At 52.2% G+C, this 58397-nt stretch overlaps 2 protein-coding genes across 6 annotated transcripts; both read left to right on the top strand.

Moving 5' to 3' along the window:
- The first annotated feature begins 3872 nt into the window (after positions 1-3872).
- On the top strand, positions 3873-15519 carry CCM2L (CCM2 like scaffold protein). The gene is made up of 10 exons (XM_077832367.1): positions 3873-3902; positions 5315-5482; positions 8740-8823; positions 9222-9405; positions 10520-11025; positions 11120-11255; positions 11714-11777; positions 12555-12687; positions 12837-12975; positions 15248-15519. The coding sequence occupies exons 1-10, from the start codon at positions 3873-3875 to the stop codon at positions 15517-15519; spliced, it is 1716 nt and encodes a 571-aa protein (XP_077688493.1).
- Positions 15520-26112: 10593 nt separating this feature from the next.
- Positions 26113-57534, top strand: HCK (HCK proto-oncogene, Src family tyrosine kinase). 5 transcript variants are annotated; one of them, XM_077831849.1, is made up of 15 exons: positions 33600-33781; positions 34697-34751; positions 37124-37283; positions 42140-42257; positions 43019-43061; positions 43872-43971; positions 44310-44405; positions 45280-45383; positions 46184-46333; positions 47169-47321; positions 47942-48124; positions 48768-48844; positions 54076-54229; positions 54578-54709; positions 55855-57534. In XM_077831849.1, exons 4-15 carry the CDS (start codon positions 42141-42143, stop codon positions 56055-56057), a joined length of 1512 nt encoding a protein of 503 aa, XP_077687975.1. In that variant the 5' UTR covers positions 33600-33781; positions 34697-34751; positions 37124-37283; position 42140; the 3' UTR covers positions 56058-57534. The 5 variants fall into 5 exon arrangements, with proteins under 5 accessions (XP_077687976.1, XP_077687972.1, XP_077687975.1 ...); XM_077831846.1 differs by lacking the exons at positions 33600-33781; positions 37124-37283 and adding an exon at positions 26114-26458; XM_077831845.1 differs by lacking the exon at positions 37124-37283.
- The last annotated feature ends 863 nt before the right edge of the window (positions 57535-58397 follow it).

Raw genomic sequence — 58397 nt, 5'->3', positions numbered from 1 at the left:
GCCTGTGAAATGTGCACCTCCTCCCACAGGGTTGTAGTCATCTGGGAAGGGCTTGGAGGCCGGCGTGTCGCCATGTGGCAAACCGACTTTGGCTCAGCAGTGACCTAGAGGTGGTCGCTGGCTCCTTGGGCTGGTGGGGGGTGGGAGCCCTGCAGGGAGGGCTGTGAGGAAAGGGCAGGTTTTTCTGTGCACCGAGCCATGGGCGTTGGACCCTCTGGAGGAACCTTCCCAGAGCAAGCGCTGGGAACGGGAAGCCCACTGATAAAAGGGCCAGTTTTCTATGCACTCCAGCCACGGTATCCTCACCGTCTCCGCTGCTCTCGGGAGAGGGGGAACGCTCCCTAGCCCCTGCAATAACCTCAGAGCAGATCAGCGGCTGGGCTCCTGCAGCCAGCGCACCATGTGGCATGCCAGTGGGGATGGGGAGGCAGACCCAGGAAGGATGGCTGGGCCTGGGAGAAGGGCCCTGCAGCAGGGGAACTAACGGAGCCCCTGCGAGTCTCGTCTCTCGTCTCCCGGTGGATGATCCCGCCAATGCAGCCTCTTGCCCTTCTGCCTCTAGCTGCTCATTCCTGCTGGGCAGGTGCAAGGCCATGTGTGGGCAGGGCGGGCAGAGGAAGCCTGGCCCACCTGTGCCGTCTCTAAGGCAGGGCTCCCAATAGGAAGTCCCAGAGCGTTCTCTGGCTAGCGCCTGAGGAGCCTTGGTAGTCCGGTCGCCTCCCCACCCACCCAGAAACAAGCCTGGTCCCTGCAACGTCACGACTCTCATGACATTCTCAATAGGGCTGAAAAAAGACCCAAACCAAGCGGAAAAACTGACCTCAGCCGCTGGGAAATGGGCTTTCCGACATTCTCCTAGCTAGGTCCCGTGCAAGGCCGGCACAGGACTGCACCCCAACAACACCGTAACCATGGCAACTCCCGGAACGGGCCCTTCCGTGAGCGGAGACGTGGGTGCCAGCTTGAAATCTGGAGCCAGAGGTGGATTTTGAACACCCCCGCCCCTTCCCCTCAAAATCCCAAACCAACATTTTGGTCCAGCCAAAGGGACACCTGCAAAATGTGGGTCTAGGGTCAGGTTTGGATTCTGCCTCCTGCTTTAAGGGCAGGGGGAGCTTGGTTCAGATTAGGGACTGGGTTCTGCCCACTAAATGACACAGACCCCACTGGTGCCGGGGGTCAGAGCAGGGAGGGAGGGTGCTGAATCCTAGCCCTCTCCCCCCCAGAATTCAGGGAGCTGGAGCTGGGGTTTACCAGGGTCCAGCTCTAGTTTTAAACAGCCAGTGGGAACAAAGCGCCCACTCTGGTTACGGATTTGTTGGGAGCACTAGCCACATGGCTGGTTGGTTTGCTGGCTAGTTCCCCTCGCCCGGCACAGATCTCTCAGAGCTGTTTGTTTCTCCCTTCTCCTTCTCATCCAGCATCTGGAAAAACTTCCATCATGTACTGTAAATACTCTGTGTGCCACCTTCTTCTTACTTCCCTTGGGAGGCGGGCAGGGCCAGGGGTGGGGGGAAAGGAGACCGAGGTTCTGTACTAAGACTTTTTTGTATACCACAAACTTTTTGTATATTTTTAATTTTGCTGCAACATGAGATATTAAATTCCTTTCAATACACCTGGCCTGCGGGCCTTTCTTTGCTCTGTCCTCATTCCCCTCTAGGGATGCCAATTCCTGCAGCAGCCTGATGTGTGCAACGCAGTGGGCTCAGTGGCGCTGTGCTTCCGCTGAGCTGGGAGAACCAGACGTGGAGCCCACCAGGGACCTCCTAGCAATGCACCTCGGCAGCCCTGTGGCAGGGCAGAGGCCAGGTTACTGCACACCACAGCTAGGAGCAGGTCTCCCACAGGGCAGGGCAGCAGAGGCTGGCAGCAGAGTTGGTGCTGAGACTTTGCATCGCTTGGTTGTGGCTGAGTTGGGATTGTCTGTTGGCCAGAGCACGAGGACGGGGAGCCAGGACTCCTGGGTTCTGTTTCCAGCTCTGCCACTAACTCGGGGGAGTTGCCTCAATTTCCCCAGTTGTAAAATGGAGATAATGACTCTGCCGTCCCTCTCGAGGGGTGGCACTAATTCACTGAGGCGGGTGACGCACTTTGAGACCATCAGGGAGGGAGCTGTGTAAGAGCGGAGTGTTATTCTGAGTGGGTTGGTGGGACAGGGCAGCAAGGAGGCTGTGATCCTCTCCCACATAGCTCATAGACCAGCCGGGAGAGGGAGGGATACATGCTCTGCCATGCAGTAATGTAGCCAATGCAGAGCTGGACTGTTGTGTAGCGAGCGTTCATATTTCCATAGCCTGTCTCCTGGGGGCATGCTGTGCTGGGTCCAGACACAGTAAAAGGAATCCAGGAGGCAGGAGCCCCCCCCGGAAGGGAGGTTACGATACCCACAGCAGATGCTGATCAGCTCCCGCAAGAGGCTCCTGCATGATGCCAGCTCCCTTCTGCTCCTGCCACTCGCTATGTGGCTGGGTATTTGGCATCAGGGACATTGCAGGAAACAGGAGCCCGCGTGGGGCTTGGTAACTACGTGAGGCACATGGGAGCATCCCTGGAGACACTCCACTGCCTGAATGCACCACGCAGGAAATGGAACACACCCACTCCGGGGCAAACCCAACCAAGGAGATTGCCTGGGGCATAAATCAGGCTGACGGGAACGCATTGCACGTGTCAGCACACTGGGAGGGTCAGGGTCATCCCTGACTTTAGTGGACCTGCCCCAGGGAGGAGATTGGCCAGGGAGAGCGGTGGTGGCTCTTTGGAGAAAACCCCCATCATGGCACCAAGTGACCTTCACCCTGGGGCTCGGGGGCTCACGCAGGAGAAAAAATGGAGTTTAGCAGCCCCCGGGGAGACTCCTGACTCCAGAGATTTACAAGCTCCTGTAGGCGTCAGCTCCTGAGTGTCTGTCCCCTTCCTGTCCATCCCTCGCTGCTCGGGAAGAGGAAGTCTCTGCAGCTGCTGGGGCAGGATGCAGTGCACAGGAGGGAAGGAACATCCCTTTTAGCCTGGAATTTCTCTTCCCACCGGCTCTCCCCCACTCTAGAGCGGGGCCCAAGCTGCAGTCTGAGCTCCCCACAGGCCCCGGGGGGGTTGAGGTTTGTGCCTCACGTGCACTTCTCAAGAGCTGGGGCTCCTTAGCGATGATGATTTGGGTCCCTGCTGATAATTTATGAAGCCCCAGAGCCTTGGTGCCTCTTAGGCTTTCAGCCCCCACCATGGCTAGCATTTCAGGTCCCCTGCTCTAGTCACTGTCCCAGGGCCAGCTCTGGTTCCTGCCTAGCCCTACAACTGCATTGCATGCCCCACGTTTGCACCCAGCTGATCCTCCATCTATGCCCCAGGCCTTCTACTCTGGCACGGGAGTGAGTCAGGGACAGGGGAGCCCCCGAGGAGCTGCCAGGAGCTCCTACTGTGGAGGAGATCCAGAAGAGCCTTGGAGAATGTCCCTTCGAAGACGGCACCAGCAGAACCACCGAGATCTCCCGGCTGGGTTACTAGCGCCAAGAGAGGGACGGGGTGTGTGTGACAGAGAGACAGACGGACGGAGTGTGTGAGAGAGGCAGACAGACGGCAACAGTGCACAAAGACAATGTGTGCTAGGCGCTGCGCAGCGGGCAAGGGGGTGGGCGTAAGTGCGTTGGGAACGAACGTTTCCCCTTGGGGTGTGAGCCGAGCCCAGCAGCCCCAGAGCCCCGTCTGCTCGGCCAGAGCTCAACTCCATGAACTTCTCCCTCCCCGGAGGGGCAGGAACTCAGCGAGTTCACATCAGAGCCGTCGCTGGTGGAGTTTCCGACACAGGAAAAAAACAAAGGAATAGCACGTAGCGGAAAGAGCTGCCTTTGCCGTGTCAGGAGCGGAGCAGGGACATGGAGTACGAGGCCAAGAAGGGGAAGAAGGTACGTACAGGCCGAGCTGGCTTTGCGGGGTGCAGGTGCGTGTGTGTGGCGGTTCCCAAGGGTGTCACTGCACGGGGCACTGAGTGCTGCCTGGGTGTGAGACAAAGGCCAAGTGCTCCCTTCCCTTAGGCAGCATGCAGGGTAGCAGGTGAGTGGAATTCATGGGGAGCAGGGCCTACAGGGGAGAATGGCAGCCCATGATTCCTCCCCCCACCCCCAAACCGGGCTGAAAAGAGGGACGTGGCCTAGCAGAAAGGGGCGGAGTCACCAAACAGCCTGCGCCCCACCCAGAGCAGCGTAAATTGCATTGAGCCCTTAGGCTATTCGACGGGCCAGGTGACCCCTTGGGGGTGGGGAATCAACGGTAGCATAGCCCCAGAGCCAGCCGTGCTACTGGGGTGCGGGGAGCCCCAGAGCCAGCCGTGCTGCTGGGGTGTGGGGAGCTGCATGCAGGATCCATAGGGGACTGGGCCATCTCTCCATATGCACCCAGCTGGCTATGCTCTCTGTCCTGCGTGGCCCATGGGACAAGACGGTGCACATGTGGCTCTCAGAGGCCAGCAAGGTGCTTTCCCTTCAGGGACTCTGTACAGAGGAGAATCCACAGCCTGACCCTTGGGTCTTTTATTCCCCTCTCCCCCCTGTGACTGACCCAGCACAGTTAAAGGCCCCAGGGCAGAGGCCCGGCAGAGACCAGCTGGGTTTAGAGTCCTGGCTGGGTTTTCCGCAAGGCAGGGACTGGCTGTCCATTGGTTCTGCGCCAGGAATGTAACTCAGCTGCGATTGTGAACATGGCATTCTGATCTGCTCAGCCTGCCACCTTGGCTTGGCCCAATCTCGGGGTCTGTGGGGAGAGATGCATGGCTCCATTCTTTCTGGCTGGAAATTCCAGCTCTGATTCATCCATTTCTCTCCCACTAGGGTATTTCTGGTTCATTTATCATGTCCTCGCTTCCCAGGGGTTGTACACGGCTTGTTTACTCCATCCACTGCCCTCCCCCCAATAATGGCATCCCCAAACTTCTCCATGTGCTCTTTATCCAAACCCCTCTGCCTGTCCTGTTCTGTGCAGGACAGCCGCCTTAGGCCCAGGGCCTATGTTCATTGGATTTATTTACATGGCGCAATTAGAGCCAACCCCGGAGGGAGCTCACTCTCTGTGTCTCTAGGAATAGATTCTCTCTCTCTCTCTCTCATAGCATTTCTAACGCACCCTTTACTGCACATGGTCTGGGACTCCCCTGGGGGATGCTGGCTTCCTCTCATTGTGGGATTGCTGTTGAACCCATATCACACTTGAGGGGCATATTCATGCACATATGATCCTACCAGGGTGCACAGCAAACACAAGCCCCTCTGCGGTTGGAGCGGATGAGAGATGCCGGCTTCTCAGCTCTCCTGTTTGTTCTCAGGGGTTTGTGTCTCCCATCAAGCGGCTGGTTTTCCCCAAGGCGGCTCGCAGGCAGGCGCTCAGGAGCAGTGTCTACCGGAGGCCTCTGCATTCTGTCCCTCTCTACCCCCCTGATTATCTCATAGATCCCCAAACACTGCTGCACGACTACGTGGAGAAGGAGGTGAAGGTAAGGAGGGGTGGCCGGGAGGGCCAGGCGCTATCCCAGAAGCTCAGATCTTCTTGGTCGCTAGCAGGAGCGGAGGTCACAGGCCTGGCTTCCTTAACCCTGTGAGAGTTCCCCATTGCTGTGCTCCAGGGAAGGTGGATCACCTCTCACTGTAATGCACCCACCAGGTAAACCCCAGCCGTGTGAGAATCACCACCTGGTGGTTTGGAGTGAGCTCTCCCAGGGAAACAGGCTGCCACCAGACCAAACTGAATAGCTGAGCTGACTGTCTGCCCAAAAGAAGACCTGGACCCTGGTTCTTCCATCCGCCACTGGCCTCTAACTCCGGCAGGAAAACGCTCATTTGGCCTTTGGTAACTGTGGGCCCAGCGAAAACCCAGGGGAAGGATGTGCTGGGGGAGTTCTTCAAACTGTAAAGTGACCAAGGATTGCAGCTTCTGAGCTACATGCATGGCAGGGCCCTTTTGCATGTGCAGGGTGCAGAGGTGAAAGTAAGCTGGTATGGTATGGTATGGTGTACCGGCAAGAGCCAGTACACAGCTGACCATGCTGGCAGGGGGCAGCTTCCCCAGGCAGGCAATTTAAAAGGTCCCTGAGCTCCCAGCAGTGGCCAGAGGCCCTGGCCCTTTAAATTACCACCAGACCCCCAAGGCTCCCGGCTGCCGTTGCAGCTACAGCTACCATGGAGATGTGGTGGTAATTTAAAGGTCCCCGGGCTCCCGGCTGCCACTACCACAGCTGGAGCCCCTGGCCCTTTAAATCGCTGCCAGAGCCCTGCGTTAGTAGGCAGCAATTTAAAGGGCCTAGGGATTTAAAGGCTCCGCCCCTTCTACCTGAGGCCCCACCCCCCGCTCAGGACCCCGGCCCTGAGTACCGGTAAGTCCTTTAAGTTACTTTTACCCCGGCAGGGTGGGCCCCAGGCAGCTGGGAACCCTTTACTCAGAGCCTGACCCCAAGTCTCAAGGGTTCCCGGGGACACAGGGTTTAAAGTGAAAAGAAAAGGAGGACTTGTGGCACCTTAGAGACTAACCAATTTATTTGAGCATAAGCTTTTGTGAGCTACAGCTCACTTCATCGGATGCATACTGTGGAAAGTGTAGAAGATCTTTTTATACGCATAAAGCATGAAAATATACCTCCTCCCACCCCACTCTCCTGCTGGTAATAGCTTATCTAAAGTGATCACTCTCCTTACATTGTGTATGATAATCAAGGTGGGCCATTTCCAGCACAAATCCAGGGTTTAACAAGAACGTCTGGGGTGGGGGGGTAGGAAAAAACAAGGGGAAATAGGTTACCTTGCATAATAACTTAGCCAGTCCTTGCCTACAGACAGCCCCCCAACCTGAAGCAAATACTCACCAGCAACCACATACCACACAACAGAACCACTAACCCAGGAACCTATCCTTGCAACAAAGCCTGTTGCCAACTGTGCCCACATATCTATTCAGGGGACACCATCACAGGGCCTAATCACATCAGCCACACTATCAGAGGCTCGTTCACCTGCACATCCACCAATGTGATATATGCCATCATGTGCCAGCAATGCCCCTCTGCCATGTACATTGGTCAAACTGGACAGTCTCTACGTAAAAGAATAAATGGACACAAATCAAACGTCAAGAATTATAACATTCATAAACCAGCTGGAGAACACTTCAATCTCTCTGGTCACGCGATTACAGACATGAAAGTTGCTATATTACAACAAAAAAACTTCAAATCCAGACTCTAGTGAGAAACTGTTGAATTGGAATTCATTTGCAAATTGGATACAATTAACTTAGGCTTGAATAGAGACTGGGAGTGGCTAAGTCATTATGCAATGTAACCTATTTCCCCTTGTTTTTTCCTACCCCCCACCCCCCACCCCAGACATTCTTGTTAAACCCTGGATTTGTGCTGGAAATGGCCCACCTTGATTATCATACACACTGTAAGGAGAGTGATCACTTTAGATAAGCTATTACCATCAGGAGAGTGGGGTGGGAGGAGGTATTTTTTCATGCTTTATGTGTATAAAAAGATCTTCTACACTTTCCACAGTATGCATCCGATGAAGTGAGCTGTAGCTCACGAAAGCTTATGCTCAAATAAATTGGTTAGTCTCTAAGGTGCCACAAGTCCTCCTTTTCTTTTTGCAAATACAGACTAACACGGCTGCTACTCTGAAACTGGTTTAAAGTGAGTTTCTTTTCCTCAGTTCAGGCAGGTCTCCATCCCACAGTTTGCAGGGTGCTCTGGTGTCTTCGGGCCAGGCCCATGGAGATAGGCATCACCAGGTGCCCGAATACACACTGCCCTTGGCCAGGACCAGCACCCAGCCCTTGTCCTTGTTTCAGGATGAAGCTGATTGCTTCCGCTCCAGCGTTGCTGCTGCAGGTTCCCTTGCCAGGCGGGTGACCGAGAGGAGACCCCTTCCCCTTGTGTCCTGCAGGGATATAGAAATACACTGTGCGCTGTGGTGTGCAGCCCACACAGACCCTGAATGGCTTCATGTGGGCCTAAGAGGTCATGTATGCGCTCTGGCTGCACCTGCAGGGAGGGCCAGGCAGGAGTCCCAGCTGGGGAAGCAGCCAGGTGGTTACTCTAAACAGAGGATGTGCAGGGCAGAAAGGGGCTCCAGGTAAGGAAAAACTCTGGGGTCCCTCTCTGGGATGAGATGGCAGAGAGTCCAGGAGGGTCAAGAAACAAAGCCCCCCGAGGCAAGGAGGTGGGGAGAAGAGCAGGCAGGGGGCGAGCTGGGGCCTTCCGGACCCCTGAGGAAGGGGGGAGTGGGCCAGCCCTGGGCTGTGGGATAGGTTAGGCACCGAAGGACAGTGTGACCCAGCAGAGGCAGAAGGTTTGGTTTCTGTATCGCTCCTGAAGGACTTTGGTAAGGGCTCTGCAGGGGGCTCTGGAGCCCCTCCCTTGTCCCAGACACGGTGTCTACGGCTACTGGGCGCCAGCCTGTCACCCCCAAGGCTGATCAATGCCCCTGCGCAGCAAGGGAGCAAGCGGACCCGCCAACAGAGGCCAACCAGCGAGACCCTGAGACTTGCCAAGGCCACCCAGGATGTCTGTGGCAGGGAATTGAACCCAAGTCTCCAGCTAGCGCCCTACCCACTGGGCCATCCATCCACTCTGAAGGCACATCCCTGGGAACAGAGATCCCCAGGCCCCCCGGGGCTCCCTGCAGGGCTTTCCGGACAGCAGGAATCTCCACCACCTGTCACACTCACACGAGTCACCTGCAGTATTTTTCTCTCTAGTTTTTAGGCCACCTGACCTGGGTGACGTCCTCCTTGAACCCCTCCAGCCGGGATGAGCTGCTGCAGCTCCTGGACACAGCCCGGGTAAGAGAGGGAGTCCCCAGCCCGGGGAGGGAGCTGCCACCCCAACGCACCTCCACTCAGCACCTGGGTTAGAAGGGAAGCCATGCATAGTGTTCAGTGCCAGCTGCCAGCTTCCCCATGCTGCAGGGGGGGCAGACAGGGAGCCCGGCTCAGGCTGTTTCCATTTGGGTAGAGCTGGCTTCCTGTGGAGAGAAGGGCCAGGGTGACCTTCCTCGCAGTCGCAGCAGTGACCCGGCTATGCCCATCCTGACTCAGAAACTGTTCTCTGTGCCGCGGCCCTGCCCAGCTGAGGAGAGCTGGGACTGCAGCAGGGTGGGCTCCCGCAGAGCAGAGCCCCAGCACTGCCCGCTGGGCTGCCTCCGTTCTGCCTCTGACCATGTTCCTTTGCCCATCTGCAGCAGCTGAAGGAACTGCCCCTCCAGACCACCCCGGAGCAGGACAGCATCCTGAGCCTGTCGGCCCGCTGCCTCCTTCTCACCTGGAGAGACAATGAGGAGCTCATCCTGAGGATCCCCACCCATGAGATCGCTGCCGCCTCCTACCTGCGGGATGATGCCCTGCACCTCCTGGTGCTGAAAACAGGTGTGCAGACTCACCTGGGCCCAGCACCTGTGTGGGTTTTTCCCTGCAAACCTGTCTGCCCCGCACTGTGCATACGGGACTCCACCAGCCCGATTCCCTGCTGCTTGGGGCTGCGTGTCATCACTTGCACCCATGCCGGCAGGATGCCCGGGTGATTGTGACGAATAAGCGAGGCATGTGGTTGGTTATATCCCTAGTGAGACAAGCACAGGGAAGGGGCATGTTGGCTGGGTGCAGCTCCCTGCAGCACCCTGGGGCTCCGGGGTGATACAGAGGCATGCAGTGTCACCAGGTCCAGCCACGTCCTTAGAGAGCTCTCCTGCCTCAGGGGGTCTCCAGAGTCAGGCTCGCTGGCACGATAGATGAGCAGCCCAGCAGGGCTCTGCTTGGCCTGGCAGTTCACCCCAGACCCCCCTCTGCCTTACAGCACTTCCCCATGGCCAAGGTGGAAAGAAGCGGAGAGCAGCGACAGGCCATGCTCTGCAGTGCTCTGATGCTCCCCGCCCTGCATTTCCTGGCTGCAGTGGAGGGGCTGGTTTCTTTCCCCTCACCTGCCATATGCCAGGACCCAGTCTAAGGAGAAGAGGGTCTGGACGCGTCTAACAAAAAACCCCAGCCTCAGTCAGTAGCTGCAGCCGGGATCTCCAGGGGCAGGGGTGTCATGAACGGCTTGTCCACAGTCAGTGGCAGGGCTGCTACTAGCTGGTCAGGCGTTTGTCCCAGATGTGACCTGACTACAGAGCTTCCACCCTGAGGTAGGCACAAGAAATCGGGTCTGGCTACCCCATACTTTAATGCCCTCCTGGGCTGACTCCAGCTGTTAGCAGCTAAGGGAAGATGTGTGACCCGTGGCGCCACCTGGTGGCTGTACATTGTAATGGTTTTAAGGTTCCATTATAGGGGCAGCCCTGCACCCTACCCTGACTTGCAGGCACCGGGGCGAATGGGGAGGCAGGAGACTCACCTCGTAAACCCCAGCGGAGGGTGTGAGGCAGGGGCAGGGAGCAGCATCCGGGTGGGTACCAATCCCCCCACAGGGTGGGAGGCGGCACCTCCTCATGCCAGCTGGGGTTGGAGCTTTCTGAGCACAGATCTCTTCTCTCGTCTATTCCAGGCCTAGGAGTTGACCCCGTTCCTGCAGGGGGCAACCTGGACATGTACCCAGGGGGCAGTCTGGAGAAAAAGCTCCCTGGAGGGGCAGCTGAGAAGAGGCAGGCTGGGATCTGCCTGGAGCCCAAGCAGCTGGGGGGCACCATGGAGCGCCGGCACACCATCTGCAGCCTGGACTGGAAGATGGCCCGGGGCGGGCAGGAGGGCAGACAGGGCGGGGGAGGCAGCCTGGAGAGGAAGCAGGCCAGTGGCAGCTGGGAGAAGAGGCACAGCAGCCGGGCGGGTGGGAGCTGGGAGCGGAGACAGACCTATAGTGGCAGCTGGGAGCGGAGGCAGCTGGGCAAGGCTGGAGGCAGCTGGGAGCGGAGACAGACCTACAGTGGCAGCTGGGAGAGGGGTAAGACCTATGGCAGCTGGGAGAGGAGGCACACAGGGAATAACCCACTGGATCCCAAGGAGCCCAGCCCTGAGGCATATTGCAACCTCATCATCCTGGCCGTGGCCAACAGGGTAAGTAGCCAAGTGTGCTGTCCCATTGCCAACCCACCCAGCGTTTGACCCGCTCCAGATCACCATGACAGCTGTTTTCTCACACTGGGTGCAGGATGCAGCTGAAGAATCCTGTGCCCTCATCTGCCAGGTCTTCCAGATCATCTATGGGGACCAGACCATCGAGTGCGTAGACCGGGCTGGCTTCCACTACACCTCCACCCCCGAGCGCCCCTGGCTCTCCAGCAGGAGTGAGTGCCGGGCGTGCCAGGCTTAGTGGGATGACAGGACATGGGTCCCTCCCACTGCAGGGTGTTTATCGTGGAGCTCTGAGGTGGGGAGGCCCACACGTGATGTCAGGATGGTGAGGTCCGGCAGTGTGGGGAGCTGGCAGTGCTGTGAGGGGGCAGCATTTGGGCTGGCAAAGCCCTGAGGCAAGATTCCCTGTCTCCTCCGACAGAGGGCAGAGTCTCCTCGGTTCATGGGACAGCGTGTAGCATTGGGGATAGTGGGAGTCTGCCTGCGATGCCTTGAATTCTGGGGTGGTGCTTTGGGAGTCATTGCTGGGGCTGCGCATAGTGGATGGGAGCGGGAGGTGGTGTCCCTGGCTCCTGGGGGTGGTTAAAGAGGCAGCGGGACTCTGACATGGGGCGAGGCGAGCACCGTTGGACAGTTCCCTCATCTTGCCCCCGGGGTTTCCTTTTCCTAGGTGAGAGCTGCCGCACTGATGGGACGTATGGATACGATGCTGATTTCAGCTGCTGCAGCTCATTGTATGTCCTGCTCCCCGAATATCTGAATGACCCTCCCCCCTTATTCCTGTGTATGCTCTGTGTAGCCCTAAACAGCCGCTTCACCCCTTGTGCGAGGGACCCGGGCCCAGTGAGGGGGACTCACAGCAGACAGAGTTAGAAATAGGAGGATACATTTATCTGCCTGCATCTGTGCAAGGGGCTGGGAGCTGACAGCCAGGGCCCATAAAACAGGGAACATAAAACAAAATCTCCCCGTTCCAGAGAAAAACTGGGAAAATATAGACAAGAAACAGGAACAAGCTCAGCCTGGTCCCAGGAGTTATCCTTTCTCCCGGCGGGCGGGCGAGGGGCAGCCAGGCTCTACCTGCAGCCAGCAGGGCCTGAACCCTGCCGAGAAACATCCCAGCTGGTTGTTCGTAAGGCCGATGGCGTTAGGTCCCCCTCTAGTGGCTGGTCCCTCAGGAGATACCAGCCAAAAGAAGGTTTCAGAGTAACAGCCGTGTTAGTCTGTATTTGCAAAAAGAAAAGGAGGACTTGTGGCACCTTAGCGACTAACCCATTTATTAGAGCATAAGCTTTCGTGAGCTGTAGCTCATGCTCAGATAAATGGGTTAGTCTCCAAGGTGCCACAAGTCCTCCTGTTCTTTCAGCCACAAGAAGCAATCCCACCACCGCCTGGAAAATGGGGTGGCAGGTGTGGGATGAGCAGGGCCAACGTTTAGAGTAGGGCTCAGACTATGGTCTGAATGAGGCTGTCTGGACAGCCCAGCTGATCGCCTTCCCTTCTGCCTGCAGCAATGGCTCCCACGAGACCTTTGAAGCGTATTACAGTGGGACGTCTTCCCCTTCCTGCCGGGAGTCGCGTGACAGCCTGGCCAGTGACCAGAGCAGCGTGGGGCTGGAGCAGCTGCAGGACTACATGATCACGGTACTCTCCTTGCTACTGCATCATGGGGGAGTCTTCATTTCCCCGGGCCTCATTCCATCCTTCCAACCCTGAGTCCTACGCATCACTGCCAGGGACCTGCGGGAGGCTGGAGCCGGTCTAACCTTGCTCTCTCTCTCTCTGCTCTGCAGCTGAGGAACAAGCTTTCCCCCCAGGAGATCCAGCAGTTTGCGTTGCTGCTCAGGGAGTACCGGATGGGAAGGTCAGTCCAGGAATACTGTTCTGATCTCCTGCAGCTCTATGGGGACAAGAGGAAGTTTCTCCTTCTGGGTAAATGGCTTGTTACTGACTGCTATCCCCACTCTGGCTTAGCTGGCTAGTGGACACGGCATCTTGGGTGGGAGACCTGGTGGTGTCGACGGCAATTAATTTGACCTTTTCTAAGATGTGTAGAGACAGTCATCTCTCTTCAGGGAGTTGAGGTTTGTGTTCATCAGACCAGCACTGTCCGATGAGAGATGGAGCCCAACCCGAAAAGTCCAGGTCCAGACTCTGAACACTGTGATCCAGGCACTCCTGAATGCTAGATTCAGATTCTGCAAACTTGGTTTTGCTCATAACCAGCCCTCTACCGCGAAAAAAGTAGGGTCCAGAAGGATGCAACGTTCTGGTTTGGGCCTATGTGTAAAGAAGGGATGGGAAAGCGAAGGCTTCAGGATATAAAGGTTCTGATCTGACGGGGGTGACTCTGCCAGCTTCAGTGGCCATCTCCTCGATCTACACTGATGTGAGATCGGGATCAGGCCTTTGATTCTGAGAATACGACCCAGAATGAGGGCCTGAAGGAACTACGTGTGTGGGAGGCGGCATCTCTAAAGGTGGGTGGGGGTGGGGGTGAGTCAGTGTCTATAAGGGTTTGGGGGGGCGGGTGAGTAGGTTTTCCAGCTGTCGAATCACACAAACTGCCCCTATCCTGCCCCTTCTCCGAGGCCCGACCCCACTCACTCCATCCCCCCTCCCTCTGTTGCTCGCTCTCCCCCACCCTCACTTACTGTCACCAGGCTGGGGCATTTGATTGGAGTGTGGGAGGGGGTGTGGCTCTAGGCTGGGGCTGAGGGGTTCGGTGTGTGGGAGGGGGCTCTGGGCTGAGCCTGGGGCAGGGTGTTGGGGTGAAGGAGGGGATACTGGGTGCAAGCTCTGGGCGGGAGTTTGAGTGCTGGATGGGGGCTCAGGGGTGGGGCAGGGGATTGGAGTGTGGGAGGGGGTGAAGGATGCAGGCTCTGGTAGGGAGTTTGTGTGCAGGAGGCGGCTCCGGGCTGGGGCAGGGACTTGGGGTGTAGGAAGGGATGCGGGCTCTCAGAGGGAGTTTGGGTGCAGGAGGGGACTCAGGGCAGGGGTTTGAGGTGTAGGAGGGGGTTTGGAGTGCTGGCTCCAGGAGGGGGGTCAGGGCTGAGGCAGAGGGTTGGGGAGCAGGAGGTGGTGCAGGGTGCAGGCTCTGGGAGGAAGTTTGGGTGGGACGGGGTGCAGGGTGCTGGTTTGGGAGGGGGCTGAGGGCTGGGGCAGAGGTTTGTGGTGTGAGAGGTGGTAAGGGGTGCAGGCTCCGGCCAGGTGGCACTCACCTCGGGCAGCTCCCGTTTGGTGGTGCAGTTGGGCTAAGGCAGGCTCCCTACCTGCCCTGGCCCCGCACCGGTCCTGTAAGCGGCCGGCACATCCCTGAGGCCCCTGTCGGGGGCAGGGGGACTCTGTGCACTGCCCCTGCCTGCAGCTCCCATTGGCCGCAATTCCCAGCCAATGGAAGCTGTGGAGTCAGCGCTCGGGGCGGGGTCAGCGTACAGAGTCCCCCTGGCCCTCCTCTCCAGGGGCCACAGGTATGTGCCAGCCACTTACGGGAGCAGTGCGGGACCGGGGCAGGTAGGGAGCCTGCCTTAGCCCCACTGCGCCGCCGGACTTTTAGCACCTAAAATCGCCCAGATTGGCTTCAGTAGCCTCCGGGAGATAGAGCCTGATTCCGGGAGACTCACGGGGAAATTGGGATGGTTACCAACCCTAGGTGTGAGGCGGTGTCTATAAGGGCGGGGGAGGCAGCATCTATAAGGGCAGGGCATGTCTTTGTTAGATCTTATTTTGTGTAAGGGGCCTGGTGTGTGGAAGATGCTGTCAAGCAGTGACAGGGCCCCGTGCTTCCTACAGCTGACTGGTGTGACTTTGGGAAGTCTATGGGTTTCCATTCCTGCTCTGTACGATGGAGGGGACAGCCCTGCCCTCCCAGATGGGGTGTGAGGATAAATCCGTTAAGGAGTGCTAGGTGCGTGGATGCTGTGGTAAGGAGGGCCCAGGTCGGTCCTAGCGATGGACACGTGCCCGGGTCCCGCAGGGAGTCTAGCGCAGATCAGGGAATAGCAGCTGGATTTCCTGACAGCCCTTCCCTTCCTGTACCTGCTAGGCCAGCTTGTCGGTCGGGAGCTGCTTTTAGACATGCAGACCAAGGGGGTGGCCTGTGGGCTCCCCCGACCCCTCTGGCCCCCGGGAACATGAGCCCTTCCCAGGGCAGTAAGCGCCTACTGGCTCCTGGCCGACACCTCATGGCTGTGTGTCCCCTCAGGGATGCGGCCCTTCATCCCAGATCAGGACATCGGCTACTTCGAGAGCTTCCTGGAGAGCGTCGGCATCCGGGAAGGGGGGATCCTGACCGACAGCTTCGGGCGGATAAAGCGCAGCATGAGCAACACCTCCGCCTCCGCCGTGCGCAGCTACGACAGCTGGTCCCTCCGCTCCGAGTCGGAATCCTTCAACCGCATGATCACGGACATCACCCACGACATCGAGGCGCTGGCTCGCGAGGAGGAGGAGGAGGAGGAAGACAACTATCTGTGAGGGACTCCCACCTCCTCCCCCAAAGGGTGCTCAGTGATTCACTCTGCGGCCGGGAGACTCCTTGAGACCCTGAAACCTCTTGGCTGAACTCAAAAGGTGCCAGCCCCCCCACGTTTCAGCTGAGCTGGGGCTGGTGCTAGCCTGCTGGCTTTTTAACCCTCACCGCTCCAGCTCTGCCTCCTCCTCTCCTCAGCGGTCTCTGCAGGGGGCCTGATGGAGGGGGAGACTGAGCTGCTGCCACTCGCTGGACCTTGGCTTCGCACACCCCAGTGAGGCTCTGTATGCACCTTGCCACCGGTTTGAGTGGCTTGGATTGTAGCACCACTAATTCTAGGAGGGGACTGAGACCTGCCTTACCTGGCGGTGGATTTCTGGAGCAGCAATTTACTGTTAAACGTTTGGGATCAAATTCTTCTCTCGGTGAGGCCAGTCCCCCCGTCCAGGTCTGGGGAGGCTCCCCGGGGGGAACCGCAAGCCGAACTTGTCTCCCCTTCATTAACAATCATCCAGCAGGAAGAGGGCAGCCGCTGCCCTCCACAGGAACTAGCGATTCGTCAGCCTTCATGGGATTCCCGCATCGGCACCCAGGGGAGCAGAGACCCTGTGGGGCAGGCGCGGGCGTGTGTTCTGAGTAATTTGGAACAGAATTAAACTCCGGGGCTGGTGCTTGTTGTGTGTTATTGCCCAAGGCACCAGTCACGCTAGGCCATCAGGGGAATCCAGTGACCCCAAGCCTGGGAAGGGAATGGCTGAGTCCCAAGCTGGGCGTGCGAGGGTGAGGAAGAGAGCCAGGGCTCCATGGTGACACCCCTTCCAGCGAGAGGGGCGGGGTCCGGTTTTCTGTGCAGAGCACGGATGTGACAGGCCAAATCCAACACGGGGCAGGCTGTAATGAACATGCTCCAGTTCATGAGGTAAGGGGGTGAGACGCTCCTGAGATCGGGGTTGCTCCCAGTTACACCAGGGCTGAGCTGGCCCCTGGAATCGCTCTCTAAGGACTGAGCTCCGGCCCTGCTCAGGGCCGTGGGTGAGGGCTGCCCCACAGAGGTGTCTTTAGAGTAGGGAGGGGTTTAAAGGAGAACCGCAGAAAGGCGATTACCAGTTAATGAGGGCCCAGGGCGGCCCACGTGGAGCCCAGCTCTGGGTGCTGAGGACAGCTGGGATTAGTGCTTCTCCTCTCAAACAGCAGCCACCTGACGGGAATGCTCCACTGCTGGCCAAGGAGGGGGTGGGGGAGTGTCTCTGTCATGGGGCCTGGGCACTCCTTCCCCCCAACTGCCCTGCTGGGATCTGCACAGCCTGACCTGACAGAATTACACCCGCTGAGAGACAGCCCAGGCCCCGAGGGGGCGAGAGAGCAGAGCATTTGCTCCGTGAGGAGGAGCAAAGGAGCAGTTTTTGCACGGCAGTCTGCAGGTAAGCCACAAACGGGACAGGCGATGAGAGAGCAGCATATCCTGGCACGGACCATGGCCATACCCTCGCACTCCCTTGCACTCTGCCTGCCTGGGGCCGGGCCTGGTCCCTTGTGTCAGGGCATCGGCTCAATGGCAGGAGTGACGTCGGCGATGCCAGTTCAGGGGTGGGCTGGGGGAAGGGCTTGCTGCTCAGGTTCTTCCTTTCAATAGTTGCCGCGCTGAAGGCTTCCAGGTTAACAAGCCCTCAGCTGGTGGGACAGAGCCCACCCACAGGGCCCTGCCTGCACAGGGCCAGCAGCCCACAGCCACAGCAGTAAATGGCATCCAAAGCAAATATTCCTGTCCCAGGCCATCTGGGGAGATGGGCATGGTCTGCACTAGGGGTGGAAGCCCTGATGCTGGGGCTTCTCTTCTCTGCCATGAGAGAGGAGTTGGTTTGTCCCTCGAGAGAGAATCTGCCAGGATAGCGACCCAGCTGTAGCAGCCTCAAGCCGGCAGGTTGAAATGGTGCATACTTGCCGCCTGCTGAACTCCTGGAGCCTAGCCAGAGGCCTGGTTGCAGGGAGCCCACAGACCTGGTGCTGGGAGGCAGTGCTGTGCAGCCCCTTGCCGTGTGGGCAGTTAGCTGTGTGCTAACCACGCTCTCCCTTTCCAAGGAACCCAGCAGCATGAGAGAGCATGGGGTTGGGGTGGGGGGAAATGCAAAGATGGGCTCAAGCAGCAAAGTCCAGAGCAAGTTTTTGAACAGTCCCTTCCCGAGCTCTGGTTCTCGTCCCACAGCATCTGCTCTCCCGCTCTGCCAGTGCAGGGCTTAATCTGTCGACCTGAACTCTGACTGCCTTGGCAGGATGACTCCTGGGTGTCTGAATCCAGGAGTCATTCAGGAGAGAAATGTGGCTATTCCAATAAGCTGCTGTGGCTTCTGTTGTTAATGCTTCAGAAAGCCGCTTGAGGGCACTGTTCCCTCTCTTGGCTTGTCTGCACAAGAGCATTGCACGGGCATCATCTGAATGGATCGCTAAAGGAATAGTTACACCAGTGTCAAAGGCTGTGGGCATGTTTGTATTGTGGTGTGGGAGTGAAGTAATTTGTTATACCTCCATCTCTTACAAGCAGGCTGAACTAAACATAAAAAAGACGCTTACAAGAAGTGGAAGGTTGGACATATGACCAGGGAAGAGTATAAAAATATTGCTCGGGCATGTAGGAATGAAATCAGGAGGGCCAAATCGCACCTGGAGCTGCAGCTAGCAAGAGATGTCAAGAGTAACAAGAAGGGTTTCTTCAGGTATGTTGGCAACAAGAGGAAAGCCAAGGAAAGTGTGGGCCCCTTACTGAATGAGGGAGGCAACCTAGTGACAGAGGATGTGGAAAAAGCTAATGTACTCAATGCTTTTTTTACCTCTGTCTTCACTAACAAGGTCAGCTCCCAGACTGCTGCGCTGGGCATCACAACATGGGGAATAGATGGCCAGCCCTCTGTGGAGAAAGAGGTGGTTAGGGACTATTTAGAAAAGCTGGACGTGCACAAGTCCATGGGGCCGGACGAGTTGCATCCGAGAGTGCTGAAGGAATTGGCGGCTGTGATTGCAGAGCCATTGGCCATTATCTTTGAAAACTCGTGGCGAACCGGGGAAGTCCCGGATGACTGGAAAAAGGCTAATGTAGTGCCAATCTTTAAAAAAGGGAAGAAGGAGGATCCTGGGAACTACAGGCCAGTCAGCCTCACCTCAGTCCCTGGAAAAATCATGGAGCAGGTCCTCAAAGAATCAATCCTGATGCACTTGCATGAGAGGAAAGTGATCAGGAACAGCCAGCATGGATTCACCAAGGGAAGGTCATGCCTGACTAATCTAATCGCCTTTTATGATGAGATTACTGGTTCTGTGGATGAAGGGAAAGCAGTGGATGTATTGTTTCTTGACTTTAGCAAAGCTTTTGACACGGTCTCCCACAGTATTCTTGTCAGCAAGTTAAGGAAGTATGGGCTGGATGAATGCACTATAAGGTGGGTAGAAAGCTGGCTAGATTGTCGGGCTCAACGGGTAGTGATCAATGGCTCCATGTCTAGTTGGCAGCCGGTATCAAGTGGAGTGCCCCAAGGGTCGGTCCTGGGGCCGGTTTTGTTCAATATCTTCATAAATGATCTGGAGGATGGTGTGGATTGCACTCTCAGCAAATTTGCGGATGATACTAAACTGGGAGGAGTGGTAGATACGCTGGAGGGGAGGGATAGGATACAGAAGGACCTAGACAAATTGGAGGATTGGGCCAAAAGAAATCTGATGAGGTTCAATAAGGATAAGTGCAGCACTTAGGACGGAAGAATCCAATGCACCGCTACAGACTAGGGACCGAATGGCTAGGCAGCAGTTCTGCGGAAAAGGACCTAGGGGTGACAGTGGACGAGAAGCTGGATATGAGTCAGCAGTGTGCCCTTGTTGCCAAGAAGGCCAATGGCATTTTGGGATGTATAAGTAGGGGCATAGCGAGCAGATCGAAGGACGTGATCATTCCCCTCTATTCAACATTGGTGAGGCCTCATCTGGAGTACTGTGTCCAGTTTTGGGCCCCACACTACAAGAAGGATGTGGATAAATTGGAGAGAGTCCAGCGAAGGGCAACAAAAATGATTAGGGGTCTAGAACACATGACTTATGAGGAGAGGCTGAGGGAGCTGGGATTGTTTAGCCTGCAGAAGAGAAGAATGAGGGGGGATTTGATAGCTGCTTTCAACTACCTGAAAGGGGGTTCCAAAGAGGATGGCTCTAGACTGTTCTCAATGGTAGCAGTTGACAGAACGAGGAGTAATGGTCTCAAGTTGCAGTGGGGGAGGTTTAGATTGGATATTAGGAAAAACTTTTTCACTAAGAGGGTGGTGGAACACTGGAATGCGTTACCTAGGGAGGTGGTAGAATCTCCTTCCTTAGAGGTTTTTAAGGTCAGGCTTGACAAAGCCCTGGCTGGGATGATTTAACTGGGAATTGGTCCTGCTTCGAGCAGGGGGTTGGACTAGATGACCTTCAGGGGTCCCTTCCAACCCTGATATTCTATGATTCTATGATGCTAAACCACAATAAGCCACTCATAGGCTTGTCCCCGGGGACTTTGGTGTTGGTGTAACTCCATTGATTTAAATTAACACCTAGTTCTACCCCTTAGCTATCATGGAGACAAGTTCTCAGCCAGCCACCCTCCCACACACCCCGTTTTTGGATTGGCAAGTGTCCCTTTGTGGGCTGGCCTGGCCGCTCGAGGGCTGCATGCTGAGCAGCCATGGGGAAGACCTGGATAGCCAGCCTTGGGACCCACGGCCTACACATGCTCTGAGTGCCCTATGTCACTCCAGAGTGGTCCTAGCTGGCCAGCGCCCAGTGCAATGTGGGTGAGTTCTGGAGGGAGCCTCAGCCAAAGGGAGGGTCTCTGTAACATGGGGCCTTTGAGGTGGTGGTGGGGGAAGTAAAGGGGATTCTCCCATGTGAGTGAGTAACTTTCCAGTGCTGGAGCCAACACTCCAGTAACAGCTCTCATTACTCATGGTCAGTGTGCGGTGAAGACACTTTCCCATTTCACCCCAAAGCACATGGAGGGTGGCAGGGATAGAATCATAGGACTGGAAGGGACCTCAAGAGGTCATCTAGTCCAGTCCCCTGCACTCATGGCAGGACTAAGTATTATCTAGACCATCCCTGACAGGTGTTTGTCCAGCCTGCTCTTAAAAATCCCCAATGATGGAGATTCCACAACCTCCCTAGGCAATTTATTCCAGTGCTTAACCACCCTTATGTCCAACCTAAACCTCCCTTGCTGCAATTTAAGCCCATTGCTTTTTGTCCTAGCCTCAGAGGTTAAGAAGAACAATTTTTCTCCCTCCTCCTTGTAAAAACCTTTTATGTATTTGAAAATTGTTATCATGTCCACACTCAGTCGTCTATTTTCCAGACTAAACAAACCCAGTTTTTTCAATCTTCCTTCATAGGTCATGTTTTCTAGACCTTGAATCATTTTTGTTGCTCTTCTCTGGACTTTCTTCAATTTGTCCACATCTTTCCTGAAATGTGGCACCCAGAACTGGACACAATACTCCAGTTGAGGCCTAATCAGCGCAGAGTAGAGCGGAAGAATTACTTCTCGTGTCTTGCTTATAACACTCCTGCTCATACATCTCAGAATGACATTCATTTTTTTTGCAACAGCGTTACACTGTTGACTCATATTTAGCTTGTGATCCACTATGACTCCCAGATCCCTTTCTACAGTATTCCTTCCTAGGCAGTCATTTCCCATTTCGTATGTGTGCAACTGGTTGTTTCTTCCGAAGTGGAGTACTTTGCATTTGTCCTTATTTAATTTCATCCTGTTGACTTCAGACCATTTCTCCAGTTTGTCCAGTTCATTTTGAATTTTAATCCTATCCTCCAAAGCACTTGCAACCCCTCCCAGCTTGGTAACGTCTGCAAACTTTATAAGTGTTCTCTGTATGCCATTATCGAAATCATTGATGAAGATATTGAACAGAACCGGACCCAGAACTGATCCCTGCAGGACCCCACTTGTTATGCCCTTCCAGCATGACTGTGAACCACTGATAACTACTCTCTGGGAACGATTTTCCAACCAGTTTTGTACCCACCTTATACTAGCTCTATCTAGGTTGCATTTCCCTACTTTGTTTAAGAGAAGGTCATGCAAGACAGTATCAAAAGCTTTACTAAAGTTAAGATAGACCACGTCTCCTGCTATCCACCATCCACAAGGCTTGTTACCCTGTCAAAGAAAGTGATCAGGTTGTCAGGGATAGCGGTTTCTGCTGCTCTGGGCCTGGTGGGAATGAGGGACTCTACTGATCTGAAATGAGTTATTGCTGTGCCAGAGGGACCCTCCCACTCAAGGTAACAAGTCAGGGGGGTAAGCAGCTGGCCATCTCCTCTCCCCCCAGCTGAGGTCTTCGATGGTGGCTGATAAGCAAAGAGCTCATTACATCAGAGCCAAGATGTGGAGCAATTTGCATTTCACAAAAGGAAGTTCCCACCCTGCAAATGAACTTCCTTCTCAGCAAAGAGCCAGAGCTGTCACCCAGTTGCAGAGGGGTTTCTCACACCAGGCCCTACATCTGCTCCTGCTTCCACTGAATTCAGTGGCAAAAGCTCCTCTGGGAACAGGGTTGGGCACTTCATCAGCAGAGCTCACTCACTCTTGGCCAATGGAATCTGTGTGAGGCAGCATGGTCCAGTGGTTGGATCTGGGAGGTTGGGCCCAAGCAGCTGTCAGCATTTCCAGCACAGCGTGGGCTCCGCGGTGGGATAGACCACACCATGGCTAAAACGCCTGGGGCCTATACGCTCACACTCCCACTGTTGGGGCTCCCCTGGCACTAGTGCGCGGCTGGGAAACTTTCAGCCCAAGCTCCATGCAGCCCTGGCGTGACCCTGCAGTTCTCCCACGCTTTGGGTGTGGAGTGGGGCTGCTGGTTATCCCTGGCTCTCTCACCCCTCGGACCAGCCTCCTGGTAGCTCTTGCGCCCTGCTTCCACGCGTGAGCAAAGGGAAACTAGGGCAACTGCAATCAGCCATGGGCCATTCTGCTTCCCCTTCCTCCCCCTCTCCTACAACAGAGCCAGCACATCACAGCTGCCTCCCCCAAGTTACGCTCCAGTTTGCAAGTGCAATGTTCACTCACACTGCAGCTGACCAGGATGTGGTCTGTTTGGTGTTATTGGCTGTGCATCTTGCTGGAGCACCTTGAGGCCCCCGTCAGGGATCGGGGCCCCACTGGACCAGGTGCTGGACACACACGTAACAAAAATGTGGGCCTTGCTGCAAGGAGCTTCCAATCGGCATCTCTGTCCCTTTGTGCCTTTAGCTGCTTTAGTTCTTACAGTCCTGCCTGTCAGTGCACAGAGCCCTGCCCCAGGGTGTGGGGTTCCCCTGGCCAGGTGAACACGGGAGGGGCATCCATGTTTCAGCTCTCCTGTTTGCACCATTTCCTCCAGCAGCCCAAGGGGTTAATGTGGAGCATGGCTCAGACAGTTCCCTTTTCTAATCTTGGTGCATTTACAAAAACCATGTGTGAGAATAACAGGAAAATTGTCTCCCTAGCTGCCCCAGCACCCACAGCCTGGAGCTCAGCATGGCAGAGGGGAAATCTTTGATGTTGACTTGGTCCCTTCTTTGCCACTGTGCTAAAAGTCCCTGGCTTGCCCCTGCCTGTTCGCTGGAGACCAGTTCTGTTACCAACATCCAGGGCAGGAAGAGATGGCTGGGCTAGTCTAAGAACTCCTACAGCTGCAGTTAACTGGCCTAATTCCAACTCACTCAAACACTGTAAAGCTGAAAATATGACTTGAGCGTGGCTGCTCTTGGGTTCATGTCCCACACAGGAGAGAGTTTAGCGACAAGGCGGAGTGGGGGTAGAGAGAGAAATCCTAATGAAAGCAAAAGCCAGCTCCCAGACCATACACCAGGAACCCCGTGAAGCAGTCTAGGTTAGATGGGCTTCTCTCTCCCTCAGACAGAGCTCAGCCTGTCTAGCAGCTAGGAGATAGGGTTGTTTTTATTGGAATCATGGTTGGAAACATAAAAACACATGGGTTTAAATTACAAGGTGAAGAAAGGATTTGTAAATACACAGGAACCTTAAAAAGCTCCCGAGGAGGTTGCTGACCCACCGAGGGTCACCCATTCCCTGAACAGCATCATATTAGCTCTCAGTGGGTCAGATCAGTGACACAATCATAACGGTCCAAATAATCTGAAGAAGTGGGGTTTTTTTGCATCTGAAGAAGTGGGGTTTTTACCCACAAAAGCTTATGCCCAAATAAATCTGTTAGTCTCTAAGGTGCCACCGGACTCCTCGTTGTTTTTGTGGCTACAGACTAACACAGCTGCCCCTGATACTCGGTCCAAATAATCGTGCACCTAGGAAAGATGTGCCCAGCGTGTCTGCCCTGGGCAAATGTGGACACTGGAGCCCTGAAAGCCTCTTAGCCCCACTTTCCCTGTGGACTGCTGGATGAGCCTGCAGCTTTGTGCTCCTGTTGAGTGCTAACAGTCAGCGATTTGGGTCACCAGCAAGGCACAGGAACATACAAGGAAACGCCTGCTGGCATCTAGTTATTTATTTAAAACAAAAAAGAAATATGCAAATTTATATGCAAATGAGGTGTCATTCTCAGGACTCCTAGGAAGCTTCCAGTAAAGCCCTCAGCATCATGACTTTGAGCAAGCCCCAGTCTAAAATAAGTGTGTGTCCCTCCCTACTTCTCTGTCCTGGAGGTTGTGCTCTCACTTCTGGCTTCTGCAAATTGTATTACACTAGAGCTGCTCCACACCCCCGGCCAGCGTCCCACACACTAGACCAGTGACACTCAGACCTCAATGGCTCAGGAGCCAAATTAGTGATCAACAGTACCCAAAAGAGCCACAGGAGTGTGAATTCATTATTTCATTTACTCTCTCTCTCTCTCTATATATATATATATTCTCACAGCAAAATGGCTGACCAAGTATTATTTTATCAGCTACAACTGATTAATAACATAGTAGAAGCACCCTGATTGGTTAATAATTAAATCAGTCACTGGTTTAAGATCATGTGTGGCAAAGCGCTGCAGCAGACACGTTCAAGAGCCACTTGTGGATTGCAGCCTCAGGCTGAGTATGGCTGCACCAGACCGTGCTGCCTCCCTGGGCAGAGGGTTCCGATTCTGGTTTTACTGCTAAAAGATCATCTTCCTTCTGCATGACGCCGCAGACGGTGCTGCCGAAGGGCACAGACATAGATTGTCAGCAGCTCAGGCTGCAAACAAGCTGCTTCTGGCTCCAAGTGTTTGAGCACCCAGCCTGGCATGGTTCTAGCTTTCTAAAGCCTAGACATGAAAATTGCCTTCAGAGCAAGAAGCCAAGAGATGGGAATGGAGTGAGAAGCTTGGTCGTTTGACTGGCTGGGAAGCGTGCCAGTACCAAAGAAAACCAAAACCAAGAGAGGCCCACTGGCCCTAGCAATAGGCAGAGGGGAAATGACCCTTTCTGACTTGCAGCTTCCTACTCTGCTGAACTCAGATACCCTCCTCCAGTGGCTGCCCCTCCTACCACTTCCTCGTCAGCTGCTGCCTCCATGGCACTGAGTTAGCCACCTGCTCTGAGATGCTGCCCCTTCAGGTTTTACTCAAGGTAACTCAGAATGAAGGTCCTTTATCCATCAAATTACGCTTCCTGGTGAAAAACCACACTCGCAAGGCCACCAGGATATTCTGAGAGGGGTCTTCCCGCCAGCGGGATCCTGACCTTGCCCATTCCCTGCAGACCGAGCAGGTTGCTACTCAGCAGTCTGAAAGGAAGAGTGAGGAATTCAGATGGGAGAGAGGTGGCCCGTCAGAATTTTCTGCCTGTTGTTCTAAGGAAGGGAATGAGGATGGAGAACGCTGGCAATGGGCAAACACTTCCCAGATCTGCTGCCTGCTAACAAGGAGGAGGAAGGAGGTGCTGAGAGTTCATTAAGGGCCTGATCCAGTCTGGCTCTCATGGAGCAGCTCCAATACTGCTACGGGAAATGCTCCTTAGCCATTTCCAAGCAGGGAGCAGATCCTAAGGAGGCACAGACTAGGATGGGAAGCCATTTCAGGAGACAGCGCCTCATGGCAGTGACACCATCAGAACTTCTGAACTTTCTCCTGCCGACTCTCTGAATGTTATAAGGACTGACAAATGCTGATCTGGACCACTTTTTCCAGGTCCAGCCCTTCACCCCTGTGCTGGTACGGCAGCCCCAAGTCTGAGCATCTCTACTCACCTTACCTTTAACCAGGGGAACTGTGGAACTGGTCCCTGTGGATACTGGTGAAGGAAGGCTCCAACCACGGTTTGCTATGTAAATATCAGACAGAGAAGAAAAACAGCCAAAACCCTCCACCCCAAGCCCCCAGCACCTGAGCAACATCTGGGCTGTATGGCCTAATGCAGGCGTCATGGCTTGGAGAGCAGGGAGGGGAAGTTGAGGGGTATTTCCTCTTTTCTCCTCCCCAGAGACTGAGAGCTAGTTCGTGCTTTAGACGAGTGACCTCCCCTTGTCCCCACCTCTTCCACCCCTGTGACTGCCCCAGTGATGAGAAGGGTGCCAGCTGGGCATTCCAGTGCAGCTAAGCAAGAAAAAACAGTCTATGAGCAGTTCCTGTGGCATTTCTGTCCGTTTCAGGACATCCTCCGCAGGGTTGCGTGCTTCTCTTGTTGCTCTTCTGATTCCTTCACCCAGACTCTCTGCGCTCTGCCTCGCCAGGGGATGGGGAGCCACGGGGGCGCAAATTAACAGATGGAAAGGAATATTTTTATGTCCTGTGATTAAAAAGTGAATATTGTGCCCTAAGTCTGCCGGGGACCTCGTCAACCCGCTAGGAGTCTGCTAAAATCCCAGAACATGGCCTAGCAGCTTCACCTAACCTCTGGAGGAAGCTTGACCACAAAACACTGGATTGTACTAATAATACTTAGCACCTGCCATCAGAGGATCTCAGAGCACTTTCTAAGGTGAGTAATATCATTATCCCCATCTTACTGAAGCCAAGGTACCGGAGTGAAACGACGGGGCTGAGCCTCCACAGAGAGTCACTAACAGAACAGAGGCCAGTGCCCTGTTCGCAGACCCAGCAGGGCATAGATGCTGGAGCTGGCAAAGACAGGTCAGGGAATTCATTGACCTATCCATGCAGGATGCAGCCCCCCTGTTAGAGGATGCATGGGATATTAAATTCATGCTGCCCTTGATTTGAGGGCAAGCCCAGACTAGCTTATGAAACTTGATCTGATCTGAGGTCCTTTCATAAAACTGGGATTCTTTAGACAAAGTTTACTTCCATTTAATATGTAAATCAACTATCATGTTATTCATATTACAGTGTACTTGCTAGTGTATATGTGTGCCTCTTCTGGAGAGAATCACAACTGCTCAGTTGTGTGTCATATCACCTATAGTGCTAATGGAGCGTCTTCTGTGGCTAAGGTAGCAGGGATCTGTGATGCTGGAGCAGAAGCAGCTGAGTTCTTTCCATATCACTGCTGTGATACTCCAAAGGGTTGGGGTGTGCAGTACAGTGACAGCTGTGAAGTCCCAGCTGGCAACAGCGGGGATACAATGTGCAGTGAGATAAAGAAAGTTGGTAGGTGGGCCTGGACCCAGCTTCTGGGATGGAGAGAAATCAATCATTGCACTTACCGTCTGGTGTCATTCTCCCTTTGGGGATTTTATTCCTCACCATCTCTTCCTATTATCTCTGCCCATTCATAATTCACCCCCTCTCCTCTCATGAACCAGGTTTATCCCCTGGACCCACTGGGAGGAAGGAGGTGAGGCTGGGGATTTATACACTACAGGATCCAAACCAGCACATTGCAACATGTCTGATGTGTCACAAATACCTGACCCCAATTTGTGTGGCTAATTACCAGTTAGAAATACATGGAGGAGTCTGGAAATAGCAATGGGATGTCAGCTACACATGTTTGTATAACAAAGCCCAGAACTGCGTGTGATTTATATAGACCCTGATCGTAAAAAGGGGAGTGTGTGGTGGTCTTCAAAGGCTCAGGATGCTGGAATGCCACAACTCCAATGTCTATATTAGATCTCACACACACACAAATTAAGCTTGCAAAGTCAAGCCCTCAAAATTTAGGAAATGCCAGAATTAAGGATGCCAGTGCAACCTTAATTTGCGCCCCCCTTGTGCGTATGCAATACAATACAGTCTTTAATTATATGATGACATGCTATTTTTTTCTACAGGCCCTCTGCTTCCTTCAGTGCCCAGGCCAGTTAATGAGCAACAGTTCAAAATTTTATTTTATTGTCATTGTTCAGTGTGTGCTCCAGCCCTTGTCTACCACACCCTATTCAAACCCTGCTCTGAAGATGGAATTATTAATTTCCTCATAGACCTTTTCTATGGTGCTCATCACTATAGTGTGTGAGTGCTTCACAAATACCAGTTTATTGTCACATGAGATGAAGGGGTGGTGTGACCCCCCTTTTTCCAGATGGAGAACTGAGGCACAGAGAGATTGTGAAAAGTTTCCACTAATTTTGGATGCCCAAATTCAAAGGCCTCGGATCTGATTTTGCGGCGTATTTAGCATTGCAGAGCACTGGGTATGTTCAAAGCCCAGCTCCCATTGACTTCAGTGCAGCTGTGAGTGCTCAGCACTTTTGCAAATCACACGCCAGGGTCTCAAGTGGTGCACCGAGAAAATCAGGAACACACAATTAGTGACCGCCTGGGAAATTCTTGGTTTAAGTAAGCATCACAGTTTCAGGATAACTCCATTCCCCTTCTGCAGTCCCTTGAGAGCACCCATTTAAAGGTTTCTGTTTCCCATCCATCACTTCTCTTGGGCAGAGACCCACGTCTCTCTCTCCCTTCTGGCTAAAGATTTTAAGGCTGCACAGCTCCCTGCCTTCACTGTGCTATCCCCAGCAAGCCAGGCTGCCCAAACAGGCCCGTGTCAGTGCTTCGCTTTCTCTCTGAGGGCTATGAATGAAGTCACAGCTGTCACTGTGCTGCATACCACGATCATTTAGAGCTTTACAGAAATTATGGGGAGAAAACTCAGCTGCTTCTGCTCCAGCATCACAGATTCCTGCTCCCTTAGCCACAGAAGACTCTCCATTAGCACTATAGGTGATATGACATGCAGCTGAGCAGTGGTGATTCTTTCCAGAAGAGCCAAGTGGCACACACATACCCTAGTCAGTGCATTGTAATTTGAATAACATGATAATAGATTTACATATTAAATTCAAGTGCCCCAGTGAACTGCCTGCAGTTATGTCACCACACAGCTCCTTCTAGGCAAGCACAATTATTATTACGATAAAAGTGTTACAGAGAAAACACATTAAACAATAAAAGAATCTACATGCATGCTAAAAATCTTACCAGAGGTCACCCATCAGTCTTATGGGGCACTAGTAGGTAAAATCCTTCCAACCCTTCTCCAAGGATTGGAACTCCCTTTAGACAGAAGGTTCTGTCCATTTGCTGGGTCAGAAAGCAGGCCATGAGCCAGTTTACACGCAGGCTATTTATCCAAAAGTCATTTCTTTGTCTAGTGGTGTCTGGAGAATCCAGTTTGAACTAGTATATGCAAGCATCCCCAAGAAGCAGTCCCTGGTGTGTGTGTGTGGGTGGGGGGGTTACAACCTGGCTGATTTGCCTTAGTCACCACCCACAGTGCTTAGTTCCTGAGGAGCTGTGGCAGCCCGTCCCCATGGAGAAGAACACAACTGGCCATCATCCATTCGCTTAAAACAATGGACCCCAAAGATACTGCAGGAAGTTGTTCTGTCACCCAGAATCACATAGCAACTCTGGGGCAGAGTCGGGGATAAAATCCAGTTCTCCAAGGCAGCAGTCATCTGCCTTAGCCATGAGACCAGCCTTTCCCTTCCTTCAAACCCCTGCCTCATTCACTGCACTGCCCTGATTAAACCCTGAAGCAGGTTCGTGTTGTGCACCACATGAGACAGTGGTTCTGTCAAAAAATAGGATGTGATCATGTAATTAAAGGCTGTATCGTCATGCAGATACTTCAGCCCCGTGTGTGTAAGGTTGCATGGGCAACCTGAATTCCAGCATTTCCTTACTTGTGAGTGCTTGACTTTGGCACCTTAATACTGTTCTTTTAACAGAGTTACCAGGAGTAATGTCGTAGATTTCTAATAGCAAAGCAAAAAAAAAAAAAAAACAAACAACCAAACAAACAAAACCAAACCAAACCACTTCAGAAATTCCATCATGTAGCATCATAACGACACCAGCCTGGATCATTGGGAGGGTTGGAACCTTTAGCTCCAGCCACTCAGACCTCTGCCCCTTGATGTAATGGAGCAACCGTTAGCAGTAGTAGGCTGTATCCTCTAGGTGGACCAGCACTAGAGGTGAATAAGCCACAAACTTTGCCAGGGGGTTTTCACAGATATTTGCTGACAGCCGAGGAATGGACTCTGGAATCTTGGGCTCCATTCCAGGTTCTGGAGCTGATTGTGCTCACGTGCACACAGATGCTTCTGTCCATTCCCCCAGGCTTGATCCCTTCTGCCTCATCCCTCCAACATGTGTCTCTCCCAAACCTGTGTCTTCTCCCGGGCTTAGGCTTCTCATCCAAGTCTCTTTGCCCAGCAAGTCCCGACCCAGTTCACCCCTCCTGGTTCCTTGTCCAACCCATCTCTCCCCTCCCAGCCCCATCTCCCAGTCCTAGTCTCCCCCCCAGACTCCTCACCCAAGCTCAGTCTCCGCCCTCCCTCCCTGGCTCTTTGCTCCAGTCTCCCCATTCCATGACTCCTTGTCTGAGCCTCAGCCCCAGCTCTCTCCCCTGACCCACAACTCCTTGTCAGATCTGCCTCCTGCGGCCTGCCCCATTCCCCCTGTACTAGTTCCTGGTCCTAGTCTTCTTGTCCAGCCAGTCCCAGTTTCCCCCACCCTCCAGCTCCTTCTCCTTCTCCAAGGTCAGTGTATCCCCTCCCATACAACTCGATCCCAGTCTCCCACCTTTCCCTCACTGGCTCCAAGTCCCCAGCACCCAACCTCCTGGCCCAACCAGTTGCACCTTCCCCACTGGAGTCCCCATCCCAGTCTCTTTACTCAGCTAGTACGAGCCTTCCAACCCACCCCTGGCTCCCAGCCCCACCCTTTTTGCTCAGCTTTCGTCCCAATTTCTCTCCCCCTTCCAGTCCCAGTCTCCCCAGACTCCACATCCCAATCCACTCCTTTCCCTCCCTGTAGTAGTCTGGTTTTTGTCCCCTCTGCATTCGAATCAGACAGTTTCCTCTCTATGCTGCCTGGGCGCCTTCAGTGTGGTTACTGAGAGCACGGAGGAGACACGTTCCCTGCTCTGAGTACTGGTGCCCAGCCCTGCCCCAGCAGGCAGCAGCCATTACAGGGAAAGACCAGCTTCTCCCCTGTTGCCCTGGGCTCTAGAAACCATGTTCTGTGGGGATAGTGCATACACAGTCTGGTCACCCCGGGAGCTGTGAGAGGATGGCGTGTGCTCAGTGAGGATGGACTCTTCCAAGCTTTTAGTTGCTAAAACTGAAGACGGCTTTACCAAGCATGTACAAACTGCAGTTTTTCCAAGGCTTATAGCTTGGCCAAATTTGGGCAGATTTTCATGGGGATGGTAAAAGGGACATCCCTGACACAAAATCTACCCCTGCCAAATTTCAAGTCCCTGCTCCAATGCATGGAGGTGCGAGGGCCGTTCAAAGAAAAACTCACCAGAATTTTTTAACAAGCATTTTCCCCTTAGCCAGCCTCATTCTCAGAAATGGCCAAACTGTTTTGGCAGAAATTTAAAAAAAAAAAAAAAAAAAGAGTCGGACATCCAGAATGGAAAATTTCAGCCTGGCCAGTTAAAGTTTGGCAAAGTTGTAAGCAACTGAAAACAGGGTTTTGTAGTGGGAAGTGTCAGGCAGCCTTATAATAGGCAGTGCTATCAGCTGCTGCTAAGAACCCCAAAGAGAGAGAGCTTTCAGAGTAGCAGCCGTGTTAGTCTGTATTTGCAAAAAGAAAAGGAGGACTTGTGGCACCTTAGAGACTAACCAATTTATTTGAGCTGTTAACAGAGAGCTGTTACACTTAGAGAGGCAGGGGGCTTGTCTCTTTCACTAAAAGTTCATCCAATAAAAGACATTACCTCACCCAACTTGTCTCGCTTGTATTTAGAGAGACAGAAATGGAGAGAGCAAAAGAGATGGTTAGGGAGAGATGCTGGGGTTCTCAGAGACATAGAATAGCCTGTTTCTGTTCCTTCTTCCTTGCATGTTAATTGCAGTCCAGGTCAGTTCCAATAACTAAAGAAGGAACTTGAAGTGTTGTCATACAACAAGTTCCTTAATTTTGCTCAGAAGAACCAATCTACTGGCAGCCATCATTGTTCTATCTCTAGAAACAGCCCCAGTGAAATGCTGCCGACCTTTGATGTTAAGAAATAATGTTTTTTTCTGATAATGCAAAAGGGGTTTTCATCAAAGTGGACTTTAGGTCAGATTCTGATCTCCGTTGCACTGGTGTAAATCCAGAGTAACTCCATGGACAGTGCACATATTGGGGAGTCTGATGCCCCACTGCCAGAGCAGAATGGTAACATTTTAAATCCACTTTCACAGATATCGGTGACAACACAGGGAGAAAGGCAATGGAGAGTCAAGCCCTGGATGATGGTCTTGCACAAAATGAACACCTTTGCCCAAGACCCTGGTGATAGTGGACTGACACAACAGTTTTGGGGTCGATATGGTGACACCCAGGAGCTTGGGCTCACCATGAGATTCACATCTGATATGGCCGCGAGAGTTGTGTGGACATTCTGATCAGAGTCAGAGTTGGGAAGAGGGGCCAAATCAGCTTAATTAAGTTAACAAAGGGACAGTGAGCAGTGGGGAGGAGACCCCTGCAGGAGTGAGCAGAGATATTTCTCTCAATTGTGTTTGCTTTGTGTAGTTACAATCCAAGGAAGCCCATGAGAATTCCTAGTACATCCATGCAAATTATATTGTGACTATGTCATAAATATGAAAATACGTTCTCTAAAGAACTGGTTACGGGGACAGCTTCTGCAGTGTGCTGATCCTGGCTAACTTCCAGGTCCAATTCACACCATAGGGCTTGGCTCCCTTTAGCTAGATGGGAGCTCAGGTTGGGAGCGGGACGTTATGACGTTCCCCAAGAAATCAGACAGGGACAGATGGGAAGGAGTTTCTCTTGTTCTGCATTTATTATTCTCTGATTCTGTGATTAGGAATGCCTCCAGCTCCAAACGAGCTCCCTGAGTAATGGCCTGGAGATGGTTTCTTCTTGGAATGGTTTGTGTGTGTGTGTGTTGAGTTAATAGCCAAAGTGAAGGCCACACGGAGCTGCCAAGTGTCATTTACTTGGGATTCATTTTTAAGGTAATTTTTAAAGCCTCCCACTGAACTCATTGAGGTTTGTAGAGCACAGCAAGCTCCTGAGATGATGGAAGCTAGAGAAGGGCAAAGTCTTGCCGGAACAGCGGGTGGTGTCATTGTTAGGGTGCTGCCGTATTTTCTTAAATCTCACTCAGGAGTTTTTTGTCTGAAATTTCTCTTATCAAAATCGTCACAGGGTGAGAGGCCTGCAGAGTCTGACACTGTGCCCTTGGCCTCCTCCCGCCAGCCTACCGTGCACCATGCCCTCTTCCCAGCATGACACAAATTCTCCCGCGGCTGCTCCGCCCTAGACATGAAGCTGTTACGCTGGTTCTACCCCGAGGTCCTTCTATTGACTTCAGTGGCATTATACTGGCATAACTCTTGTATCAGGGAGCAGGGAGCCAGGCCCAGTGTCTTTGAGGGCTAGTGACAACGAGCTCCCCGAGGGGAAGGGGCCAAAGTCCACTGGAGAAGAACCAGAATCTTTGCTGGTAAGAGATGATGGCTGTAGGAACAGGGGCCCAGAGACAGAGACCGGTGGCTGGAATGGAATCGGAGTAGGAGGGTAGGGTCGGGTAGAACCATATAGGTGCCGAACTGACAGGGAGCAGAGTTAGAAGTCTGTGGGCGGGGCATGTGGTGGTGGTGGGCGGGGCCTCAGTCGTGTGGGCGGGGCATGTGCTGGAGGGCTCAGAACCGGCTCCTGGGGGCGGGGGAATGGTTTGCGGTCCAGTTAGCAGCCGGTTCAGGGCAGAGCTGCCCCGGCCTGGCCGGGGAGCCGGTAGCCTGACCTCCTGGGACCCAGAGCCGGGTAGCAGGAAAGTGGCAGCTGCACCCCGGGGAGCGGGGAGACATGCAGCCAAGACAAGGGGGCTGAGCCCCAGGCGGACCCGCGGCTGCAAGCGCCGGTGAGATCGCGCGGCCGTCGGGGCCGGGGGGGCGAGCTGGGGAGCCCGGGAGCCCGCCCCGGCGGGCGGCCAGCAGCGCTCGCTGGGGCCCCGGGGAAGGAGCAGGGGGCTGGCCTCAGTGGGGAGGGGCCGGGGTCTGGGTTCGTCCCGGCCCCAGAGCCCGGGTACCACGCTCCGGAGTTGCCGTGGGGGGGACCCGGACAGGGCGCCCCGGCTGCGGTGCACGATCCCCGGCTCTACCAGCGAGCCCCCGGCTGGGCTGGGAGGTGCGTCCCGGTCCCACCCGCCGCGTGGGCGGCGGCTCGCTCTGCTGGGCGAGCTTTGCACGGCGTCCGGGGAGCCGGGTGCACCGCGGTGCGATGCCCTGTGGGGTGCAGGGGCTCCCCGGGCAGGCTGGGCTCCGCGCCCTGCACTGCTGAGCCCAGGGAACGTGGCTGCCAAAGTCACCCAAGTGTCTGGCCAGGCCGCGGTGCAGAGTCATCGCTGAATGTTTGGAAAGCGCTGTGGGGACGAAACGCAGCTCTGTGCGTGCCAAGCAGTTGAGTGGGAAGCTGTGGCTGGCTCCCAGCGCGGGTGTTTGCAAAGGTTAGTGGGGTAGGGACCGAGGGATTGCCAGATCGGAGCAGGTAACTGCTGGTCTAACTTTATCCTGTCTCCACTCTTGACTAGTACCAGCTTCTTCAACGTAAGGTGCAAGCAATGGTTCAAGGCAATGATGGGATAACCTGTCCTCAGGGCAAGCTCCCATCTCATTCCCTTTAATCCGTTTAAGTAAAGATTGTGGCCGGGAATGTGCAGACACAGACACTGTCTATTTGGATGCCTGCAAATAGACCACCTGGAGTGTGTTGGAAGGTTATTTATGAATTCAAGAACTGAAGGTTGACTTTTCATACTCTGTGGTCTTTTATTCAGGAACTGAAGGTAATTGCCAGGTTGCAGAGAAGGAACTGAAGTTATCAGCATTGAGGTATGGGGTTTTTTTTCCATGTGTGAAATAAAATAGCTGAAATGTTGACACATGGGTTTAGGTCCCCTTAAAAATTGCTGATGTGTGGGCAACCCCTGAGAGTTAGGTGCTGGCAACTCTTAATCATCTCTCTCTCCCTCCCCCCCCCCCCCACTTACAACTAGCTACACTCCTCCAGTGTGCAGTGCCCCAAATCTACAACTGGAGCTTGGCTTCCCACACTCTGAGGTGGGCAGTGTCGTTACATCACACGGGGTTTCTGTTATTGCTACAGGTCTGGGAATAATTTGTCCTTGCTGGTGGAACTCCTGACTTCAGTTCAGTGACGCGACAATGAATTTGGCTCCAGCGTTTCACACGTTGTGGTGACTTTGAAAAATAAATGTTTTCTTTTCCTCTCCTCCTCCAGAAAGAAATGTAATTAGAACGTATCTTCCTCTCAGACCCTCGCTCATGGTGAAGGCAGCGTCTCAGGCTGGAGCCAGAGCTGGACTTCCAGTACAATGACTATCAATTCCAGCAGTAATAGCTGTCCCAGACCCTGGCCTCTTCTTCACATAACCATACAAAATTAAGCCCCAAATTTACAGCAGGGGTTCAGCCTGGCCTCCCTATTTAGAGGTAGAATTTGCATCTGAAAAACTGCACTCCAGTTCCGCCCCCCAGGTTAGTGACTGTCACGTGCAGAAGTTAGCAGCTGGACAGCTAACTACAAGATCTGCAAGCCATCCATCTCCAAATATTTGCTCTCTCAATTTTGAGCCTGCAGAAAGTGGAGGCTGAGCTTTGGAAAATATAATGCTAACTCATAGTACTGAGTCATAACATCCCTGCTTCTAGATAGCAATATGGAGAATGGGCACCTTTAAATACCCCTCATTTATTATGAAAATGGACACAGAGAAAAGTCACACCATGGTAAAATGAAGGGAAGGAAGCTCTCAGTCCAGTTCCTAATAGTTATATCTCGTCACAGAAGTGTTGTACTGAACAGGCCTGTGACCTGTTGGCTGAGCAGTGTATGGGGGAAGCTTGCATGGTACCTCCTCGCATGCTGGACCTGTCCTATGGGTAGAGGACTCCTTCCATCTCCAGGCCTGTTAATCTGGACCCTTTTGCTGACACTAAATGCACCCAAACAAGTTGAGAGTGGAGATGAAAGAAAACAGTAAAGTAAAAATAGAGTCTCTACTAAGCAGATTCCTAGCCCAGGGGTTTTCAATCTTTTCTCATTTGCTGACCCCTAAAACATTTCAAATGCAGGTGCGGAAGCCGTTGGAAATCTTAGACATAGTCTGTGGACCTGCGGGGCCTGCGGACCACAGGTTGAAAACCACTGTCCTTTGGCTATCGGGAAGATGCCATCCATGCTACTACTGAGAGTTACAAAGCAAACATTTAGTACTTTCTAACTGCATAAAATTCACAGGGCCAAACCCACCGGTTGGGGTATCCCAAAAAGCTCTCACTGACTCCTTGAGTAAGGACTTCAGAAGCTGGCTTGCAGACACGCAGTCAGAATGAGCCATCGAGGCCGGGACTCTGCCCTGTGTTCTAAGTCCCTCTGCTGGGACTTTATTTTCCCTTTATAGAAAGCTGTTGCTGCTCAGGGCTTTGCCCGCAGCCCAGTGTAGGGGGCCCAAAGGGTCTTCATAAAGATTGTGCCAAGTGTCTATCAGTCTGGTAGCTCCACCTGAGAAATGAGGTGCATGACAGCTCATTGGAGGGGGTCTTTGCAGCTCCTTGGTAGGAGATCTGTGTTACAAGGGAGCAGTGTAGAGCAGTGGAGGGGAGCATCTATTGCGGACGGGGGGCTGGAACAATTTTTATAGTGGGGGGTGCTGGTGATGGAAACCATGTATTTGGTGTTTGTTATTCCACCTACAAGGTGCAGCAGCACCCCCAGTTCCAGCACCACTGATTGGAGAGGGGCACATTCTCCTGGATTCTGAGGAGGTTGGTACTGGCAGAGTAGAGGAGCCCTAGAACAGATTTTGGGGGGGGAGGGAGGAAGGGCCTGATTCTCTCTGCTGTTTGGAGAAATGCAGTTATATCTTTGGGCAGGCTACAAGGTTCCTTCCAAAATGAAGAACTGGTTTCAAATGTCTCTTAGTTTGCTGTTCACTGCCTCGCCTGCGGCTCAGGTACCAGCTCCATCCTGAGAGGTGCTGGGTGTCCTCAGCTCCTGCTGGGAGCCAAGGGAGTTCTTGCAGGATGGGGCCCAAGCTGTACTTCTCTCTTGGTGAAAGAACCCCCTGTCGCTTTGCTCACCACCTCCTGGTCTCCATCCTGGTGGGAGGGGTGCAGTGTGTGCTATCAGTTACGTGGCATCTCTTGCTTATGCTGTGGTTCTCTTCCCTTTCTGTCTGCAGCACCAAGCACTTCCTTTCTCTCGTTCTGAGTGAGGTCTCCACAGGACACCAGGAAGCTGCTCCTTCTCCGTCTCTGCTTCTTGTGGCCCGTTCACTGCTGACACTTTAAAGATTCACTGACCTTTCACAGGGAACTTTGAAAAGCGTTTACAAAAGCTGGGTGAGGGATGGCAGCTGCCTAACTTAACTCAGTATGTAAAAGGATGATGAGGAACCCAGAAACTGGGTTGGAGAGGGTACCGTGGGGCAGAGCAAGAGACTAGAATGAGGAGTAATGGGGTGAGATTTAGAGAGGTTAAGTTAAGGAGAGTGTTAGGAATTGCTCCTTGGGGCAGTGGAATAGTCTCCCAAGGAACGTGGCGGACGCAAACTACAGACAGGGACAAAGCCCTAGAGAATGTGCAATTGGGGACAATCCCACATTGGCACCAGGAGGGACTGCATGATCTCATGGGTCTTTTCCATCTTGCTTCTGTGATTTTTCTCCAGAAGTCCTTCACCTCTGGCAAATTCAGATCAGATGATGGGCTCCCCCAACCTGCATTTCCCATCAAGCTCACACTGAACTCCCTCAGCCCTGGGAGTACTCCATGTACCCTCCCTCCCCGCCCCCCCGCCCCGTTCACTCATTCCTTTTTTCTTTTAATTCCTTGTATGGTGTTTCACAGGTCACGGGAGGGAGGGGGAGGAGGGTCTGCACATAGGAGCAGATACTACATGTGCCAGTGTAAGGGATTTCTGTGTCTACGTTATAATTTGCCCTTAGTGCCACCCCTTAGGCCAGGTGGCTGCTGTTCCTGTAATTCTCAGGGCCTCACTCACCAACGTGCCCGTATTGTTTTGTGTTGCTCTGGCAGTGCCATGGGCAGGGGTACGCTGGGAATCTTGTTCTGGGTGCATATGACATCTCCCAACAGAAGGAACTGCAATGGGCAGATATCGCTAGAGTAGCTGGCTGTTGGAGTGACTTTCTCCCTTCTGGCGTCTGTTTTTTTTCCAAAGCAATTGTCTACTGTTGTACTAATTTTGATGGAATAAATGGGCCCAGAGAGTCAAAGGTGTTTACATGATCCCGTCACTGTACAATGCTGCACAGTTAAACATGGCTTGAGTGACCTCAGGCTGCTTAGCCCCAAGACAAACACACCATTAAAAATCTTTATAATCTTTCATTAAGGATACAGAAAAGCAGGGAAAACAAAGCATTTGGCATGTAAAGTATTCAGTAATGTTTCATTTTAACAATATCCCTTGTTTCCATTAGCTGTAGAGAGTTTTCATAAGGAAACCCCCATCTGACAGCTGGTTTTTTGTTTAGCGATGGTGTTAAAGATGGTAATAACAGTCCTTTCTGGAAAAACAACAAGGGATCCTTGTGGCACCTTAGAGACTAACAAATTTATTTGGGCACAAGTCTCTAAGGTGCCACAAGGACTCCTCGTTGCTTTTGCTGATACAGATTAACATGGCTACCACTGAGTCCTTTGTGGGGAAAAGAGCAACAGAGAGTTGAACTGGTCTGGAGCTGCTGCTGCTGCTGTTAAAGTCCGGCCCTGTTTCCTGCAAGATAAAACAAGACACACACACACACAAGAGTGGAGAGAACAGAACAGCAAAGACAGAAAATGCAACATCTGTCTCCGGTGCAGACTCATACTTGCGCTCTCATGGCTAGCGAACGCTGGCCCAGCACGCCGGCTTAACAGCCACTTGGAGACCTGGCAAACTCGTACCAATGCCAGGCTGTTGAAGGCACTGCTTTTAGCTCTACTGGTCCCAGGCTCCCAGCAGTGTTGCAAAAGATGCAGTTGTCTTGGCTGGACTGAGCCAGACTCCCATTAAACAGAAGGCAAAAGGAGAGAGAGAGGAAGGAGAAGAAATAAAGTGGGGGAGGAAGAGGCCACAGGAGGGAGGGGTGGTAGCAGGAACCCAAGTCTCACATTCTGTGCTACAGGCCTGAAACAATAAATAAGTGCTCCAATACAGGGCAGCAGGAGGCCCTGGGAGGGACCAGAGAGGATCTGGGGCTGGTGTGCTGCTCTCGGAGTGGCCCTGCCACCTGGCTCCCAACATGCCCGGGCTCCTGGTGGCTCCAGCCCCCTTGCTCCCCTGCTGGGGAGGGGAAAGGAGCTACCTGGCCGAGGACCAGCAGAAGTACCAGAATGCCATTCTGGCTCTTAAAGAAAAAAAACGGTGCTGGAACAGCCTTCTGGCCTGACGCGAGTGATGCTCGCGTTCCAAGTGGTGGATGGGATTTAGTGGGAGCTGGGGGAGGTGGCAATGTCGTTGGAGGATTCTGGGGTCCCAGGAGATTGTGAGGGTGGTAGCCAGGATGGTGCTTTCAGTCAGTCTACCCTTCTCATTTTGGTTCTCCCCAAAGTGTCTTTTTACAGCCCCCACAAGAGAGTGATTGGTGGAATAGCCCATCCCCTCGTTATTTTGTCCCCCAGTTAGGACTAATGTCTGATGCACTAGTTTTGGGCCATTGATTTCCTGTTCCGTTCTTCTCTTTACCAGTCATGACCTCAACACGGTGCTTGCTTGGTGTCAGGAGACCTTTTTGTTAGAACTAATCTCCTGTTTGCACCCCTTCTGTTTACAGTCATTGTGACAGCTTAGAAACCTTCTCCCACTTTCCAACTATTGAGCTCACAGTTGGGGTAGACTTTAAGGCCAGAACAGACCATCGTGATCATCTAGTCTGACCTCCTGCACATCGCAGGCCACAGACCCTCACCTCCCCACTTCTGTCACAGACCCCTGACCTCCGGCTGAGTCACTGAAGGCCTCAAATCATGGTTTAAAGACTTCAGGTTACAGAGAATCCACCATTTACTCTAGTTTAGTTTAAACCTGCAAGTGACCCGGGCCCCATGCTGCAGAGGAAAGGTCTCTGCCAATCTGAACTGGGGGGAAATTCCTTCCTCACCCCAAATATAGCCATCAGTTGGACCCTGAGCCTGTCAGCCAAGATCCAGCAGTCAGACACCTGGGAAAGAATTCTCTGTGGTAACTACGAGCCCTCCCCATCTAGTGCCCCATCTCCAGCCGTTGTGGGTATTTGCTACTAGCAGTCACAGATTGCCTGCAATGGCATGTGGCCCATCTCATCTTACCATCCCCACCATCATCTTATCAAGCTCAGTCTTATCACAAGTCAGGTTTTATGCCCCCACTGCTTCTTTGGGAAGGCTGTTCCAGAACGTCACTCCTGTGGTGATAGCCTTGCTAGACCCCAATTATTACAGCACGACGCCTGGAAATCCTGACTTATGGAAAGACCTTGCAGGTGGGGGCAGGAGGGACATGAAACCTTAATGACATTTTACATTGAGGTTTTCTTTTTAAGCAAGCCCCCAGCCATTGGTTTTGATGCAAATTTTAGATCCAACACCATTGCACAAATAGACCAATGCTGAGCCCTTGGCGTGAAAGTCCTTGAACTGTGGGGACATCTTGGCCTGCATCTGAATTCTGTGGCTCAGGTCCTATGTCTATTTAAAACACAGTTAATCAGCTACTCTACTGCCTCAAGCCTGTGACCGCAGCCACAATGCGGCTGTCTTTGGTGAAATATGATTCAAAATAGCATGCAGTTCAAGTGAGATGAAGACTCTGAGCATGCAGCAGTGAGCCTGGAGTAAGGCCGTACAGTCACGGGGATAGCTTGGACGAACAAGAGACAGGGAATACAGTTTTGACTTCCCCGGACTCTGAGGCCCAGAAAGTCCCATGCAGTTTGCTGAGCTGTGGAGTGGGAGAAGCAGGGTCGAGCCCAGGCACTGCTGCAAGGGGGATGCGTGTGGCAGAGCAGGTGACTTGCAGACTAATTTCCAGAGTGCTGAGCACCTGTTACTCTCGTGGGCGTTGGAGTGTTCATGAGATCAACCGTGTGCGTGTCCTTCCCTCCCACACGGGTGCAGATTAACTAGTGTTTGGAGGGTACTTTGGCAACCACAAAGACTTTTTTTTTTTCTTAACAAGGATTATCATTATCTGGCCAAGTCCTACCACCCTCACTGAGGGGAACTCGCACTGAATTCAAAGGGCTGCATCCGCAGCGGTGCTGTGCGATTGCGATTCCCACTGAAAGCTGATAAGCACTGCGGCTGCTCAGTATCACTCAGGATCTGGGCCGGTGGGGGTCTTGTCTGAGTAGAAGCCCTGGTGTTTGGCTTCTTGGTATCTCGGTCCCCAAAGGTCCTCCCAAGTGGGCAGTGCCAGTGGCCATGTCCGGGAGCACGCTGCTAGGGCTGTGATTGTGGCTGTTTGGGGAGTTGTCTCTCCGCCCTGCGAGCCAGGGTGTCCTCACTCCCTGCCTCCCCCACGCTGCCAGTGGTGCTGGCCTCCATATGCCATTTGTCACTTCTCCCCCAGCTGTCTCCAGGTGCATCCTGTGCTCCCTTGGCATGGCATGCTCGGGCTGCAAGGCCCCCAATTCTCCTCCATCATGTCCTTCCTTCAGGCCCCTCTTCGCTGTGATGCCTTCATGAGATTCACCAACTCAGACCTCTCTTTTCTCTGAATAAAACAAATTTAAAAACATCTCCTTGTTTCACCATGATGTTCTAGCCCTTCCTGAGTAACCACAATATCCTCCTGCTGAGACCCCTCACGCCTCCCCCTTCCTCTCTTTGAGTCCTGTCTAATGTTATTTTGTAAGCTCCTTGGGGTCAAGATTCCTTCCTTTTGGAGAAGTTTCTACCATGTCTTTGGGCTCCTTTGGAAGTCGTCATGATAATAATCCTGCTGTATTATGTAAACCAACCGCGAACTGCCTGGGGTTAGGGAGGGATTTTCCTCTGGGCTGGTTTTTCTGTCATTGTTCCTTTTGGGGTTCCAGCACTTGGTACTGGCTGCTGCTGGTGACCAAGCAGGCTAGATGAGTGGGGGCCTAATAGGGTGTGCTGATGGCTATGTAGGCGTGAACATGGGTTTGTCAGTGTTAAAGTTATTTCCTTTCTGTGCAGCACTGAGCCAGAGAAACTATCTTTCTTTCTCTTCTTTCCACTGCAGGATGGGCTGTGTGAAATCCAAGGATGCCAGAGTGCATGGCAAGGACTTCAAAGCTGATTCTAGCCCTAATTTCCTGCAGCCCCACTATGTGAAAGACCCCACATCCACTAACAAGAAAGTAAGTGGGAATGTCAGTGGAAATTCCTTTCTGAGCGCTAGGGAAGGTCCTGCTGCTGTTGTATTTACTGATGGGTCAAGACCAGGGGCAAAGGGAAATGAGGTGCAAGATCCAGCCATTAAAGGAGAGAAAAGGGAGCTATGGAATCTCTTTCCCCACCACCAGCCAATGTTTCTGTTTGGATTTGACCTAGGCAGTAGGATAACCTGCTCTTGGGGCATCTGGGACCAGCATAGCAGAAGGAGTCTATTTGTCACCGGTCACTGTGCCTGTGGCTTGGGGGGTAATGCTGGTTTATTCTGGGTTGGGAATGCAAATGTATTGCAATCCTTCCCAGGGTCAGGCAAGAGGGTAAGCTGATGGAAATGAAGAAGCTAATGGAGAATGAAAAAGAGAGGAAGGGGTCAGAGAAGGAGGAAGACACTTGAGAGGGAGGAAGAGGAGGAGGAGGAGATGAAGGTCATGGTTCCACTAGAGATCAGCAGTGAATGGGTTAAAGAGAGAATATAAATATTGCAGGAGCTCGTCATCCATAATGGGCTGTGGCTCCCCACAGGAGCGTGTGCTCCATCCCGCTATCCATCCAGACTTTCATGGTGCAACTCCCAGCTCTGCTGAGCCCAGTCTCCCTGAGTATGTCCTTTCCACATGGTCTCCAGTGCCGTCCATGGCCCATCTCCATTCTGCAGGGGAGCGATTGGTCTGTGTGACGTCTGGGGACTTCATACTCTAACCGTTCCCCTCCCCGTCTTGCTTTCCAGAGCAATAACGCCTCCAGCACGACTCAGCCCCACACAGCGGATGGTATGTATAAAATATGATCTGCAGGCAGCTGTGTTAGAGTGAGCGTAGGAGATGAATGTGAGCTGCAGGCTTCAGATCTGGTTCAAACTCCCCGAGAGCAGAGGATCTGTTCCGGTGCCCTGGTTGGACCCCTCCCTGATACGAGCTGTCTGAGTGTTGCGTGTAATACACCCGCCTTTCACCTTTGAGAACTTGGGTTCGGATTCCACTTGGGTTCTGGGTGCCAGCAACTGTAATAGGCTCAGTGTTGTGCCTCTGGATGCTCAGGCATATCCCAAGCTCATCAAAAACTCGAAAACAGACAGGTACATAAATCCTTATCCCCCCATGGGACCTCCCCCAGGTCTGCAGTCCCTGCCCCTGCTGTGCACGAGTGTGTTTGTGTGTGGGGAGGGAAGGCGCGAGTGTGTACGTTACTGTGAGGGAGACGAGCGCTTTGCTGTTGGCTTTGTGTTTTCTATTCGAGTGGAGGGGACTCTGCTGTTATAATGGGGTTGGCTGGGTGAATTCGGAAGGACCCACCAGAGGGGCCTGATCCTGGCTAGTCCGGGTTGGAATCCATCAGGGGAAACAGTGTGGGGTCAGCCAGGACTGAATGTGCATGGAAGCTGAATTCCCAGGGGCCACAGCCAGTCGCCCCTCCAGGTGAAGGATCCACTGAAATAATGGAAGGGTCCCCGTGACCTGTGGACAGAGAGGGGTGAGGGTGTCTTGTGTCTGAGTCAACTGCTTCCCCCCCACCCCACTACCTGTGCCCAGGAGAAGCTCTTCTGCCATTCTGAGGGACAGGGTGTGTGTTCCTCCCTGCAGGCTCCGACGACTACATCGTCCTGGCCCTGTATGACTATGAAGCGATACACAGTGACGACCTGAGCTTTCAAAAAGGAGACCAGCTGAAGGTCCTGGAGAAGTAAGTGCAGCCCCGGCTCCCTGGCTGCGGGAGTGGAAGGCATTGAGGCTCAATGAGTGATGGCGTAAGACTAGCCTGTTTTTCTTGAGCACCTGACAGCTGGCTCTGTGGGTCCTGGGGAACCTTGAAGGCTTATTCCCTGTGATTACTCTTCTCTAGGCTTCTGAGCCTGTAGAGTTTCCTCTGCTACAAGGCTGCCTCGCCTGGAGTGGCCTTAGAAGGTCATCAGAGATGCCTTAGAAGTGCTGCCTTTGGGGGGTAGGGAGGACGGAAATGCACTTCAGACTCCCATTGCAATGTCGGGTGATGGGAGCAATGTCATGTCTGTCTCTCCTCAGGTCAGGAGAGTGGTGGAGAGCAAAGGCGCTGACTGGGCAAGAAGGCTACATCCCTAGTAACTACGTTGCCCGGGTAAACTCCCTGGAGACAGAAGAGTGAGTCTGCCATTCATTTGGGTGGGGCAGGATCTCTGTGCAGGGATAACCTCAGAGATCCCTCTTTAGCTGAATAACCTGCACTCCGTTGCCCATCGTGTCTGCCGTTCGCTGCCTTTTCGGGCATAACCTTCCCATTTCTGTTCTGCTGATCTTCTGCTTCTGCTTGCTGCATCTCCAGGAAGGTTAAACTCTTCTCCTGCCTAGAGACAGACCTGGGGCTGGCCACCAGAGTCTCTGCTTCCCACTTCCCCACAGACTCCTTCTCCTCCTTCACGGGAACCATAAGCTTTCCCTGCCCTTCCCCATACACCCCAGAGAATGAGTTGCCCTAATTCTGCCCTGGTCTCTCTCCACCACGCACTCCTTCAGGGGGCTGGGAATGCCCGGAGTGCTGAAGGGATGGTTAATTGTGGGCTCCAGCCCCCCAACCCTTTGTGGCCCTGACCTGGCTGTTCAGAGTCCAGAGGAGAAAGTGAGGCCAGGGGGAGAGATCACCCAGGAAGCCTCCTTCCTGTTCCTGTGTGCCAGGGAGATCCATTTGAAAGGCATGACATAGACGCCATGGTGAGTCCCCAAAGCATAGGTAATGGGGGGTTGGGTCTTTGCAGCCCAGTGATGGAGACATGGGAGCTGTAACTGCCATGTCACATGAATGACCCTGACAAAGCAGTGCTGTGTTGTAGAAACACCATGGCAAAGCAGGCTGCTTGTCCAGCAGTCTCTCCTGACTCACCGTCACCCTCAGCTTGAGTCTGTCCTGGAAAGGCTTAAGTGGGCAGAGTTTCAGGAATGTCTGAGAAGCAGAAAGCCTGGGAACCCACCTGCGTGCTCAGCGCGGGGGGCAGGGGTCAGCTCTGGTTTCACCCTACAGGTGGTTTTTCAAAGGAGTCAGCCGGAAAGATGCAGAGCGTCACCTCCTCGCTCCGGGGAATATGATTGGGTCCTTCATGATCCGGGACAGCGAGACAACCCGAGGTAAGGAAGGGGGCAGCAGAGGGGGTGCTGCCCCTTGTGGAATTGAAGGCCTCTGCTGTTTGAGACAGGGCAGGAGGAGGTTGGGTGGGGGTGGGTGATCCTGATCCAGACAAAGCAGCAGTTATCAGGCAGGGAATGAACAACGGTCTGAAAGTTCCCCCTTGCCAGTCCCTCTCTGCGCTGGGTGTCTAACTCGATTCCTCTTGCTACCAGAACATAGGGTTAGTTCTGCTAATGTATCGCTGTCACCCACAATGTTGCAAAGTAACCTAATCCATGTGGGAGGGGTAGGCTTGCAGGAAATGACCCCATTTGACACGCCCCTTGAGGTTAGGAGGAGCGGATGATCAGGGAGGGCAGAGTTTATCCGCTTCTCAGCTCAGTGCTTCAATAAACAAGCCCATTGCAAACTCTTCCTTGTGTAAGGGGTTGAGTGTCAGCCTAGAAATCCCACCGCCATGCTTCTGGAAATCCCTACAACAGACAAAGGGATGCGGGCACTTAGGGGAGAAGGGAGGAGCGGTTAGCAGAGCTGCTTTCCCTTGGGCATTGCTGCAGGCTGTTGAACTAGCTGCCCTTGGCAGCAATGAGCTGGGTTGCATGGTGAGGAGGTCGCTGTGGCATGGGCAGTCCACACTAGGAGGCAGTGGTGTCGTGGAGGGGAGCTCAGGCTGGCATTACGGGGGTAACCTGTGCAAGTGTGGAAGCGCTACAGAACAAGGAGCCTGTAGCTACCCGCTTTCAACAGGGCCTGCCAGTACCCCTGGAGTCTCCATTTGCATGTCTGTCTCTTGAATCAGGGAGCTACTCCTTGTCTGTGAGAGACTTTGATTCCCAAAATGGAGACACAGTGAAGCACTATAAGATCCGGACGTTGGACAGCGGTGGCTTCTACATCTCCCCTCGGAACAGCTTTGCCACGCTCCAGGATCTGGTCAGCCACTATCAGAGTGAGTCCTATGTCACCCGTGCTGGGTCCTTCACAGAGAAAGTGCTGCTCATACACACTGCTGCCCCCGGGCTGCCTTGCTATCGCCATGGGTGGGCGGCTTCCCTGGAGCCTTGTCTCTCTGCAGCATCTCCTCGCTCCTGCTACCTCTTTCCCTCTCTCTGCCCGTCAGGGCTCCGTTCCTGGTTTCTTTCCTTCGTTTTAGGGGCTGTCTATCAGTTATGGATTCTTCTACCTCTAGGTTAGTGCTTTGACTCCAGCCCTGGTCATTGGTGCCTGCAAATTGTTCATGCTTGACAGCCGGTTGGATGCTCTAGGACATAAGTTTGCTGGCTGTAGTCCAGTTCTTAGCAGCGGGCGTCCACATCCCCAAACTACCCCCATACCTAGCAATCTGCACGCAGGAGCAGAGGCTTGGAGAGCGGCACCGTCGGAAACTTTCCCACACTCCAGAAGTGGCTTGTGCTCCCCAGACTCCAAAATCCCAGGATGCCGGGCACTGTGGGGAAGCTTCCTGACCTGTTCCTACTTAGTGCATAGGGGGGACTTCACACTGGAGGTCACATGCCATGCAGATGAACGTTTATCCCATTAAAGCAAAACCAGTCCTTAGGGCTGGACTGAATGGCATTATTTATGTGGCCAGCTGCTATGTGAGTCGTGAAATTCTGCGTGTGGTGAAAACCCCTGCATCTACACTGGCCCTTATGCTATTACTAGCCTGAGAGGAGCCGCTCACCTGCTGAAACGCTGGCACAGAGCTTTGTAGCCCGGACTCATCCTGCCTGGCAGAAAAGACTGATCCTGGTTGGTAGATCTTGTTCCTCTTTTTTCAGACCAAAGTGATGGGTTGTGCCAGAAGCTCACTTTCCCCTGCGCTGCGCCAAAGCCACAGAAACCCTGGGAGAAAGATGCCTGGGAAATCCCCCGGGAATCCCTGAAGCTGGAGAAGAAGCTGGGAGCTGGGCAATTTGGAGAAGTCTGGATGGGTAAGAGCAAGGATTGGGGGTCAAGGGGAAAGGGAAGACAGAAGAGGTAATGATGAAGGGGCTCTGAAGGCAAGAGGTGAGGGATATAGTAGACAATGAGAAAGGGAGACCACTGGAAGGAGGCAGGTAAATAACTGATCTCTCCAGCTGCAGAGAAGGGAGGATTTGAATAATTGGATATATGAAACCAAATTTTGCTTTTCTTTCTCCTATGATTTGCCTCTCAGGGCTGGGCCAGGTGCAGGTGGAAGAGCACTGAAGGATATGTCTAGCCACCAGCCTTCATGTAGCAATTGTGTCCATACAAACCAGGGTCGTGCCTGTGAAATCTAATGATCTCCCAGGGCAGAGAAGCCTCGGTGCAAATTGAGAGGGGTTGAGTCACTGTGGGTGGAGGAAGAGAGATGAGCAGCCTCAGGGGTGCTAGCACCTGCATCAGGTTCCTGAGCTGTAACTAGAACAGGACTGATCTGTGACTGTGCAGAGTGGGACAGGGCCATGGCCACTGGAAGAGAGGAAGCCCTGTACAGTTTTGCTCTCAAAGCAGCTAGTGATGTCAGCAGCCCCAGGCTGGTTGGGAATGGCCTTGAAGCATCCTAGTGTCCTCCTATCCCTTCCAGCCACCTACAACAAACACACCAAAGTAGCGGTGAAGACCATGAAGCCAGGGAGCATGTCAGTGGAAGCTTTCCTGGCAGAAGCAAACCTGATGAAGAGCCTGCAGCATGACAAGCTGGTGAAGTTGCACGCGGTGGTGACCAAGGAAGAGCCTATCTACATCATCACTGAATTCATGGAGAAAGGTAACTTCCCCCCCAGCTGACCTGCCTCTGGGGCAGAGGGAGAGGTGGAGCCCCGAGTATACTAATACCAGGTGATAACGCTGTTCAGGGCCCTCCTGGGGGTAGGCGAGGTATGCTCCTTGGCAGCTCCAGGCAGACACGGTTTGCCCATACCCCTCCACACATGCTGTCCCTCAGTCCGGGAGGAGTGCATTGCCCACGTGCAGTTGGCCAGGATACGGTTCATGGCTGGAAGTATGTGATAACAGTTGTTGCCAGGAAAGAGGGAAGGAGCATGGGAAATGACAGGAAGAGAACAAAGAAAAAGGCAAGAAGCATGAGAAACCCATGGAGTCGAGCTAGCGCTCCTCCTCCCCCCAGACTAACCCCACTCCACGGGCATGCAGAAAGGAGGCAGGAGACACATCTCGCGGATCAGAGCATGAGATGTCCCATCTTCTGCCTGAATCCTTCTGGCTGCAGCACTGAGGATGTGCAGGATTGAGAAATCGCTCCTGGGAGGCTGGTTCTGTAGTTTCCCCTCTGCGTTTCCCTGAGCAGACGTGGGCAGCGCGCTAAGTTTGCAGGCCATGACCCAGGGGCTTGGCGACGGACAGAACATGCTGGCCAGGCCCTGACCACTTTCCTGTCATGCCCTTTGCAGGCAGTTTGCTGGATTTCCTGAAAAGCGATGAAGGCAACAAGCAGCCTCTCCCGAAGCTGATTGATTTCTCTGCCCAGGTGAGGAGAGAGCACGGTGAGGGCATAAGGGGGGCCAGAGAAACTTCTGCTCCTACTTTGGGCATGAGCCACGGAGGAGGAATGGAGTTGTGCTCAGAGGCCAGTGGTGAGAGAGAAGCAGGCCAGTTTGAGCTGAAGGTCTTTGTGCTAAGGCCTCAAGTTCCTGCAGCAATTGACCTTTTGGGGTCAAAACAACTGGTCTCTTGGCATGTTTGTGAGCCCTGTGTGAGCTGAAGAGGCCAGACCGCAGACTGGGGTGGTTACAGAGCAGAAGGGCCCTTGACCTCAAAGGCAATGTGGTCTAGAGTACTGAGCATGGGACTGAGTACCAGGAACCCTGTAGTGCCACTTAACTCAGTGTGACTTTGAGAAAGTCCCTGAACTCGAGGCCTGCCTCTTCTCTTGCTGAGGGCAGTGTAAACTACTGAAGTGTAAGTGAGATGAGGGCCAGGCTGCCTGTCTAGCTGAGTTTCCCTGTCTTTAAAAGGCAAAGAGCAATACTTCCTTTCCTCCATCGGGGGTGTGAGTTGGAACAGCTGAGTGTTTGGGAAGCGATTGGGAGGCATAAAAGGCCAAATTGTGTTACTGGAAGGAAGAGTGTTAGATTCAAAAGCTGAAACGATCAGGAGAAATATTTGGCCTGTAGGTCGTTACCTGCTGGGAGCAAACCCCTGCCTGGGATGTTCCTTCCTGGTAAAAGCTGATGATGAGGGAGGGGGTAGAGACCAGCTAGGTTCTGTGAAGAATCCAACTCTTCAGGATCTAACAATGGAGAGTTGTCAGCCTGATTTGAATATGCAAATAGGCCTCGTACGCCCCAGGAAAACGTGCAGGTGGTGGGGAGGACCTGGTGCTTTTTCTGCTTTGGGAGAGGAAACATGGAAATAATCCAGTGAGTTTCCTTTCCCTGCGCCGTCTCTGATGCGTTGGTGTTCTCACTCTGCTCTCTGGAACAACTGGCCACTTGTTCACAACTGTCCCTGGGCCCCACAGTACAGCTGTGCGAAGCTTAGGAGAAACAGGTGTGTGGTGGTGGCTGAAGGGGAAGTAGTTTGTTCTCTGATGATTAAACCCTTAACTAGAGAATTTGGCAGTGGCAGTTAGAGGTCTGGGGACTGTGCAGCTGGTTAGTGTTGTAAAGGATCCGGTTGGTCAGCTATCTGGCAGGGAACCAGTCCCAGCCTTTCTCATGTCATGATCTGGAGGAGTCTGTGTCTATTAAAAAAAAAAAAAAAAAGGAGGACTTGTGGCACCTTAGAGGCTAACAAATTAGTCCTCCTTTTCTTTTTGCAGATACAGACTAACACGGCTGCTACTCTGAAATGTGTCTATTAAGGCCCTTGGTTTTATGCTCTAGTGGCCACAGAATTTACTACAGATTCTGGTGACTTTTCTTTGTGGGAGTCTAGATGGGGAAAAAGAAAAGGACTAGTGGCACCTTAGAGACTAACCAATTTATTTGAGCATAAGCTTTCGTGAGCTACAGCTCACTTCATCGGATGCATAAAAGTGAAGAATGCAGTGCAGATGTTTTTATACACACAGAACATGAAAAAAATGGGTGTTATCATACACACTGTAAGGAGAGCGATCACTTAAGATGAGCTATTACTAGCAGGAGAGCGGGAGGGGGGAGAAAGTTTTCATTTTATTTCTGGTCACCCAGACTTGCTCTCTCCTGTCTCCAGGATACAACAATTATGGCCGAAGTCAGCTAATTGCCAGGTGTGTAACTCAAAGAGGAGCAGCAGAAATAACTCTGTGTATTGGTGATCTGGTTTACAAGCCACAGGCCACCTGGTGGCTCCATCTCTGACACCTTTCTGCCAGACACCACAGTACTCAGGCAGGGCCATGCAGCTTTCCAGTCAGGGCATTCTTTACTCAGTCAAAAATTCATGCTTTGAACCACCAGGCACTTTCTCCAGCTCCCCAAGGCTCCAACTGTTTTCCACTTTACCCCATGTTGGGAAACCATTTTAAACATGAGACTAGTGTAGTCTTGGGCAAGGCTCCTGGAAGGGGGCATAATGAACATTTGCTCCATACACCCTGCCTGGCACAAGTGTGTTAGCAGAAGCCATGTCTAAAAGTAGTTTCCTAGCAGAGGGGAAAGTGGGTTGACAATAAGGCTAAGGAAAGTAAAAGATTTCACAGGAGTTTAGAGTGCTCCCTGAAAATAGCTTTTGAAATAACATTTTCAGTACCAGATCTTCAGAGAAGTTGGATGTGCAGTTGTGCATCTAATCTGAGTGTGAAGTGATCTGATTGTGTATCCAAATGTATTATTATTTCTCTTTCAATAGCAGCTAGAAGCGCCAGCCAAGGTAACAGTCCCAGGGTCGTGGGCACAGTACATATACACAGGCCAGGTTTACACTACTAAATTTTGCCAGCATAGCTATGTCAGTCAGGCGTGTTAAAAAGCCGCACCCCTTCTCCAGCATAGCTGTCAGTAAAACCCCCGTGTAAACGCAGCTATGCTGACAGAAGGGTGGTTCTCTCGGCATAGCTAATGTGCTTCAGGGAGGTGGTGGTGTTATGCTGGAAGAAAAACCACCTTCTGTCAGCATGCACTGTGTCTACGCAAGGAAGTTCTGCCGTGCAGCTATGCTGGTATAGCTGTATCAGCAAAGTCTCTGAAGTGCAGACTCGCCCCTGGTAAGGACTTGTCTGCACTTCAGATGATACAGTGACACAGCTGCTCTGCTGTAACACTTCAGTGTAGACACTAACTATACTGACGGAAGGATTCTCTAGTTAGTATAGGGACTCCACCTCCCTGAGAGGTGATAGTAGATTGGTTGATGGAGGAATTCTTCCATCGACCTAGTACTGTCTATAGAGGGACTTAGGTCAGCATAACTACACTGGGCAGGGGATTTTTCACACCCTTGACTGACTTAGTTAAACAGACCTAATTTTCTAGTGCAGACCAGGGCTTTTGGACTGTGTCTGAGGCCTGGAGAGATTACCCTCGAAATGACAAGCTAAAGGTGGGAGGGGCAGAGATATGACATAGCTTGCATAAGGTCATGCCCAAGCTGATGGCAAAGCTGGGAATAGAACCCAGGTCTCCTAGTTCAGTCCCTATCCACTAGGACTAGCGCAGTGATTCTCAAACTTTTCTTTTTGCGGACCACTTGAAAATTGCTGAGGGTCTCGGTGGACCACTTAATGATCTTTCCAAATGTTGTTTGTACTGTTAGCTAACTATTGGAAAGCGCTTTGGATAAAAGCGTTATATAAAAAAAGTCATAATAATTAAAAAAATTTTGTTCTACAAATAAAAGCACACAACTCATATTTTAATATCCGTAGTCTTACCTTTCTAATGTGATGGATGTGCCTTCTCTCCCCCGCCATGGCAGCCCCCGAGCTGGGGCTGGGAAGGAGGGGGGTCTCTCCCCCGCCACAGAGCGGAGGCTGAGAAGGAGGACCGTGTCCCTGGAAGCCGCAGCCCTGGAGCTGGGGAAAGTCACTTCTTTCTCTGACCACCACCCTGCACATCCCAAATTCCCCCCACTCCCTCTTCTCATACCACTGCCCCCTCCCACCTACTCCAAAGGCCACTACCTCACCTTACATGTGTCTTCTCCAGGGTCCAGGCACCCAATTAGTGGAGCCATGCCTGTGCGGCTCCACTAATTAGGTGGGTGGCCCTTTATGCTCTCGTGTGTGGCTGCCCAGGCGCGCACCTTAGAGGGAACTATCCGTGGACCACCTGAATGGAGCTTGCGGACCACTGGTGGTCTGCGGACCACAGTTTGAGAACCTCTGCACTAGAGCACGCTGCCTCAGGTAAATGCCTATGCAAATTAGATATGCACTTGTGCACGTCATTTTCCTGGCTCTCAGAGCCTTCACAAAGGGCGTAGCTAGAACCTTTAATGTATTAAATGTATTTAATGTAATAACCTTTAGTATTTCCTCCAGCTTTCCCAGAGACAGGCAGCAATACATGCAAATAGCTCCTGGGCAGCTGGGTGAGCAGCACGTTTGCACATTCAGAATGAGTAACTGTGGGTGCAAATAGGTTCCTGAGTGTGAAATTACCTCTTGTGTCTGTGGCACTTGTTTTTTGCATAGACAGCACAGGTGCAAGTATTTGAAAGTTTAGGCCCCCAAATTCTATGGGCCAGATTCTCCACAGGGGTAAGCAAGTGCAGTATGCATACTTCATCCCCATGGATTCTTTCCTTTCCAGCTCCATAGTCTATTCCTAGTGTCCCATTCTCTGTAGCCGCCTGCTCCCATTGCTCTGTCTGAGTGCCTCTTGATGAGTGTTCTGTGTTGTTTGAGGCGAGTGCCATCTACTGGGCTCTCCCCCATATGAGCATGGTCAGATAACAAGGGAGTGTTATTTAGATGTAATATTCAGTGCTACTATGGGCAAGTCTGAATTTAAAATTCCCACTCTCCAGTTAGACATCTCGGGCACCACATCCACTGAACTCCATGGGAGAGATGTCTGAGGGAGAACTGTGCTCATATATGTTTAGGCTCTGGGAAAGTTGCTCTCAGTTCTATGGAGTTTCTCCATCCTAATGGGAGATCTGTATATGTTCTCACTTACATTCTTCTTCATGTACTGGGGCAGGGGGGTCAGCAGAGATGGTTCCACGTGTGCAGTTATAGTGAGATTTGGAAAAAGATTATCGCTGAGGCAGCTTAAAAGCAGACATGAGCCTAGTATAGTCCCACAGGTCTTGATAGTAGAGTTGAGGGCCTGTGGCAGCAGATTTGGGTTATGATGATGTGCGCACTAGCTCGTGTGTGAGTGCTGGCAAATTCATGGATGTTTGTGTGAGTCCATGTGCATGACGGTTGGTGAACAGGTTATATCCCAGCTTCCAGTTCATGGAAATTTGCAAAGTCTGGTTCTGATACTTCAATTCATCAGCCACTGTCCTCTGCCATCTCCCCACAATGCGTGTAAGTGGTGCATAAGCCTCGTGTTGACCCTTTGCAGAGGGCTGAATGCCACCCAGAATCCTGGTCTTTGCCTTCATTGATCCCCTGTCTTGAAGCTCAATGAACAACCCTTTCCTTAGGGGACAGGGATTTAGTCTGTCACCGCAGTTCTTCCCAGAGAGAGAGGATTCACTGCGCACTCATTGTTCTAGTCCTTGATTTCCAGGTGCTTGTTAATGATCAGCTAATGTCTTTCATGGTGCCCATGGATAAGGTCTGTTTCTGTGGCTCACAAACACTTTCTCCCCTTTCTAAAGATTGCGGAAGGAATGGCTTTCATCGAGCAGAGAAACTACATCCACAGGGACTTGAGAGCTGCCAATATCCTGGTGTCAGCCACCCTGGTGTGCAAGATTGCAGATTTTGGACTGGCCAGAATCATTGAGGATAACGAGTACACGGCCCGGGAAGGTAGAGAGAGCTGCTGTGGATGCCATGCACAAATGCAGCTTGCATAACCTAATAGGCATGACAAAATGCACATGGACGGCCAAATTCAGAGGTGATGTGTAAGATGGTGTAACTTAGACTCCCTTAGGCCTTCTTACACCTACCTACCCAGGTACACGGGAGTCTGAGTTGGCGTAATTTGCATGTCGAGGACATGTGGAAGAAGTTACCACATAGGTTAATGTAACATGGAGGCTACTTAACTTGCATCTCCATACATCCTTCTGTTAGTTACTTATCTTGCTATGTGCCTCACTTCTGACCGCTTGGCATGTGAGTTACACCTGACAATTTTGATCTATTTGCCAGGTGCCAAGTTTCCCATTAAATGGACTTCACCAGAAGCCATCAATTTTGGATCTTTCACCATAAAATCAGACGTCTGGTCCTTTGGAATCCTCCTGATGGAGATAGTTACCTATGGGCGGACCCCATACCCAGGTAGGAAGTTGAAATGTCTCCATATGCTATTCTTGGCTTGTCCATATAATCTACTTCTAGCTGAAGTTAGAACGGTATCAGGGAAGGAAGGGTGCCTTGAGAACTTTGAACCACAAAAGCTGGGGAGCAGCGTCTGAAGACAGGATCATGAGCACAGAGTTCCAGGTGACAAAGCCTTGGAACAAGAAGTAAAAGGCAGAGTACCCTGGGCATGGTGTGGTCACATCTCTGACCAACATGTATTATTCATTCATCCACGTTTGCTGTTTGGGCAGGTACCAGCCCAGACTGGATGGTGTGAAAGATTGAAACCCAGCTGGTGCTCTTAATTTAACCTTGATTACTCACTGTTTATAGCCTAAAAATACACTCCAGTTGAAATTGGCAGACATCAAAGTGCACAGAGCCCAAAGCAGCAGCCCCAGTTTTAGAGACTGAGAAAGGGCCATGAAATTAAGGTCTGTAGTTTCAAAGGTGTCCACTAAACTTAGGTGATTCCACTTCTGGGCACCCAGCTTGAGACACGGCTTGATTTCAGAGATGCTTAGCACCACTGACTGTGGATGGTCAGCACCTTTGAAATTCAGGGCCAACGCCAGGTGCTTCAGAGGGAATGAACAGAACATGTGATCCTCAAGTGATCCATCCCCTGTTGCCCATTCTCAGCTTCTGGCAAACGGAGGCTAGGGACACCATGGATGGACCTGTCCTTCATGAACTTATCTGGTTCTTTTTTGAACCCTGTTATAGTTTTGGCTTTCACAGCATCCCCTGGCAACAAGTTCCAAAAGTTGACTGTGTGTTGTATTAAGAAATATTACCTTTTGTTTGTTTTTAAACCTGCTGCCTATTAAATGAAGAGTATGGTGTTTATTTTTGGAGTGTTATGCAGAACTGGACTTCATAATTGATCTCTCTTATTGGGATAAAAAATGATTATGTTAATACTGCTTTGAATGTCATTGTCTCTGATTGCTGTACCTTTCCCAGGTAGTGGTATAGGGGCTTATCCCCACCCCCTCTTCCTGTGTTTTCTTCCTGTCCCTGTGTCTGGGGATCACACTTCCTAAAGGGATTGTTAAAAATCAAAATGAAAACACCTGTTTTAATACTCGGTTTCCCTCCTGTCTATTGTTGTGTTATAGGGATGTCTAACCCAGAAGTGATCCGTGCCCTGGAGCGTGGATACCGAATGCCGCGCACAGAAAACTGCCCAGAAGAGCTGTATGACATAATGATGAGATGCTGGAAGACCAAACCAGAAGATCGTCCTACCTTTGAGTACACACAGAGTGTTCTGGAGGATTTCTTTACTGCAACAGAGAGCCAATACCAGCATCAGCCTTAATGTAGAAAATCCAGGGACAGCAATGAATATCCATAACTGTGCAAACTATAGTACCTGTAATATACACACTCAGTCTGTTCTTCTCCTGTCCCATCCCTCCCTTAGTATTCCTTTATACATATTGCCCACTTCCATCAGCCTCTTCTTAGACACCAAAGATTTCCTGACACTGACTTGATTGAAGTTGAGAGGCAGAATGCAGTAGCATTACATTTCAGCCTCCTTGGGCTGTGAACTCCCTGGATAAGCTAAACACTGTTAGGCCTTGTTAGTATTTAGGTGTGAGACTGCTATGGAAAGTCCATTGCTGCAGAAAGTCTTCAGCAGATGGCTCCATTCCCTTTAAATCCATATAGAACTATTTCCCTAGCATAGTTCAAGAAGGGACTGTGATGTAGAAGGTGACATCTTTCCAACGAGAGAGAAAACTGTGGGCTTGACTCTATAAAGATCCCATGATGCTTGTTTGCTTTATGCAGATAGGATAACAGAACAAATTACATTATGAATAACTACATTCTGACTAAAATTTCCCCATGCAGTTTCAAATGAATATAGTTTTCACTCCTCATCACAGTCATGTGTTGGAGTTGTGTACTGTTAAACAGCTGCTGGATTTCACCCTAGAAGTGGTCGCTTGTAAAGTGATTTGTAAAAGGCTTTAGGATCTCTGGATGAAAGGTGCCATGTAAAGCCTCTTTCAAACCCATTTCTCTTTTGTGATGGTTTCCTGCATGGATCTGATCTGCATCTTCTTGTGGGTGAACTATTGGCAAGTGCATTAACTAAACTAGATATTGAGCTCCTTGGAGCAGGAACCTCATCTTTTTACAAGACACGTCAAATGTCTTGCACATATATGGTAGTTTATAAATAACAGACATTGGCCTGATTTCCCCTCCCCACCCCCAGTTGCTCTGGCATAACAACAGCAGAATTTTGATTTTTCAACTCTTTTCTTGAGCTGTTTCTGCAGGTTTTATAGTGGCACCTTTGTGATTGTCTGAGAATTACAGGAGTGTTTCCTAAAAAACATGTTAGGAACACGATGCTCGGGACTGATATATTCTCATGCATTTTACAATGTAGAGTATGTGGCACTGGAAATCTGAAGAGAAAGTAGTTAACTTCAGTGATTCCATCCAATTTGTTTCTCTGGGCAGGGGAGGATAGCACAATTTGCAGTTTAATAACTTGCATTTCTATGAAGGAACCCTGCATTTCTTGCACACTTATTTCAGGTTTTTTAGTATTTAAAGATAGATTATGGTGGGTGTGGGAGTGGAAGGGGTGGCAGGAGTGAGGATAAAGATTTTTGACATGTTTAAGTCTCTCTTTTTCCTAATGAATTTTTGAGATAGTTAGGTGACTTTCCCCGTAACAGGAGAGAGACAGTGGAGGATGTGCTTCTATCTCAGCTTTGATTTTCAGTCAATAATTATTAAAACATTTTGCATTGTTTGTGGCTTTCTTTTAACATTGTATATGTGGAGCAGGTCCTCAAGGAATCAATTCTGAAGCACTTACAGGAGAGGAAAGTGATCAGGAACAGTCAGCATGGATTCACCAAGGGCAAGTCATGCCTGACTAATCTAATTGCCTTCTATGACGAGATAACTGGTTCTGTGGATGACGGGAAAGTAGTGGACATGTTATTCCTTGACTTTAGCAAAGCTTTTGACACGGTCTCCCACAGTATTCTTGCCAGCAAGTTAAAGTAGTATGGGCTGGATGAATGGACTATAAGGTGGATAGAAAGCTGACTAGATTGTCGGGCTCAACGGGTAGTGATCAATGGCTCCATGGCTAGTTGGCAGCTGGTATCAAGCGGAGTGCTCCTTGGGCCGGTTTTGTTCAATATCTTCATAAATGATCTGGAGGATGGTGTGGATTGCACCCTAAGCAAGTTTGCAGACGACACTAAACTGGGAGGAGAGGTAGATATGCTGGAGGGTAGGGATAGGATACAGAGGTACATAGACAAATTAAAGGATTAGGCCAAAAGAAATCTGATGAGGTTCAACAAGGACAAGTGCAGAGTCCTGCACTTAGGATGGAAGAATCCCATGCACCGCTACAGACTAGGGACTGAATGGCTAGGCAGCAGTTCTGCAGAAAAGGACCGAGGGGTTACAGTGGACAAGAAGCTGGATATGAGTCAACAGTGTGCCCTTGTTGCCAAGAAGGCCAGTGGCATTTTGGGATGTATAAGTAGGGGCATTGCCAGCAGATCGAGGGACGTGATTGTTCCTCTCTATTCGACATTGGTGAGGCCTCATCTGGAGTACTGTGTCCAGTTTTGGGCCCTACACTACAAGAAAGATGTGAAAAAATTGGAAA

The sequence above is a fragment of the Eretmochelys imbricata genome, chromosome 13 (assembly GCF_965152235.1).
Source record: "Eretmochelys imbricata isolate rEreImb1 chromosome 13, rEreImb1.hap1, whole genome shotgun sequence".
Taxonomy (NCBI): domain Eukaryota; kingdom Metazoa; phylum Chordata; order Testudines; family Cheloniidae; genus Eretmochelys; species Eretmochelys imbricata.
This window is presented reverse-complemented; position numbering and strand designations above follow the sequence as displayed.

Bases quoted from the DNA above. Each gene is read 5' to 3' on its own strand.
- CCM2L (XM_077832367.1), top strand. From the start codon at position 3,873: ATGGAGTACGAGGCCAAGAAGGGGAAGAAG. The intron at 9,406-10,519 runs GTGTGCAGACTC...CGTCTATTCCAG, and splicing joins CCTCCTGGTGCTGAAAACAG to GCCTAGGAGTTGACCCCGTT. The intron at 11,026-11,119 runs GTAAGTAGCCAA...CACTGGGTGCAG, and splicing joins TCCTGGCCGTGGCCAACAGG to GATGCAGCTGAAGAATCCTG.
- HCK (XM_077831850.1), top strand. From the start codon at position 42,141: ATGGGCTGTGTGAAATCCAAGGATGCCAGAGTGCATGGCAAGGACTTC. The intron at 46,334-47,168 runs GTGAGTCCTATG...CTCTTTTTTCAG, and splicing joins TCTGGTCAGCCACTATCAGA to ACCAAAGTGATGGGTTGTGC. The intron at 54,710-55,854 runs GTAGGAAGTTGA...GTTGTGTTATAG, and splicing joins TGGGCGGACCCCATACCCAG to GGATGTCTAACCCAGAAGTG.